Here is a 72,089-nt window from a genome sequence, read left to right as displayed (position 1 = left end):
ACAACAACTAAACTGGCTGAGCGCATGAACGGACACAGACGAACTGTCCGCCTAGGAGATGCCCAATACCCAGTAGCGGAGCATGCCCTGCAGCATAATTCTAGGGACCTAGGAACCTGCTACACCGTATGTGCCATTTGGCTTCTCCCACCCAACACCAGTCCCTCTGAACTGCGGAGATGGGAACTTGCACTCCAACACATCCTTTCATCCCGCCATCCCCCTGGACTGAACCTACGTTAAACAACCTCACTCCCATTTACTCTTCAGTCTTCTCCTCTTTCCCTTTCCTCTTAGCCATTCACGCATCTTTTCATCCTGCATAGTTGTGTTTATCTTTATACTATATACCTCTTTACTTCTGTATGCATCCTCTTTGGTTTGAAGCTGGCACAGTACTTACAGTAGAATATCTTTGGCTTCCCTCTGACAACCATGCCTCCATCCTTGCTACCCTCCCTATTTTCCTTTCCCTGTTGCTTCATAACCTGGGTTGTGAGTAACTGAATCTCCTTTCCCTTCTTCCCTTTCTTTCCCCTCTCTCCTCCCTGATGAAGGAACATTTGTTCCGAAAGCTAGGAACATAAATTTTCGGTTTTGTTTTGTGTGTATCTATCGGCTGTACTGAGCTGAGGTAAGTACTGGCCAGCCCCTCTATCTCTTTGTTAGTATTTGTTTCACATCTCTATATGAGATTTTCCATTAATCATTTAGATCACCTATATGGTCCACATCCTTCATTGTTTTGTCCCTTTTGTTAGCTATCACTTACGTCTGTCATCTTAACATTTTCTCTTCTTCAGTGTTTTATATATCCATAAACAAATATTTTCGTCACCAAGTGTTCTAGTTTCATCTTCCTCCTATTATCTTGTTCCGTTTATAGTCCTCTTCTCTTTTTTATTTATTGATTTATTTATTCAACATTCCATAGTTTTACCGTTCGTTATTCACTGTTTTCCAGCCAACAATCACTGCCAACAATCTCTTCCACACCTACCAGTATCATCCATTTCCGTCGATTTCTTGTTGCTGGCGATATTTTTGTGCCATTGGCTATCTTTCTCTGCCACAAGAAAATTTTTTTGGGACATTTTTGCGGCACGCGCGATCTTTTTTGCGGCACGCGCGATCTTTTTGCGGCACGCGCGATCTTTTTTGCGGCACGCGCGATCTTTTTTGCGGCACGCGCGATCTTTTTTGCGGTACGCGCGATATCTTTTGCAGCACGCGCGATCCTTTTTTCGCCACTCGCTATCTCTGTTTTTGAGCAACGTGTGTTCTTTTCCCCTGATCTGGACATACTTGCTTGGTCTGGTCAACTTTTTCCGTATTTTTCTTATTTAGTGGTCTTCCTTTGGTATTGAACATTACCAACACAATTTCTTTCTTTCTCGTCCTTCCCTCCGCATTTTATTCCTTCTTATGATTACTATTTCAATTTTAGTTATTTAATTTCCCTACCCACCAGTTACCCACTATGTACCCTAATCCTATACCACATTATTCACATTCATTCCGGAAACATGCATTCACCGTAGCCAAATTGCAATCCCACATACTTTTCCTCCGGTCCTGCTTAACCTTTGGAATTACCCCTAAAGGGCTTACCTTAAAAGTTCCCATCTCCGGGTGCAATTCCTCCTTCCACCAGTCTCTCCTGGACTTCCAGAACCTTCAATCCTTAGCCCTTACCCAACTTGTCCTGAATCTCTACACTACTTCATGTAACCACCACTCCCAACAGCTCCTATCTCTCTTCAAAGTCCTCCACCTCTCAAACCCTTGCTTGGAGAACACACTCAAGAACATCATCTTAGAAGCCAGCTGCAAACTTGAGTTCCATGCCACACAACACCTGAAAAAACTATCCACAGTGCTAGTGCAACACCTAAGAAGTGGGGTCCCTCTCCCTATCCCTCACAAACACCAACCACAACAGAACCTTCAACAAACCCCCCTCATAGCCAACAAACCTAGCCTAGCCACCCTACTCAATCTCCCCATCCCAGCACATACCCCACACAGACCAAATCTCAACTATAACCACAGTCAAATGCCACATATCGCCAGTCCCAATTCAGTCCTAAACCTCTCATCCAGATCCCTCTCTCCTCCAGAGACATCTGTTCTGTCAAAAGGCTTAACCTTTAGCCCCACGCCTAAATTCAACCACACTGCCCTGGTTAAAGATCTCCTCTCATTCACCCGGAACCTCAACTGGAAATACCACTTCACTACCCAAACACAGCCCCCAAATACTAGACCCAGTGTTGAACCCTGTCTAGAACAGTTCCGACTGCCTTCTCAAAGGGATCCTCCTCCCCTCCCCCAAAACCATCCCTTGCAGACATTTCAGGAATTCCTCACATCCAGTGTTGCCTCCCAGTCCTTCTTGAAGAACATCCCAACAACCCCCAACATCACCCCAGCTGAATCCCGTGCCATTAAGGAGCTGAAAATAGACCGCTCTATTGTCATCCTCCCGGCGGATAAAGGCTCCACAACTGTCGTACTTGACCGTGTGGAGTATGTGGCAGAAGGACTGCGTCAACTCTCCGACACCTCAACCTACAAAGCTGTTACCCAGGATCCCATTCCCTCCATCCAGACTGAGCTGCAAAACATCCTAAGAATCCAAGGTCCCTCACAAGGCCTCACAACGGCTTCCATAGAATTACTCACTCCACCTGAGCCACGTACCCCTACCTTCTACCTATTACCCAAAATCCACAAAGAGAACCATCCTGGCCGTCCCATTGTAGCAGGCTTCAAAGCCCCAACCGAACGTATCTCAGCTCTGGTAGACCAGCACCTCCAACCTATCACCCGCAGACTCCCATCCTACATCAAAGACACAAACCATTTCCTAGAACGCCTCAAATCCATTCCCACTCCTCTCCCACCTGAAACCTTTCTTGTCACCATAGATGCTACATCCCTTTACACAAACATCCCACATACCCATGGTCTCTCTGCCCTTGAGCACTACCTCTCCCAACGCCCACCCGAAGATCTTCCAAAAACCTCGTTCCTCATCACACTTACCAACTTCATCCTCACCCATAATTACTTCACTTTTGAAGGCCAGACCTACAAACAAATCAGGGGAACGGCCATGGGAACCAGGATGGCTCCGTCCTATGCCAACCTCTTCATGGGCCGCATGGAGGAGGCTTTCCTGAAGACCCAACAGCTGCTTCCCCTGGCCTGGTATAGGTTTATAGATGACATCTTTGTGGTCTGGACTCATGGTGAAGAAACACTCCTTAATTTCCTCCATAACCTCAACTCCTTTTCGAATCTGAATTTCACCTGGTCCTTCTCCAAAACCCAAGCCACCTTCCTGGATGTTGACCTTCATCTTTTTGAAGCTCACATCCACACCTCTGTCCATATCAAACCCACAAACAAACAACAGTACCTTCACTTTGATAACTGCCATCCATTCCACATCAAACGCTCCCTTCCCTACAGCCTAGGTATTCGTGGCAAACGTATCTGCTCCAGTGACGAATCCCTCAACAATTACACCAATAACCTGACCAGTGCTTTCCTCTCCCGCAACTATCCTGCAGACCTTGTCCACAAACAGATCTCTCGAGCAATACATTCCTCCCCGTCCAACAACAATGTTCCTACCCCCAGACCACACAGAAGCGTCCCCCTTGTCACCCAATATTATCCTGGCCTCGAAAACATCAACAAATTACTCCGCCAGGGATATGATTTTCTCAAGTCAACCCCTGAAATGAGATCATCCCTTGACAAAATTCTCCCCACACCACCCAGAGTTTCCTTTCGCCGGCCCCCTAACCTCCGTAACATCCTTGTTAAACCCTACAATATTCCCAGACTACCTTCTCTACCCAGCGGTTCCTACCCCTGTAACCGACCCCGCTGCAAAACCTGCCCCATGCATCCCCCCACAACCACTTACTCCAGCCCCGCTACTGGTAAAACGTACACAATTCAAGGCAGGGCCACATGTGAAACTACACATGTCATTTATCAACTGACATGCCTGCACTGCACAGCCTTTTACATCGGCATGACAACAACTAAACTGGCTGAGCGCATGAACGGACACAGACGAACTGTCCGCCTAGGAGATGCCCAATACCCAGTAGCGGAGCATGCCCTGCAGCATAATTCTAGGGACCTAGGAACCTGCTACACCGTATGTGCCATTTGGCTTCTCCCACCCAACACCAGTCCCTCTGAACTGCGGAGATGGGAACTTGCACTCCAACACATCCTTTCATCCCGCCATCCCCCTGGACTGAACCTACGTTAAACAACCTCACTCCCATTTACTCTTCAGTCTTCTCCTCTTTCCCTTTCCTCTTAGCCATTCACGCATCTTTTCATCCTGCATAGTTGTGTTTATCTTTATACTATATACCTCTTTACTTCTGTATGCAACCTCTTTGGTTTGAAGCTGGCACAGTACTTACAGTAGAATATCTTTGGCTTCCCTCTGACAACCATGCCTCCATCCTTGCTACCCTCCCTATTTTCCTTTCCCTGTTGCTTCATAACCTGGGTTGTGAGTAACTGAATCTCCTTTCCCTTCTTCCCTTTCTTTCCCCTCTCTCCTCCCTGATGAAGGAACATTTGTTCCGAAAGCTAGGAACATAAATTTTCGGTTTTGTTTTGTGTGTATCTATCGGCTGTACTGAGCTGAGGTAAGTACTGGCCAGCCCCTCTATCTCTTTGATAGTATTTGTTTCACATCTCTATATGAGATTTTCCATTAATCATTTTGATAAAAAGAAATGTAGGTCATCTTTAAAGTATTCAGTGTCAGATTCAGTGACCATAAATCTTTAGTAATTACCATCACCATTGGAGGGGGACAGGGAAACAACAACATACTTAAGGTCAAAATAAGTATCTTATGTCAGGAGAGCATAAACCACTTTAATTCATTATTGCATGGTGAAGATTGGTCTGCTGTCTGTGAAACACAATGCCTGGACACAAAATTCAACTTATTTTTAGAAAACTGATACAGCGTTTTGATACAGCCTTCCCACTAAAATGGTAAATATCAGAAATTGCTAAAGGGATTTGAATGTATTGCCAGGAATAAGAGAACTAAACCATATCTGCAAGAAAAATAACATCACAGCAGACATGCTTATTCACTACAAAATATACACAAAAATTTTACAACGAAATCATAAAACAGGAAAAAAATACACAATGATAGAAACATAAAAAAACAAAAGCTATCTGGGACATCATAAAAAAGAAAACACAAAAATAAGAAAACCAATGAGAATATTGTCTTGTTGCATGGCAGTAGAAAAATTACAGAGCAAATATATTCAACAGCTAATTCACTAAAATAGATGAAAAACTAGTAAAAACCATTTTTGCTGGAATCAGCAGCCAGCATAAAACAAGATCAACAGCTGCAGATTATCTATGTGTATGAATCATGTATGCAGGGAGGAAACAGTCAAGGCTGTTAGAAATCTAAAAAACAACATACTCATACTAACAAAGAGATAGAGGGACTGGCCAGTACTTACCTCAGCTCAGTACAGCCAATAGATACACAAAAAACAGAACCGAAAATTTACGTTCCTAGCTTTCGGAACAAATGTTCCTTCATCAGGGAGGAGAGAGGGGAAAGAAAGGGAAGAAGGGAAAGTAGATTCAGTTACTCACAACCCAGGTTATGAAGCAACAGGGAAAGGAAAATAGGGAGGGTAGCAAGGATGGAGGCATGGTTGTCAGAGGGTAGCCAAAGATATCTGGCCAGCCCCTCTATCTTTTTGTTAGTATTTGTTTCACATCTTTATATGAGATTTTCCATTAATCATTTAAACAACATACTCAGCAGGACCTGATGGTATACCCAGCAAAATCTTAGAGCTCTCCTTCCAAAATATAATTGACACCCTCACTCACAAATGAAACTGCTCATTAGAGATGGGTTCTTTTCCTGATCAGCTAAAAAACATCTTAAGTTATTTCTGCATTCAAAGTTTGTGACCAAGATAAAGTGATAAACTATTGCCCCATTACAGTAACATGCTGTTTTCAAAAATACTGGCAAAAATAATCTACAATTAGTTAATAAAGTTTATACACAAATATGAAGTATTAGCCAGTTCTCAACATGCTTTCCAAAGTAAGAAAGTAACTGAGACAGCAACCTATGAAAGCATAACTACTGTTTAAAAGGCACTGATGAAAAACAGCAAACAGAAGGTATATTTTTAGAGTTAACTAAACCTTTCTATATGGCAAACCACATAACTCTTCTAAACAAGCTTGAGTATATGGTATCAGGGGATTACCTAATGAATGGTTTCATTCCTTTCTTCATGACCACAAGCAAGAAGTGTGCATTAGACTTGTAGATGAAAAAGCCCAAATAGTCTCAGAATACCTGTCAGAAAAATGCCCAAGTACCTATGGATTACCTCAACGTGCAGTAATGGGACCTGTTCATTTCCTGCTACATATCAATGATCTGGATCTGCATGCTAAATCACACAGAATAATTATATTTGCTGGTGACACAACAATATTAGTAAAAGCAGTAAAATGTGAAGATATCCAACATGAGTAAATTCTATTACAAATCAATTAAGTAAACGGTCAACAATGAATCACATTACAATAAGCAAACAGGAAAATAGTAGCATTAAATTTCCATAACCGTCAGAACAACACCTTGCATTATCCAGATACTAACAACAATCCACTGTCTATAAAGGGATAAAAAAGTTTCTTGACATTTCGATTCAGAGTGACCAGAAATGGGCAAACATATTGAACTCATTAACACCTAACTGAGTACAGGCTGCTACCTTTTAGGGACCTTAAAAACTTGCATAAATGCGCAGGCACTAATGTGTGCTATTATGCATATTTTAATGCACATTTAAAATATGGACGCATATTCTGGGGAAATTCACAAGCAGCTCTGGGCACCTTCAGAAACCAGAAAAGAGCCATTAGGATTATCACAGGAAGCAGAGCTAAACAGTCATGTATACTAACATTTAAAACAATGAAAGTGCTACCACTACCATGCATATTTATTCTTGATACAGTAATATATATTTTAAAATGTTATTGGAAATAATAATTGTATTAGAAAAAATTGTGACTTGCGTAATTGCAACACTAGATAAAAAGTGACTTGCATTTAGTTCAAGCCAAAGAAGTTTGTATTGGAAAGGTATTTGCTGTATGGGAATAAAACATCCAGTAAACTGACAAATGATGTAAAATGCGTACTAAATACCAATCCTTTTGAAAGATTTCTTTAGAGAATATCTACTGTACCATGTCTTCTATTCAGTAAGTGAATATTTGAACTACGAGAAATGTATAGAACTGTTAACTTTTGGAATTTATAACATTTAGAACTGCATATTATATTGAAAACCATTCTCTGTTATGAATAGCGTTAAGTTCAGTATTGTCTTTTACATTGTACTGTATATAATCAGATGCACATTTTTAGATCTTTTTCGTCTTCTTGTTATTCAGTGGTTAACAAGTAAGGCTCATACCTACTTAATATTTTCCAGTTTTGTTCCCAGTCCATAATATATGAATTATACAAGGGCCATATTTTTTTTTTTTTTTTCAACATCCGATCGCTTAGTATAGAAGCTACGCGAAAGGCAGAAAGTGCACATGCCATGTAGGCTACTGCGCAATTCTTGCACTACACACTCCACCATTTCTGACATCTAGGCATCAGTCTCCATTGCACTACATCCATGTAAACATGGCTGCCATCACTGTTGCTCCCACCAAGTGTGAATTACGAAGTGTAATTCAGTTTCTGCAAGCAGAAGTGAATAGTGGAGCAGAAATTCATTGGAGAATGAACCGAATGTATGGTGATAACTTCTTATTTGATGGTGTTGTGCGTGAATGGTGCCAAAAGTTTAAAGATGGCCAAAATGATGTGCATGATGAAGGAAGCCAAGGATACAAGTCTGCCATCACATCCAACCTTGTTGAACAAGTTGACAGAATGGTTAGAGAAAATCGTAGGTTCACCATAACTGCTTTGTCTATGGAAGTTCCGGAAGTTTCAAGATCAGTCATATACTCCATCATTACTGAACATTTGGGCTACAAAAAACTTTGTGCTTGGGTTCCAATAATGTTGACAGATGCCCGCAAAAGTCAGCGAATGGTGTCAGCTTTGAATTTCCTTTACCTTTATCATGATGAAGGAGAGAACTTTTTGAAATCAATTGTTCCTGGAGATGAAACTTGGATCCAATACAACACACCAAAAACAAAATGACAATGGGTAGATCCAAATTCACCAAACAAGCCAAAAAAATTCAAACAAACATTCAGCAACAGAAAGGTTATGGCTACCGTGTTGTGGATTCAAAAAGGTGTTGCTTGTAGAGTTTATGCAGCACAGAATCACTATCAATGCAGCTGCTTATTGTGAAACTTTACAATGTTTGTGGACAGTCATTCAAAACAAATGAAGAGGAATGCTGACTCCAGGAATTGTGTTGATGACAACGCTCATCCACACACTGCTGGCACAACCCAATGGCTCCTCGAACAATTTCAGTCAGGCATTTTCGATCATCCACTGTACAGTCCTGACCTGGTACCCAGCAAGTTTTACCTTTTCCCTGAACTGAAGACATGTCTAGGAGGTCAGCACTTTCAAACCAATGAATATCTTCAAAACAATGTCAGTGCTTATTGGCGGCACCATTTTTTGAAGAGGGTATTACAAAACTTGTTCACAGGTAAGATAATGTCTGAATCTTTTCAGTGATTATGTTGAAAAGTAGCCTTAAGTGTACAAAACTTTTGATAATAAAATAAATGTTTTCTATGAATTTGTCTTTTATTTATAGCCTATTGGAGGTTGAACAAAAAAATGGCCCTCGTATGTAGGAATGTGTAATGCTACTGATAGTTTGTTGAGAATACTACTGCCAATGTGCTTCCTATCATGCAAGTTATGGTACTGTATGGTTTAATGGTTTGCAAATCTCATTATATATTACTCCTTTAGCATCTACCCTGCTATTTTGTCATGAAGGAAAACCATACCACCAAACAAACACCTTGTTTCCTTACTGTCTAATGACATTCTCTATGAGAAATACATCTGGCTTGATACTTTTCTGCAGTTATTCAGTGTAAGAACTCCCTGCTGTCTCTTTATTATTACTATGCTTTAGAAGGTACATTCTCAGATTCTAGTGTTGCACTTTGGATATAGCAAATATTTCTGTTGAACAATTTGGTAGGTGTGATTTGTTGAATTTGTTGCCTTGTATTTTGAAACACATACAAAATCTGCTACATTAAATTGCTGTTTGCAGGGATACACATTTTAATATGACAGTAAACAGTATTTGAAACTAACTATTACAAACCCCAGTTGGTTTCATGTGTATTGTTTGACATACAGGTCAGTGGCACCACTCAGTGACTTGCAAAAAAATAACTATCAGTTTTAAGGGTATGTGAAGACTTAAACGAATCCATGTATGAGATTTTATTGTTCCATTTAAAATTTCCATGATACATGCTTTCATCTGGGAAATGCTAAATAGTGGTGTATGTTGTACTGCTCCAGTACTGTCTTAATACATTTGTTATACGAATCACCACAATGATCTGTTTGTAGGTTTTCAGCACAACAATTAGTGGTGTATTTTGTACTGTCTTAAAATATTTGTTATACAATTCACCACAATGATCTATTTGTAGGTTTTTGGGACAGCAATGTGTTCCCATCTACAGCAATTGCTCCATCACCTGTGCAGAGGCAGTTGCTGTCTTTGTTTTTACAGGTAAAGACCAAGCAAATTTGTAATGTGTATCAATTACCACTCAAATATATTTGAAATCTATTTTCTTCTGTAGATATTGCTTCATACCCACAAGATCAACCTGCCATAAATCATCCTAAACTCATCTTACAACACAGCTGTGTGGGAATGTTTTATAAACCAGTTTGTGGCAACCACAGCCTCCATGGTTATTATTTGATCATACATCTTTCTTGCAGCTCTGAAATGATTGATATGATATTATTTTGTTGAGGTCATCATATAATGCAGAGATCAATTAATAACATTTCTGTATTTCTTACTGCATGGGCTTCTTATTCCACATTTTGGAGAGTTGTTTTTTCTACATACATTTGTCACACATGGTATTTTGGAATACATTTTTTATTCTTTCGGTAAATATTCATCACAGTTCAAAATTTTTAAGAATATAAGATTCTGTAAAGATTAGATTCTCCATCTGTGCATGAGTTTTGTGCTTGGTTAAACCTGTAGGTTTCGCACTTAACACACCTGTTTCATCCTCGCTGACACCAAACGTTCCATCCATCTCAGCATTGCTACGACATTTAATGGGGTCACTGATATTATCTTCCTTATTTATTGTATTACTTATTTGTGATAGTTGTTGAAATGTTTCAATAATGGGCTTAAACATTTCCATCAGAGATTGGTCTCTGTCAAACTGCTTTGTTTTAAGCAATCGTAATTTCAGCCAGATGGTCTTGAAAGTTTTACTAACTTTGAATATTGGCAAGATGTTGTTACAAACTAAACAGACCTTGCAATGGTGCATAACTCGTGTATGTGTTTTCATTAGTAACAAGGTTTTTGTTTTTACCCTTGCAGACAGCATATTGTCTTTCAGAATTTCTTGAATTTTGTGCTAATCTACCAATCATACCTATCTAATTTTATGTCAACAGCCCTAGTATGGTTTCTGCACTGATACTTGCACCTTTTAGTTTCTCTTTAATGGTTACAACTTTTGTATCAACATATAGATGGATGTTCCGCATATGTACCCTCCCTGTTTAAAGATTAGACACATGTACAGATTTATCCTTAATGAAACATATAATGGCACAATTAACTCTGTTTTTTGTATCTGAAATATAAAAATGAATATTTGTTCATTTGTTCACCTTCTGTGTTCCTACATCATTTATCCTATTACAGTGAAACTTTGGTGAGATGATGTGCAATGCCCTATGAAGGTTTCTGTACATGTAAACCAAGGTTGAAGAGGGAGTGACATAGAAGCTTAACTGAGGAATGTCTGGAGCAATTACTATCAAATTTTGTATATACATGACTTATAGTTTTATAATAACTTGTATAAAATTATGAATCATTTAGGAATAAAGTAGACAACTCACCAAAAGGTAGAAGCACAGTGTCATTGATAGGTATGCAGACCGAGATACAGAGCTTTGCTAATTTTTGGAATGAACTTCCTTTTACAAGCTTGTAGGAAAAACATGCACACAACAGGATTGTGGTACATCTTGATAAACTTAATATTATTAACCATAGACAGTTTGGTTTTCAAAAAGGGGTTATCACAGAGCATGCCATATACTCACTCACAAATGATGTCTTGGAGTCTATTAATAGTAAGAAGTCACCAGTTAGTGTCTTCTGTGATCTTTCCAAGAGCTTTGATTGTGTAAACCACAAGATACTCTTGGAGAAGGCCTATCATTATGGAATCAAAGGGCCTATAGGTAACTGGCTAAAATCATATCTTGAAGGCAGGAAACAAAAGGTAGTTCTAAATGGCTGCAACAAAGGATCTTCTAATCTAGTGGATTCTGAATGGGGCAAAATACAGCATGGAGTTCACCAGGGATCTGTCCTTGGACCCTTTCTGTTTTTAATATATGTTAATGATTTACCACTGTCCATTAGTAAAAATTGTGAATTCACAATGTTTGCTGATGACACAAACATTGTAGTAGATGGTAAGTCTACTGCTGATCTGGAGACTGATGTTAATGATATACTCGGAGAAGTTACAGCTTGGTTTTCAACTAATTCTCTTAATATTAAAAAAACTAATTTTATATAGTTCCACACAAAAAGAACTCCAAAACTATAGTAATTGTTCATGACAACTGGGAACTAGAAAAGGTGCACTTCACTAAATTCCTAGGGGTTCACATTGACAGTAGGCTCAGCTGGGAACAGCATGCATCCCTTACTCTAAAAAGGCTTTCATCAGCAACTTTTGCTTTAAGAATCATTACTCATTTTGGGGACATTAACAATTTAAAATCAGCTTACTTTGGATACTTTCATTCATTAATGAGTTATGGAATAATCTTCTGGGGTAATTCACCAGCCTCAAAAAAAATCTTAACTGCTCAGAAGAGAGCAGTCAGAATCATGTGTGAGGTTCCTCCACAAATCTCATGTAGAAAACTTTTTCACACAGTTAGGTCTACTGACTACAACATGTCAGTACATATACTCTCTGATGAATGTTGTCAATAAAGACTATGCTCAGTATGTAACAAATTGTTCATACCATAACTACAATACTAGAGGTAAAGATAATCTACATTTTGAACTAAAAAATTTATCACTTGTACGTAAGGGAGTAAAGTATGCTGCTATAAAGAATTCTAATGCATTGCCTAATTATATTACATGTACAAGAGAAAATGAAATGCTGTTCAAAGGTACGTTAAAAAAATACCTGCTTGACCATCCACTGTATTCCTTAGATGAATTCTTTTCCAGAAATAATGCACTCCCCTAATAATAGATGTGTTTAGTCTCTTAGTTATTAGATGGATGATACAATATTATGTTAACGTTTTAGTGTTAATGTTAATGTTACAGAGTGAATTGCTATACTAGGTAATAACAGCTTGTAAATGAGGGAAAGTGATACTTATTAATATCTAAGAAAATGTGACAGGTGGAAATATTCAATAACAATGGATATTAGTATCAAATCAATAGCTTTTGGTGTCACTCAACTTATCGGTCACAGTCGCTATGAAGTTTCACGCCTAGAGTTGGTGGTAGGAGAGTGCAAATTTAGTGCCATAACAGCATATCTCTGTGATGCTTGAAGGAATTTCTATCAAAATTGGCAGACTGATCACTGACTATCTGAAAAAATTCACTGTGAGAGGAAGTTGCTCCTATTACACTATGGCTGAGGGTTTTAGGTGAAAAGCAGTGACACAGAAACAAAACCCAGGAATCTCTGGAGCAAATTCAACCAAATCTGATACATGTAAAATCCATAATTTGTATAAAAACATTGTGTAAGATACCCCTCCAACCACTAGGGGTGGAGTTGAGGGTAAGAAGGGGTGACATGGAGAAATGTCTGAAAATGAATTTCTGGTATTCCCTTCCTGTCATCTCTCTTTTATTTTCACTGTTCAACATGTCAGCCACATTGTGAGAAATAGTGCTTCAGCATGCCAATAATTTTGCCAGCATATTTGGGGGCCAAAGATCATGCTTCCCAACTCAATACCACAAATACTTTCTTAGGAATTTGGTTAGATGAGCATCTAAAATGGGACAAGCATATAGATGTGCTCAATAAAAAGTTAAGTAAATGTTGCTATGTATTTAGAATGCTCAAAAATTGCTGCAGTGATCAAACAGTATTGTGTACATATTATGCATTTATGCATAGTCTTTTGCAATATGGTGTCATATTTTGGGGCAATTCAAGTCAGGCAAAATGCTCCTTTATTATTCAAAAACGAGCGATAAGAATCATAAAAGGAGCTGCACCTAGAGATCCATGTAGGGAAATTTTCAAGGAATATAAAATCATGACTCTTCCATCCATTTACATCTATGAAAGTATATGCTTTCTGAAGTCTCACCCCCAGTTTTCTTCTTTAAACAGTGAGTTCCATGACTATACAACAAGACAGAGTAATGAATTTCACAGAGAAGTGCATAAGAAAGCCCAGTACAACAAGAGTGCAATATACCATCCAAAAATTCTCTATAGTGCTCTTCCCTTAAAAATAAAAAGAATTCAGCAGCTGAGCAGTTTTAAAAGTGAACTCAAAAGAATGTTAATCAGTAATAGTTTTTACAGTGTTAGTGAATATATGAATTCTTCAGAAAGATAGCGTGCCTCCACCTATCTTATAAGTTACTCATATACAAACTTGTTTCGTGGGGTAGACTCTTTTATGTACACACAAAAATTAATTAATCTGTCAATGTAGAGTGTTATAATCATTGTTTCTTGTTGCTGTCCATTATACACAGAATATATGTAACATATTTGTGTCCTATATTGTTACCAATTTATATCATGTAAGCTATAATTGTTTTGCCCATATATTTAATTCAGATTGTTCACTGATAGTTTTTACATAATATGTTGTTATTCATATTTTTTCTGTATGTAACACATGACAAATCCCATATCATTGTACATGATAAAACGGGTGCTCAATAAACAATAACAACAATAACAATAACTGCCTCTCTAGAACTGTATGGTATAAAACAGCATAGAATCTAACAGTTGTCAGCAACAGTCCTTTTTCTCAGAACAACAAGTATTCCTGGCAGAATGTCAAGTTTCCCTAGAGTACAGATAAAACTACAGGGCGAAATTTGCCAGAGATGCAAATGGAATATGTGTACAAATATGTGTGAGATGTGTTAAATTTATCTGAAATATATGTCACTTACGCACACTGGAGTGAGGCTGCAGATAAAAAGAAGCTAGTACATAATAAATTCCACTTTAAAGGTCCATCACCTAGCCTGTTAACATATTAAGCTCTTTTATGGTGTTCCATAGCCTTTCAATGGTTTGTTTTGTGTTCATCTATAAAAATATTCACTAATTCAGCTCTGATGTTTCATCTGCATGGATGTATCATATGATCAGATTTGACCATGGAGACTTATGTAGTGATATACTTACATAAGGGTACATTATCTTTTTTTATATAAAAAATATATTTAGAAAACCTTGAAAATTTCTTTTGCATCATCCATCATTCAATGTTCTTGTTTTATCACTGAGTAAGAAACCATTGTAGCTTTATGTCTGCCAAAGCAGAAACAGTTTCTTATTTGCTCCTGTTTTTTGTAACATGTGCTGTCAAAATAAAAACTGAATTCAGATTTGCCTTATTATGAATGGTCCTATCACTGTAATTACTATATGTTAGACCATCAGTACCTGACAATGTCTCTTGTAATAGTTAATATTTGCGCTGGAATAATGTTTTTGAAAAGTGAAATCCATCGGCATGTACCAGTAACAACATAGCATCATTCATTTTCCTGCTGTAGGCTGGATCTGCAATTATTTCTCATATATTGTCAAGAAGAATTGAACCATTTCAATTTGTATTCGTTTTTTCTATAGTATTGTATAACCAGTCAGTTACGATGAAGCCTTGTGAAGAGACTGTTTATTATGTGGTTACATTAGTATGCAGGGGATTGTGTAGAGAGAGGAAAAAAGAACAAACAGCATGCATCAAAATGCTTGGTTACGATATCTTCTACTGGCTGTGTATTTTGATGTAGCTGCATCTCATTCTTTCATTAACAGTATGTGGTATGGCACGGCTAGTGTAAATTAAATTCTGGAATGTGCATTCTTGCAGATATGTGGATTCAGTTTTGTTCAAGATTTTTAGTTGTGTGTGTGTGTGTGGGGGGGGGGGGGGGGGGGGGGGGAGGGAAGGAATAAGTCAACACTGCAAATTGTGTGTTGGTCCAATTCCATAGAGGGTTTGAGTATTTCTAGTGAAAATGACTGCAATTAGCATTGAATTATCATATAGATAAATCCATTCAGTCGTGGGTAGTGTCATTCTGCTGTCACAATGTAGAAGGTTTTTGAAAATCACAAATGGGTTGAATTCATACATCATTGAGGGTGGAGCCAGCCTTAGGCATGTGTAAACAGTGTAACAACACAGGCCCACATGTTTCTGGGGGACCCATGCAAAAATTAGAGATATTTTTCTATCATCTGAAATGTTGGTATTGCAGATAAAATGAAAAATAAAGTTAACCCCGAAAGAAAATCCTGGTCCTCCCAGAAGGGGGTTGAGTAGATGGCTGCTAACCAACTCTGAAGAAACACAGACTATTCCCAGTACCCAAATGAGCCTCAGAAACAGGACAGTCTCAAAGGTAAATGACAAGGCTATGAAAAAGGACAAATGAAAATGGATAAATGGACACATCAAAGTAGCAACCTGCAATGTGAGAGGAATTTCCCAAAAGGAGGAAGAACTAGCAAAGCAACATGAATATCGATGCTGTAGCACTTACAGAAACTAAAAAGAAATTAAGAGGAAATAAACGTGTAGGGGATTACATTATGTTCTATAAGGGTGTTGAACAACACAAAAGAGCAATAAAAGGTGTAGCACCACTCCTGCATAAAAAAGGGTAAAAGACATTCAAGAGTGTACATACATAAGTGAAAGAATACTTACAGTCAGGCTGAAACTGATAAGGGGTAACGCCATCTTTATAAGTGTATATGTACCTGAAGAAGGAAAAAAATATGAGTCTGAAAGCTTCTATGAAGAACTGTAGTTCTTCATAGAAGACTCTGGGTAAATACAGTGCTACTGATCAGATTATTATGATGGGAGATTTCAGTACCAGAACAGGAAATATCCCAGTAACAAACATTATAGATCCATTTGGAGAACCAATATGTAATGAAAATGGAATATTACTAAGAGATTTTGCCACTAACAAAAATTTAACAATCACAAATTCACTTTTTAAGGAAAAGGATATACACAAGTATACTTGGGACAGCAGAGGTCTTAGACCAATAATTGACTACATCTTAGTAAATGATAAGCTAGCAGGCCCCATAAGGGATACAAGAGTTTATAGAGGACAAGATATGGTATCAGATCATTTCTTACTAATCTCCAGAATAGATCTGTTTCCAAAATGGAAGAAAATAACTAAACAAGTAACAAACCAACAAGGTAAAAGCATTTATAAGGTATACTTGCTTGAAGAGGACGGTATCAGACACCTGTACCAAAGGAGATTAAATGAAGAACTAGCAAACTTATGAATTAAAGACAATATAGAAGAAGAATGGCAAACTTTAAAAAAAATAAAATAAAATAAAATAAAAAGAGGGGGAGAGAGAAGGAAAAGAAAAGGCCTAAAAATTTGGAATGAGGGTATAATGAAAGCTGTCAAAGAAAAACAGGGTACATGCATAAAATACTTAAGTAACCCCACTATTGAGAACAAACAATACTATAATGATAAAAGAAGTTATGCTAAATGCATCAGGAACACTGGGATAGGTTTATTTCTAATATCAAATATGATATCCACGGAAGACAACAAATGGCATATAAGGTTTTAAAAACTTTAAACACATCAGAAGGAGAGAAGATCAAGTAAATAGTATTGAAGAACAGTGGATAAATCTTTGCAGTGAATTGTGGTATGATCATACAGCACAAAAAACTGAAATTGAACAACTAAATCAGAAAGGATTAGATGAAATACAGTCTGACAAATTAACATCTGCACTAACATCACTTAAGAATAGAAAAGCAGCAGGAAAAGATGGCATTAATGCTGAATTATTAAAATATGGAAGAATGATGCTACACCAATGACTGCTACATATCTTCAACGAATGTTGGAAGAAGAAGATTATTCCCAAAGTCTGGAAAACAGCTAGAGTGATATCAATTTTTAAAAAAAGAAAATAAAAGCCTATACAGTATATACTGAGGAATAAGTTTACTGGACTCAGCATACAAGGTGTATGCTAAGATTATAAATACAAGACTTAAAAATGTAGCAGAAGCAGTATTGCATGAGGAACAAATGGGTTTTAGGAAAGGACACTCCACAATAGATGCAGTTTTTATTCTACAGCAAGTAACAGAAAAATGGAGAGAGTATACTAAAGAAACACACATTGCTTTCATTGACTTTAAAACAGCTTTTGACAATGTCAATAAACAGAAGCTTTGGGAAATAAGGACGAATCATGGATATCCAAAGCATTTAGTAAATGCAATAAAAAATTTATATCAAAACACAAATATCACTCTAGTCCCAATGGTAAAACAACTAATGAGATATCAACTAACGAAGGGGTATGACAAGGCTGCTGCATCTCTCCAACTTTGTTCAACATCTACAGTAATGAAATAATACATATATGTAAATCAGAATTTCAGAAAGGCATCTACCTAGACAGGAACATTCTTTTAAATAATTTACTATATGCTGATGATGCAGTGATTCTAGCAGACAAGGAAGATGGCCTTCAGAAAGGAATCTACTTGCTAAAACAAATAAGTGCAAAATTTAACATGAAAATTTCAAAAGACAAAACTAAGACAGTGGCCTTCATTGGGAAAGAACCAAGTGGAACCAAAAAAATGATAGCTCAGAAGATTTTAGAGCAAGTAAACCTTGGATGTGAAATGACATATGGCTACAGCAGAGATATTGAAATTAAGCTTAGTAAATTCAGCCAGGTATGCAGAACAATTAACAGAAACCTAAAAAACAAAACCAGGAAAGACACTGAAATTAAATTTTATGGAACTGTTGAAGTTCTCACGTTGCTCTATGGAAGTGAGACATGGCTGATTACCAAGAAGCAAGAAAGCCTGATTCAGGCACAAGAAATGAAATTCCATATCGATGTTAAAGGTTACACAAGAGAAGACAGATTAATAAATCAAGATATTAGAGAAGAACCGCAGATCTTTAGCCTCAATGATGAAATTTGAGATTACAGAAGAACATGGAATGAACATCTACAAAGAATGGAGAGTGAGAGACTCCCCTTAAAGGCAACAAATTATAAGTGCCATGGGAGAAGACCCCGACACAGATGGGTACCATAACAGGCAATTCCTGCCTAATACCTGAAGAGAAGATGAAGATGAATTAATGTATTTCTGACACAACTTCTAATTTTAATACAAATGTACGAGGGGCGTTTGAAAAGTCCGTGCAAAGTCCTAGAGATGGCACCATTAGCACGTATTGAGGTAGTGTTTAGTTAGTAGCATCTTTGGAAAGAATGTACACCAAGTTTTAGCCATATTGGTCTATTTCTTTGTGTTTGGGATTCGTATGAATCAAAGAAGTTGAGTGATTGTCAAAAAATGGATGAAAAAAAAATTCATGTGGTGATTAAACATTACTTTATGAAAAGCAAAATGCCTCAGGAGACTAAAGAGAAGCTTGATAAACATTAGAGTGACTTTGCACCTTCCATCAGAACAGTTTATAAGTGGTTTTAAAATTTTCGGAGTGGTCATATGGGCACAAGTGATGCTGAACATTCTGGACACCCTGTGGAGGTTACGACTCGAGCAATCATTGACAAAATCCATGATATGGTGATGGGTGACAAGAGTAAAGGTGCACGAGATTGCTAGTGCTGTGGGCATCTTAAATGAATGGGTACATAATATTTTGCATAACCATTTGGACATGAGAAAGCTATCCGCAAAATGGGTTCCACGATTGCTCATGCTTGACCAAAAATGGACTCATGTGAAGTGTTGCAAGGATGGTTCACAGCTGTTCAGGAAGAATCTGCAGGTCTTTAAGCATCGTTTCGTCACTGTGGATGAAACATGGATACATTACTATACTCCTGAAATGAAACAAAAATCTAAACAATGGGTTACCAAGGGAGAATCTCTTAGTTACAGGGACTTCCTTTATGCAGGTATACTTATCAGCTGACTTCAGTCTAAAAAAGGTGCAGCTCTAACACCAACTACTACAGGAATTTTTCCATAAGTGATGCCACCACCACCCACTACACTGTCGCCTATAAGATGTGCCAGCTACCCTTCCCTTAATAAGGGAAGCAATTAAATGCAATTACAAAGTGACAGCCACTGAACTGGGATGGTATAAATCTCCAACAGCAGAAACAGCAGCACAAACAGCAGCAGCATGCAAATGGACCATCCAAAAAACAGTAGCAACAGAGGAACCTACTACTGAACCAACATTAGCAGCAGCAGAACTAACAACAGAAGCAATAGTTACAGCATCAAAAACCAACCAACCAGAATCATTAGGAGTCACAGCAACATCAGAAGCAGTAGTTCCAACATCAATAACCAAGCAACCAGAATCACTGGCATTCACTGCAACAGCACACAGTAGCAGCAGTGGTAATAGGAGCAGTCATCACACAAGAAGAAGGCAGCCACCCTTGAGAAGCCAGGATTTTTGCTGGGGCAAAACAGCGTTCAACAGCACATAACAGGGAAAAAGGGTAAATGTTTGCAAGCAGAGGAATCTACAACAAGGTATGAAATCTTGTAACAGTGTAAGAGAAAATGCATCAACAGAGTGTAAAGTCACAGGTCAGTCGGATTGTTCAAATCAGCTAAGAATTATGAATCTGAACATTCAGTGTCTTAAAAACAAGTACCTTGAACTTGAGGTAGCAGCAAATAGTGACCATATTGATTGTTTATGTATTATGGAACATTGGTGCAGGGACAGTAAACTAAACAGCATAAACTTAAGCCAATATAAACTTGCCAGTCAGTACTGTCGGCAAAATGCCAAATGTGGTGGTGTATGCATTTATCTAAATCCCAAGCTTAAATTTAAATTAAGATGCGAGGCTAAACCATTAATCATAGAAAAGGATTTTGAGGCAGTAGCCATTCAGTTATATAGTTTAAAGAAGAAAATAATTGTTGCAGCAATTTACAGGTCACCATCTAGAGATACTGAAGTCTTTCTTAAGAATTTGGAAGAAATGCTCAACATGTTCTCAAATGAGAACTCTACCATAATTCTTTGTGGTGACTTTAATATTAATCTATTGGTCCAGAGTCCAGTGAAAAACAAGTTTTTAGACATACTAAAAAGCTTCAACATGTTCCCCCACATATCAGTTCCCACTAGAACAACAGATTCCAGTGAAAGCCTAATAAATAACATCTTCTCAAATGTGGTCACACATGAAGTTGCAGTTACAAATGTGAATATAGGATTATCAGTTCATAATGCACTAACCTTTAATCTCACTGCAACTCCCAAGGAGGAGGAAAATAAAAAGGAGTACAGACAATTTTTCTCTACTGAAAATTGTAATCAGTTCAAAAATAATTTTAAAAATGCAGTTTGGTCAGAGGTCTTGGTACAAACAAACACAAATAATGCTTACAGTATATTTGATTCCACTTTTATGACATACTTTGAAATGTGTTTCCCAAAAAAGCTTTTGAGTTATAGGTCATCTGGATCCAAAGAGACCTGGATTACACCCAGAATTAAAAAGTCAAGTTAAACCATGAAATTACTAAGTTTAAAGTTAAAAACATGTCATGATCAGCAGTTTGTTGAGTATGTGAGGACATACAAAAAGATTTACCGCGAAGTAATAGCAAAATCAAAATTATTAAGTAATGATAGATTAATAAGGCAGGCTAGAAACAAGTCCAGAATGATGTGGTAAATGGTAAAAAAAGAAACTGGGGATCAAATTAAAGTACAGGAAATCAATCTTAAAAATAATGAAAATATTCCTATAGAAAAAGATGCCATGGCAAACTATGTAAACAATTATTTTGTAAATATTCCCCTTACTTTAAGTAGTAAATTTAAGCAACAACCAACAGTGACGACTCCAATGGTAAATACCAGCATGATGGCAATCCCAACAGATGAGCATGAAGTTCTAAAAGTCATTAAATGCCTGAAATCCAAAATGTCCTCTGGGTTGGATGATGTACCTGTATCAATAATTAAGAAAATTGCTCCATGTGTTGTCAAACCTATAGTGCACATAGCAAACTTGTCCCTTAGTGAAGGGATATTTCCGGATAAACTTAAAATTTCTAAAGTGATACCTCTATACAAAAATGGTGACAGACATAAAATAGAAAATTACTCTCCTCCCAGCCCTCTCCAAAATACTTGAGGAATTAATGAAAATCAGGGTTACAAAATACCTAGAAAAACATAAACTAATAAATAACAGTCAACATGGCTTTCGAGCAGGGCACAGTACAGAAACAGCCATATTGGACTACACAACAGAAACAGTATGAAATTTGGAGTCAAATAAACAGGTTGTTGGAATTAATCTAGATTTATCCAAAGCCTTCGATACTGCGAACCATGTAATATTACTAGAGAAACTTGAAGTAATAGGCATCAGGGGTACTGTTAAAAATGGTTTGAATCTTATCTGCAAAACAGGTCACAAGTTGTTGAGCTGAGGTCATCCAACAATCTTCACAATTTTAAACTCATATCTGAACCAAACCAAATTGAAATAGGTGTTCCACAGGGCAGTATTCTGGGCCCATTGTTATTTCTAATTTATATCAATGATATACAGGCTCCAGACAGCTCAGCCAAAATTCTACTATTTGCAGGTGATACGAGTATCATAATTAGTGATATAAAAGACTCATTGTGTACTACAGCAGAAAAAATGCTCTCATACATACAGTCATGGTTTTATTCAAATAAGCTGACATTAAATACAAAGAAAACAAACTTTACACAGTATGGAAGCAAGTGTCAAGGGGAAAATATGTGCCTTATGCTGGATAGCAAACAAATAGAAAAAGTGTGCACCACAAAGTTTCTGGGAATGAGAATTGACCAAGATTTAAACTGGAATGAACACAGTGTATATCTTATTCAGAAACTTAGCTCAGTATGTTTTGCCTTAAGAATAATATCCAAGGTATGTAGCAAAGAATGTATTAGAGCAGTGTACTTTAGTTATTTCCAATCAGTTGCAAGCTATGGCATAAGTTTTTGGCGAAAAACCAGGTCAAGACTAAATGACATTTTTATTATGCAAAAAAGAGCTATTCGTATCATGACACACAGCCCACCACAAACTCACTGTAGGCCCTTATTCAGACAACTAAAGATACTTACAATACCGTCAATACATATTTTTAAATGCCTGGAAATGATCAGTAAAAATAACTGCGATCTCCAAACCAACTCAAGCTACCATAATCATAATACAAGGCATTGTAAAGACTTCCACATTCCCTATGTAGCAAAAACTAGAAGTCAGAAACATATTAGCCACTTAGGAATAAAGCTTTTAAATGCACTTCCATCTCAAATTAAAGAATTGAAAGGCAAAAATAATTTCAAGTGTGAAGTAAAAAAATACTTGATGGAAAAATGCTACTACAGTGTAAATGAATACCTGTGTCAGACTGTGGATTGAAACCTGTACTTATTTTTTAAAAATTCAAACTAATTTAATTATGTTTTCAACTTCGTAATTATGGTACTTAGGAAAAATCTGTTAAATATCCGTAATACGTTTTGGGTATAAGGCGTAGTTCATGATCTATAATTGTTTATCATGAGTGCGTACTTTTGTTTTTGTGTAATAAGTTCTTGTACACTACTTATGTACTATGTGTATGTAATTTGTTTGCTGTTTGTATATGTTTCTCAATTTATTATGTGTATGTGTTGTTATGTGTTACATGTAATCAAATGACAAATATTACATCACATGTGTGATCTATTGGGTGCTAAATAAATAAATAAATAAAATAAATAAATACCTATTGAGGTGCAGGCCATGCCTAGTGAAACCCGATCTACTGATAGACTCAACTGACCACTGAAATGTGACCCATGCCCTCTGCCATCTGTGCCCTCTCCAGCACCATGTTAACATGCCCAACAGCCACTTTAATATGAGGCTGATCATGACACTGAAACAATTGCATGAAATGCACATTAGTGCCACCAGTTTGAACAGCTATCTTTATCAGGTCACCACCTACATCATATTCCCCATCCCTATCAAGACTGTTCCCTGCTCTGCCCACTATCACTACCTGATCCTCCTTCATAAAATTCGTACATAACTACCCTATGCCGTCAGTCACCTAAACTAACCCTGCACTAGGCTTCACAATGCTGGTGACCTGGTACTCCCTCTCCAACACTTCCTGCAACTGCTGGCCCACTCCTTTACTGTACAAACTACCTAGCAGCAGAACCTTCTTCTTTCTCTTAGATTTGGCAACTGACCAAGGCCTCCTAACTGCTGAGGACTGCTGCATGTTCCCTACACCTACAGCTACCAAAGGTACTGCCAGTACAAGCTTGTAAAACCACACTCTATATCTTACATTGTAATGGATAGTGTTCAGTTAAAAAAATAACTACAAGAGAAAAAACACTGTACAACTGATCAGTATGAAAAACTGTATATGTCCTCCTTCGTAATTGAAAATGGAAACCACGTGTGTACGTGTACCTCACCCCTCATGGTAATGTACATGTGCGTCAGTGAAAAAGACCAATAAAAAGGTGTTAGCATATGGATGTAATGTGCTGTTCCAGTCTCTTCTGTACCTAAGGTCAATCACCGTTCCCTTTGGATCCCTACGTAATTCGGTGCTCTCCAAAACACACGATCGAACAGCGGAGGAGTGGTACTCAAGTGTCAACTTTAGGTTACAATATCTCTGGATGTAATTAACATTTTACAATGCAACAAATGGCACTGATTACGTATTTGTTTATATGTTCAGATGTGCTAACAAAACTAATGGGGTTCCATTTTAAAAAAACATAGGTTTGTGTTAAAAAACATACTTCCGTGCATTTTTTTATGGTTTGTATTAACCAATTACACTAGCCCCTCTCCTCATGTTCGGTCTGTGGAATCGATTCGTCAGTATTTGATGTGGTTTACGAAACATATCCAGCAGTAATGTTAGGTGACTCACCCTGTATAGTTACTGTAAAGGAACTTGTAAAGAAAAAAAAATTGATGCATTATAAAATTGAAACAAAGTATAAGGACTCAGGAAGAGAGGTGCTGAATGAAACATGTTTAACTGTCAAGAGCAATGTGTTACAGAGGGTCCAAGTGGAGACACCTCAGCATGAAGCCAGAAAATCTATTGGAACCTGTGAAGCATCTTTGATGCTAGTAAAACATTGTTAGAGTCAGCCATGTATTCACTATGTTTACAATTCATTGCTCCTCTGCACCAGCCTTGGCTGTTGCTGATTCAGCTGCATGTTGAATTCTAGCTTATGTCTGTCCCACCAACTCAATGTCTGCACACCCAGGTTAGCGACGCTGGCACCATGACATGTTGCCCGCAAGCAGGGGCAACTGTTGCCCAGTGCTGGCTGCTGGAGTGTTCTTGGTCTCACTCCAGGTTCTACAATGACTCTTGATAATCCATAAGTGAAGTACCTGGTGTCAGTAGTCCTGTCATCACTTGATCTCCTCCCAACCAGCCTAATACGTTTCAGTACTTGAAGATGCCTGGCTATTGAACAGGGAAGTGGACCCCAAAGGGTCTATTGATGGCTTCTGCATTGAAGATCAGTGCTGGCAGCACTCTGCAATGTGGTGTAGTTGGAAGAAAGTCAGTTCCTCCATCAGTAGATGGTAGGTGGTGAGCAGAATGAAGTTCATCATTTGAAAATCATGATCTCGAGTACATCTCCGTTTAGTTCATAGACTGTGCTGGAGCAATTAGGACATAGGTTCACTGCAGTACGATAATCATAAAATCAAGTGTTATTACTGTGAATGTCATTGATCCCAATAATCAACTGACAAGAGCTGGAAAAACAGAAGTTTGTAAACAAAGCTACTGTAAGGTTATGACGTGAGACTTGGTTCATAATAACCACATGTGTCCTCCTTGTTCTGCCATATTCACCTAACTGGTTGTTAATTGCTATATCAGGTCCTTACCACAGGTTCTTGTGGAAGAGATAGTTTCTTGCACCATGTCTTTGAATCTAGCAAATATGCTTGTTCCACCTCCCTTGGTTTTCTGACACAGCCTTCTTTCTACAGAACATGTATTCTCACTTGGCAGATGATGTCACAATGTGTGCGGCATGCTTCAGCTTCATCCTCTGTTTCTGGCTTAACTGGATATATCCTGTGGCAATTCAAATGAGTTTTAATAAAAAAATTTAATTTCCTGCCCTTTACTATTCTGTGCTGTAACAGTGTGAAGCCATCAATGACTATCACAGCAGAATATTGTCAAGAGATCTTTCATAAAATCCAAAGAAATTCTGTTTACATGTAAAGACTGTTGGTGGCATCAAAGTTAGTGTTGAAACAGTCACGGATGAGACAGGAACTGAAATTTAGGGTAGTAAAGCAAAAGCAGAGATGCTTAACTCCATATTCAAATGTTCCTTTAACAAAGTAAGCCCAAGAGTACTGCCCCAGTTTAACTTTCATAGCACTGAAAAGATAAGTGAAATAGATATTAGTGTCAGTAGCATTGACTAACAGCTGAAACAGCTAAAACTGGACAAAACTCCAGGGCCCAACAGAATTACTGTCAGTAAATTTGTGGTTGAGATGGACCCAAATTTAACTATAATCTACCATAGATACCTTAAACAAAAAACCATGCCCAGTAGTTGGCAGAAAGAACAGGTCACAAACATCTACAGGAAGGGTAGCAGAAGAGATCCACAAAACTGCTGTCGAATACCCTTTACGGTCATTTGTTGTAGAATTTTGGAATATATTTTGAGCTCTATCATAATGAGATATCTCAAACAGAATGCCAACCAACATGGATTCCAGACACACAGATCATGTGAAACCCATCTTGCACTTTTCACACACAGCATACTGTCAGTCTTGTAACAAGACGGGTGAGTAGGTATCTTGATCTTTGAAAGTCATTTGATTCAGTCACACATCCACACTTATTATCAGTCTTATGATCATATGGGCTATTGAGTGAAATTTGTAAATTGCTTGAGGATTTTTTTGTAAGGAGGATGCAGCATCTTGGATAGGGGTTTGTCAACAGATGTAGAAGTACCTTTCAGTGTGTTACAAGGAAGTGTGATGGGACTCTTGATGTTTGGGTTGTAAATTAATGACCTTGCAGACAGTATTAATAGTAACCTGAGACATTTCAGTTATCTTTAATGAAATACTGCATGAAAGAAGCAGCACCAGATCTTGATATGATTTCAAAGTGGTGAAAGACAGGCAACTTGCTTTAAATGTTCAGAATTTTAAAACTAAGCACTTCACAAAATGAATCATCATAGTATCTTATGAGTATAATAGCAGTGAGTCACAGTTGTAATTGGTCAAGTCATACTGATAGCCAGGTGTAACAATTCATAGGGAAATGAAATGGAATGAACATGTAGGCTCAGTCGTAGGCAGAGCAAGTACCAGACTGCAGTTCATTGGTAGAATACTAGGGAAATGCAGTCAGTCTACAAAGGAGACTGCATACAGAGTGCTCATCAACCAATAGTAGAATATTGCTCAAAACACATACCAAATAGGACGGACAGCAGATATTGAACAGATATAAATAAGGGCAGCATGAATGATCACAGGTTTGTCTGACTAATGGGAGAGTGTCAAGAAGATGCTGAAAGAACTGAACTGGCAGATACCTGAAGATGAATGCTAACTATCCCATGAAAACATAGTTAGAAATTTTCTAAACCAATTTTAAAAGATGACTCAATGAATATGTTATGACCTCCATATGTATCACCCTCATAACCATAATGAAGACAAGATTAGTCTAATTACAGTATGCACAGAGACATTTAAGCAACCAACATTTCCAAGCTCCATACATGACTGAAATGCAAAAATGTCCTAAATGTGTAACAAAATGTACCCTCTGCCATGCACTTCACAGTGGTTTGTAGAGTGTATGTGTAGAAGAAGAAACTTTTTCTAGCATGAGATCTGTAACATGAAGGAATTGTTTAGTTGGGAAGTGGTGGGATGTGAACTATGTACTTCCATCAACAACGCACAGCACTTCAGACATCATTACATGTGTGATGAGGTCAGTGATTGACTGAGGGATGGCAAGTGAAGAGCAGTTTCAGTAAGCTATCTACTTGGGTAAACTGTCTGCAGATACAAGACATACTATGTCCAAAGGTCAGTGTTGCCTACTGCTGTGGTAAAATCCCAAGCAGATTCCAGTTCCCCTTTAAAATGCACTAGTATCATATTGAACACAAAGCAGCCTTTGTAATTACTTAAATCTCATCTGTCAATACATTATGTAAACAAACTCCTAATACTATAGTTGACTGAGTCAAAGCAATCCCCAGAAATCCATTGTTATACAAGTGTGTGTGCTTTTCAATAGATACACAACATGTTATTGCCATATTGTGGCCTCTAGCACTCAGAAAATTCAGTTCAAGGCACTTTTAGGCTATGAAAATAAATTTTTAATGTATGTCTTGCAATGTTACAGAATTTTTTTTAAATCTCCCAGCCTTTAATTTTTTTTCTTTTCTTTCTTTTCATTCACTCATTATATCCATATGTCCATGTGTGTGTGTGTGTGTGTGTGTGTGTGTGTGTGTGTGTGTGTGTGTGTGTGTGTGTGTGTGTTTCTAAGAAGATTTTGCTAAACGAGAACAAACTACAGAAAATAATCCTTGAGAGTATAAGGAATAACAAAATGTCATATGGACATACAACCAGAAATGCATTCCTAGCTAGATCCCACAAATAACAATGAAGTGATGACACGGGCAGTAACAAATGGTCTGTCTGATCACAATGGTCAAATGACAACCCTAAAACTTGCCAGAAAAAAAACAGCACATGGCCATTGTAACCAAGTTCAACATCTTAGAACAATAAATGCTGAATCTACTTGCTTGTTCAGAAATAGATTATGCCATGAACAGTGGGAGGAAGTATACCAGGCTGACACAGTGAACGAGAAGTTCAACTCTTTCCTGAACTTATTCCTTAAACATTTTGAAGCTTCTTTCCCCCAAAGGCAGATTAAAATCAAACCAACCTGTAGTAAAAGGAAAGAGTGGCTAACTACTGTTGTACAACAGAGGACTAGTACAGACCCAGCAGTAAAGTTACATTACAATAAATACTGTAAAATTCTAAAAAGTGTTCTCAAGAAGGCCAAACAGTTGCACTATGCACAAAAAAATAGCAACTCGAACAATAAAATAAAAACCATATGGCACATCACAAACAGTGAGACAAATAGGAACATAAAACCTGACAATAATAAACACAAAGTTGCAGCCTCAGATTTCAACAATTTTTTTCTCACTATAGCTGAAGAAACAGTGAACCATAATAAACAGTCTGACACAGAAGCTATTGAACTACTTAACCACATGCAAATAACATCTAAAGTAGCACTTCATTTCAGAAGTACAACCCCTAAAGAAATCGAAAAAAACCATCAAATTACTCAAAAATTCAGATTCCTGTGGATACGATGGCATATCAAGTAGGATTTTAAAATCATGTGCAGACTTAATCAGTTATATATTGTGCTATTTGTGCAACCAATCTATGGAAACTGGTGTATTCCCAGATAGATTAAAACACGCAGTAGTGATGCCAAGCAACAAAAATGGGGCAAGGGATGAAATATCCAACTATCGGCCCATCTCTCTGCTGCCAGTGTTCTCAAAGGTATTTAAGAGAATAGTGTATGATAGGATTTATAGTCACACTACACAAAATGGCTTACTGGCTCCTACACAGTTCGGCTTTCATAAGGGCTCCTCCACAGACATGTTATTTAACCTAACATGAAATTTTAGGTGAACTAAATTACAAAAGGTATCCAATGGGGATATTTTGTGACATTGCCAAGGCATTTTATTGTGTAGATCATAACACACACTTAAAAAAGCTTCCACATTATGGCATTAAAGACAAATCTTCGACTTGGATAGAATCATACTTATAGAACAGGAAACAAAGGGTTGTCTTAAGGTGGACAGGTACAGCATTAAAATCAGACTGGGGAAATATAAAGTATGGAGTCCTGCAGGGCTCAATTCTTGAGCCACTAATTTTTCTGATTTACATTAATGATCTACCAATCACAATTAATAACAGAGCAAAAATAGTAATGTTTACCGACAATACAAGTATCCTCGTAAAAGGACCCAACTCCACAGTGCAGGATACAGCCATGACAGTCTCTACGCAAGTACACAAATGGTTCGCTGCGAATAGCCTAACCTTAAATCTTTCAAAAACTAATATGATACAGTTTCTGACAAAAAATAAAAAAATAAAGTTCCTGAAATACATGTTAACAATCACAAAATTAATGAAACCACACATACGAAATTCCTAGGTATTCAGATAGACAGTCACCTAAGATGGAAAGAACAAATGGATCAGCTGGATAAGAAACTTTGCTCATCGTGCTTTGCACTAAGAGCTCTCCATCAGTTAGTGGATAGAGAAATAATGTTGTTGTCATATTTTGTATATTTCCATTCTGTTCTCTCCTATGGCATAATCTTCTGGGGAAATGCTGCAGGTGTTGGAAAAGTCTTCAGAATACAAAAACAAGCAGTGAGGCTAATATGTGGGGTCTCTAATGGGCATCTTGCAGAGGTCTCTTTAAACATCTCAGGATACTTACCATCACAGGTCAATATACATACTCACTGATGTTATTTGTAGCCAACAACAGGGAATTGTTTCAGAAAAATTGTGACATCCACAACCACAACACAAGACAGGTGAAAAATTTTCACCAAGGCTCTGCAACTCTCACTAAAGTACATAGGGGAATTACTGAGTCACGTATATAGGTCTTCAATAAGCTCCCTGTCAATATAAAAAAGGAAATAAATAATATACAGGTTTTCAAAAGGAAACTAAAATTATTCCTCATCGAACAAATTTTCTAAAAAAAAGAATGAATACTTAGAGTTATAAGGTATAAGAGTGGGAGAAACTGCCTAAGAAAAGCACTCCCTTAAAGATAAAGTTTTATGCTGTTACTTGTAGTTTAACTAAAATTGTGGTGATAAAATGTAAATTTATCTATGTCGTTATGAGAAAATGTGAACTCCTATGTATCCCACACACTTGAGCATTCACTTAAACCTATTCTTAAGGAATGCAGTTAAAATTTGTATTCAATCCAAACCATGGCCAAGAAGCAAATTTACCTGCTTATATATGTCAGTAGCATAAAAATATGCACTATCACTTATTCTACTATTTTAAACAGTCACTTAAACTGTTTTTGGCATAATGCAGTCTTTAATACTGTATGCAAGTAATTGTTCTTGTTAAATGAACAAATGTCTGTGAAATGTGATGTATAAATGTTCATGTACTACTGTAATTGTATCAATTGGCTTGTCCTATATTACTTGTACACTGGTTGTATAATATGTAATCAACAGGACCAAATAAATAAATAAAAATAAAAAAGGTGCATGCACATGCAGGTGGATTGAAAAGATCTTTCACAGTGATTCTGGAGTCAGCATTAGGCAGGTGGGCTAAGCCATAGACCGCATGGAACATCCTCCATAACATCTGTCACTGTCCACATCACTTCTCTTGCAATGCATGCAGCCCATATCTCCTACAGACTTGCCTCCAGGGCAATGGTTTTGCTGCAGGTTCATCGCACATTCCATCATACAGCTGGGATTTCTAATATCCATCCTGTTTAGAGGGGATGCTAATTTTAAGAGGTTTGGTATTGTTAGTCTTCACAATACACATCTATGAGCTTAGAAGAATCACCATTGTTTGGTTGCAGTAAACCATTGACACTGATTCAGCTACAGTGCATGGATGGGAATTATTGGTGACTGCCTCATGGGAGCAGTCATCTTTCCACATCTCACAACTGAGGCATATCTGTATTTTCTACAGGTGACTCTGCCTCCTCTGTAGGAAGGCAGGCCTTTGGTTGAAAGAAGGATTATGTGGCTACTACATGGTGGTGTCCCAGCTCACAGCCTTTTTGAGTGTGGGTCTAAAGCACTAGTACAGACAGAATATTCCCAGGGGCCAGGGTGTTCTCATTTGCGCTTTCAATAATTGAAACCTAATTTCTCAAAGATTTTCCATCTCCATGCTCTAATGAGTGTAACTTTCTTGGGATTTATTTCCAGCTATAACCCCAAATGAGCTTTTCTACACCTTATTCACAGAGGTCAATCTCTGCCGTTTGTCCCAGTTTATATATATATTTGTGTGGGGGAGGGGGGAAGGGGGGGGGGGGGGGAAGGTGCGCGTGTTGTGTTGTTGTGATTCAATTGTTACATTTGATTGATGATATTCCAGGAGGTCTGATGTAATCTAATTACTATTTTTATTTATGCTCATTATTTTGTTTTAGAAGGTAATACCACTGAAAATAATAACATTGTGGTGACACACAAATTTATTTTTGTGCACCTAATCATCTGCTGTAGCATACAGGCTAGATTCACAGCACACAAAACATCACATGACAATGCAGGCCATGTAACAACAAACAGTAGTCATGTCTCTTGCAAACCTCTTTGCCAAGAATGTGTTTTCCCATAAAAACCACACAGCAGACAACATTCTATTTGACTGTATTTCTTGTGGAGACACTGAGTAATGTGCATGATGTGTCCATATGTGTTTTACTGGTGACTATGAATTAAAGTTTGTTAGAGAATGCCGTCAGATATTTAACTGCTTGCTGAGTGTTTAGTTAGGTTCAACCACGAAGATGACGTACTGGGTGAGTCGGTTTTGAAGTACATAACAACATTGCAGCCCACTGCACTGTTTTTGGAGAGCTGATGGTAGACAAAGAAAAAGTAAGGAGTAATTACAAACACTTATTCAAGCCATTAGCAACTAGACGATTTGCATAAATGGAGTATCCAGTTAATAGAGTCCACCAAACTGCTGCAACAGTATTACATATGTGCTATGCCTTTTATCAGTTGGCAAAGAGGGAGAATGGCACCACACTCATGAATCTTCTGGACTAAGTCTTACCCATCATTAAACTCAATTTGCTAGTGTCAATGTCATGAATTTGTATATATGTAGACATAATATAATAAACGAGCCATTATCATGAACACTGTCCACTGGACAGAGCTGTTGCCACTGAACATTTGTAGAGTAGTTGAGCAACAACAACAGGAGGTTTCCTCTCAAGACTATCTTAAATTTAAGGTTAAATTAACTACATGAGTAGCGTCACCAAAAGTCATCTGTTTTTACCAGATATTGTTAGGACCTGTTGCCCCATACAATTGGTCCACATTATTAGTAACAAATGATGTGTTTCTTAGTATTATACATATTGTTAGTTTCACTGCATTACTTGTGGACTCATAACTTGCAAAATTTTAAATTCTGTATCAGTGTACCTGTGTTCTCTCCATGTACAGCACCATCTTTTTGTTTCTTACTGTTTAGTCCAAAGTGCAGATGCTCACACCTATTTGATAATTGTAGTTGGCTTATCATTTTCTCTTCTTTCATTGAATAAAAATATTATTTGTGACATATACTCAGTAGATTTCCATTGTGTATGTCCTGGACCATTCCATCCAGTCCATTCCCATGTCACATTTAGATAGATTAGAGCAGTTCTTTGGATCCACAGTATGGTTCCCACACTACTGACCTGTGGACTGACTACTAACAACCGAGCGAGGTGGCGCAGTGGTTAGCACACTGGACTCGCATTCGGGAGGACGACGGTTCAATCCCGTCTCCAGCCATCCTGATTTAGGTTTTCCGTGATTTCCCTAAATCGTTTCAGGCAAATGCCGGGATGGTTCCTTTGAAAGGGCACGCCCGATTTCCTTTCCCATCCTTCCCTAACCCGAGCTTGCGCTCCGTCTCTAATGACCTTGTTGCCGACGGGACGTTAAAAACACACTAACCTAACCTAACCTAACTGACTACTAACATCACCTGTTACCCCATCCAACCACTGCCACCACTCTCCACCCTGCATATAGCGTAAGTCTATGCTCCATCTAGCCAGCACCCTATGAGCATTGTGTCATGGACCATACTGAGAATGATTCTGACCCCAGCTGACCCCTTCCTTCAAGCTCAGCCCAAGCCAGCTCTGGGCACCCTGGTTTCCTGTCACCCCAGCCCCCTCCAAATGGTCATGCGATGGGCCGCAAAGGCCAAATTCGAGGCAGCCATCGCTACCATGGTGTCACACCTGTGAAAGAGCCCACGGGCCTCTGCCTTGCACTTCATTCCAAAGAAAGATGGGACTTGGCACCCACAGGGCATCTTTTGCGCCCTCAATGCCAGGACAGTTCCTGACCATTATGCAGTTTTACTTCTGTTTTAATCACGCCATTTTGTCTATACAGAATATACCTTTTGGGCTCCACAACACCATGCAGACCTGGCAGCGTTCCCATGATAATGTCCTATGTGGTCTTTGTGGTTGCTTTGCATACCTGGGTGATGTCCTCATCTACTCATGCAACCTAGTGGAGCATTGCCATTACCTCCAGGAGGTTTTCCCTCACCTCCAAAGGAAAAGTGCATTTTCATTGTTGTGGAGATCAACTTCCCAGAGTATAGAATATCTCCAGCAGGCTCCCGCCCTCTCCATGAAAAGAACTGCATGACTGTCAATTTCCCTCTACCCAGAACATTTAAAGAACTCCAAAGATTCCTCAGAATGGCAATTTTTTGTGAATGTCAGCTAGGGAAAGTGGCTATTGTACAAGCAGTGCTCATTACTGCTCTCCAGGTTGACTGCACTAAAGGCTATAGACCCATACCCTGGACGTGCAAATGAAACACAGCTTCAGGTTAACAAAACAAGACCTCTTCAATGCTGCCCTTCTGGTCCACCCCCACCCATCTGCCTCTTAATGATCGTTATGGACACCAACCAATCTACCATAGGGGCTGTCCTTCAGCAATTTATTCACTGGTTCTGAACAGTTTAATAGTTTTTCAAAATAATTAGCAAGTACTTTACAATTTTCCTGGTTGTTAAGAGCCAAACTGCCATTTTCATTTTTGAAACAAAGTCTTTGAGGTTGGTAACCAGTAAGTTTTATTTTGAATATTTTATAAAAGTTTCTTGTATTGTTCTTTTGGAAGTCTTTTTCGATTTTTAAAAGTTGAGCATTTTCGTAGTTTCTTTCAGTCTCTCGGACTAATTTAGATGTTTCTTTTCTTACAGTGCATATTTTCAGTTTTGTTACTATTCCAGTTTTTGAATGCCTATGCCTAGACTTAGCTGCTCTTTTACAATTCGCGTTCCAGCAAAGGTGTTTCTGTTTCTTTTAAAGCGGAATTAAATTTTGTGCTGTTTTGATGAACTTTTCTTTTAGGCTTTGGATTGCTTTTTGTCAAGTTCGTTTATTAGAGTTGGGGTTGTTTTAGCAGTGTCAAATTTTGGGATAACTTTTTTTTTTTTTAAAGAGTTTTTTAGGTTGAAGTTTTACGTTTATTCGCTTTAAATAATGGTCAAAATTAGTATTAGCCCATTTCCTAACTTGGGCAGTTAAAATTTATTTGTAGTTAGGGTATGAAATTGCAACACGATCGATCTTAAAATCTCCAATAAATTTATTGGGTGCCCGCCAAGTTATTTGTTTAGAAGGGTTCTTTCTAAAATGGGTTGGCATGATTTTAAGGTTAAAATTTTTGCAAATTTCAACAAGTCCTTCGCCGTTTTTGTTTGTCCATTTATGAGGAGGAAATCCATCCACCGTTTTCTTATATTTTTTCTCTTTAAAATCAGTCATTAAAATTTTAACATGGTTCGAGAGAATTTTCTGGATGATGCTTTCTAAAGTTTTCCAAGCTTCTTTAACTTCTTCGTGTTTCTTACGATTTTCCTCATTGATTGCATATGGTCATTTATTAAAGTGTATGCTTTATGTGCACATTTAAGAGAAATTGTCATTAGTCTGTTATTAATGGGTTTTACCTCCGTTATTGAATTTAAAATATTTTTGGAGTCTGAAAAAGCAGCTCCCAGATGTTGTGTATTATTAACTAGTCTTTTAAGAGTTGTACTTTTAAAAAGACGATAACTGCCGAAATCCATCATGTTATTGTCCATCATTAGTGTTTCTTGAAATTCCAAAATTTGAACCTTCTGGTCTTTTAATGTATGTTTCCATTTATTGAGTACACTTGGTTGCAAAAGTGTTTCTATGTTAAGCTTTGCAAAAAAAGTGTTTCTTTTGGTTTTAATTTGGCCAGTGGACTCCGACTTCGTCTACTGAATCACAATCACACAATGCATTTTAATATGGCCACCCCAGAATTCAAAAAACCAGTTGTACCAGTAATACTGGCGGTAGATTGAACACCTGGAATAATACTGTGATTATCAAAATGCTCCACGATGGTTTTACCTGTAATCGGGTGGGACTGAATAGAGTCATTGAGTGAACTCTGGGTTTTAAGACAAGAAGGATTAGTTCCAGAATATACACTTCAGATGCACCAATGGTGAACAGACGCTGACTACTTTGCCACTTGCTGCAAGACAGACTCAGAGTGGATCTGGTTTTGTTTTGCCTTGGTCTGGGACTGTTTATCCTATTCGCAGCTGTCCACTATATCTGACGGAATGTTCACAATTTGCCACCTGTGACCTACCGTTTAAGCAGTAATGGTAATTTTCAATGCATGTGGGAGGCGCACAAGAAGCTATTTTTAACTGAACATCTTTGAGGATACTGAACTGGTATGTCTTCCTTGTAATAAGGTAGGGAATGGAGTGTGGTTGGCGCCACAATGGTTGCTGATAAAATGTGATGTTCGTTATGAGTAAACAATAATTCGTGTTTAGGCGAACTGTAAGTACTGTTTTTAGCAGCTTGTGTATGAAATTTGTTAAATCTTCACGTTCGTTGAAATACGTGGTTCGAAATTGCGTAGTGGAATTACGAACAAAAAACGACAGATCGGGGAGGACCCCTACTTTCAGCGGAAACAATTTGTTTTTATCGGGTGTGAATACGTCGATTCGTGAAGCGATGTGAAATTACAATTTTTATGTCCTATAGTATTGTTGTTTAATTAAGCTACTGACGCGAGAGCATACATTGCAAGATGCAAGCCATAGTCCGGGGGATACTGTTGTGCATTTTAATCAGTGTTATCTTGTTTCTCCTCTTTGATAGGTATCAGAATTGATATTACATGATTGTAATTATTTAATAGTAAAAAGTAGAGCATAAATTTGTCGTTTCTGCGTGGATTAGTTCGTTTGTTTATTTTTAAGTATATACAATTACTGAGGTTCTCATGGCTTCCGGCGTGGCAAAGAATGGGGGAAGTATATAATGTGTTAATAGGGTGACCTAGTATTAAAGGTTGTTTACATTACAAATGGTTTATTTATTTAAAAGTGACAAAAAAATAAATATTACCCGAGGTGTTGCCGATATTTTTGTTTAGTTTTATGGATAAAAATGAAGGCAATTTTGAATGGTTCTTTTTGGATGAGGTTTGCGTTAGAAAATTAAATGACAATGGTCTTTCTGCTGTGGAAATTGTTAGAATCGGTGCAGGAGTTCCACTTTTTCGTTTTGGCGACGTAAAGTGACGGTGAGACTATGAAGATCAGGTTTGTGACCGACACGGTGTAATTGATCGGAGATTATAGATCACCAATCATGTATTACGGGAATGATTCGAGAATATGAGACTAACTTTTTTTTAGGTTGGTGACTGAGGAAAGAACAAAAAATAAGTCATTTCTGCTCAAAATAAAATTCACATTTTTGACAACTTCACGTTAAGAAAAGTTAAATTTCCTTTAATGTTTATTTTTTGAACCGTAGGTTGCAACTGATTTTGTAGCTTAAATGAAGTGACGCGCATTTGGCACTACAATTAGCATATAATATATATATATATTATATGTTTTTATTGAAAGTGATATTTTGTTTTGTGTATATGTATTTCATCTCCCGAGTATGAGCTCAGTTTGTTAAAAACTGCATTGCCTCTTTCAGCTAGTCCCTGTTGTACAATATTGTTTTTATTATACACAGTTTGCACTAGATAACCTATATAATAGTTTTGCACTGCATCACAGCATATGCTGACATTTGCTGGTGACTCCTATAGGCTACCATGAACATGCTGTTACATCCCTTGCACTCCCTCCAGGTTTGTGAATATGTGTCCGTGTCCCATGAAAGAAATTGGGAGCAAGGGGTGACTGAGTGTGCTTGCCTTCTGACTTGTTGAGATCATGAGGTTCTGTTCTTTCTGTGTGCACACATATTTATTACGTTACTGCTAGTAGGACCACCCCATGGAAATGCTGAAGAATATGATGTTTCATTCTGCTTCAACTTTTTTTGTTGTGTGTTTCTGTTTTTATAAGAGCAGTAACTACAACCTTCTTGACATCCAGCATAACATTTTATTACCGCTTATCTGTGAAAGAAAGCCTTCAAAATTATGGGACTCTGGATCCAGACAGTTCTATTTGGAATTAAGTAGCCTTTCTGTTCTTTGGCAGACTATTTCTACCAAGTAGATTACTGTAACATCTTATTAATAGGTAATATTTCTCTCTTCATAGTGAGTAGGTGCACTTAAATAAAATGATCATATGTTTATCATGGACAAGTTCCCCAAGCTCAACTTCGGTTTGAGGTAGTCAAATTAGTACAACTATTTAGCGTGACATATGGTATTTCATCTCATGTGATGATAAAAAATCTACATATGTTAGGGCTACTGCCCTGACATACTGCAGGAAATGTTAGGTATGTCTCGCAATTTGCAAAGGGAGGAAATTAGTGTCCTGAATACGTGTTGGTTTAGTCTCTGTATGAGTCAACACCAAAGTGCTTAGTTCTCTTCAGAATATGGGCTTTAAATGGTAAAGCACCTCCAACAGGAGTAAAGCACTGTGAGGGTCAAACTAAATGCTGTGGTGCTGCCAACTTTTTGCTTAAGTTTGTTTGATCACATAGTGTTGACTCATTGGTGAAGTTTTGTGTACAGCTTGCCCTTCTTTGCAACCACATGAAAGCCTTACACTGAATACATAAAGCATATTTGTTTTCAATATCGTGGTAGGAGCCTAATGAAAATGTTGAGTCCATACATATTTTTACACAGTTTTTGGCTCAGAATTGGCTATTGAAAATGACTCATCAGTTTAGCCACTGAAGATTTTGTGTATCTGACTGAGGTTAACGTAGTGTTAAAAGAAATACTGTTGAGCTAAAAATCTCCGACACTGTTATCTCCTTCCTCACTCCCCCCTTCCATCTAGTATTCTTAGGGACAATAAAAACACCTACTGCTACTGGCCCATGGGAATTCCTTTTCCTTTCTCCTTCAATTCCTTATGCTTTAAAGTGTCTGGGAAACCATGGTAACTCCTGTATACGAAATATCTACAACATAACTTTATCAGAGCTGCATCTCCAGCAAGAAGAAAAATCTTGATTCATTTAAGTTTGTTTTACAATAAATAGAATAATAGGGATAATTTGTTTTAGAGATTGTAGGTGAACATGAACCATGGACCTTGCTGTTGGTTGAGTGGTTTGCTCTCCCCAGTAACACAGATAACCCTACTGTAAGTGCAACCACAGTGGAAAGGTATCTGTTGAGAAAAATATGGTTGCTTAAGGGGGGCCAGCAGTCTTGTCAGTAGTTGCAGGGGCAACAGTCTGGATGATCGGCTGATCCGGACGTGTAAAATCAACCATAATAACATTGTTGTGCTGGTGCTGCGAACGGATGGAAGCAAGGGGAAGCTGCAGCCGTAATTTTTTCTTAAGGCATGCAGCTCTACTCTGTTTAAAATGTTTGCATCCACTTGGCTAAAATAGTCCCCCATTCTCATCTCTTGTGCAGGTGTACTCGGTAGGACGTCGTCATTAGGAGTAACAAAACCAAAGTTATATGGGCTGAAGTGTGAAATATTAGATCCCTTAATGGAGCAGGTAGGTTCGAAAATTTACAAAGGGAAATGGCTAGGTTGAATTTTGATATACTGGGAATTTGAGGTTTTGTGGTAGGAAGAACAGTACTTATAGTCAAGCGAATACAAGGTTATAAGTTCAAAATCAAATAGGGGTTATGTGGGAGTAGGTTTAATAATGAATAAGAAAATAGGAATGTGGGTAAGCTACTTTGAACAGCACATTATTGTAGGCTAGATAAGACACTAAGATCATGGCAGTACTGCAAGTTCGTATGCCAATAACTCCACATATAATGAAGAGATGGAAGAAATATATAAGGTAAAGAAATGATTCAGGTAGTTAAGGGAGACAAAAAATGTACTGGTGGTGTGGAACTGGAATTCTATAATAGGAAAAGGAAGAGAGAGAAAATTTGTTGGTGAATATGGAGTAGGGAAATGAAAGGGGAAACCACCTTGTTGAATTACACATAGAGCATAATTTAATATTTGCTAACACTTGATTTAAGAATCATGTAAGAAGAAACTGCAAGACATCTCTAGTGTCCAATGCAGACTGTTTTCGGTAATGGGCTATGGATTAAAACTGAATAAATTGCAAAATGGTAGAAAATTAAGGAGATGGTACCTAAATAAGTTGAAAGAGCGAGAGGTTGTTCTAGAGTTTCAGAGGTAGCATTAGGCAACAATTGACTAGAACAGGAGAAATACAGTGGAAGACAAATGGCTAGTTTTGAGAGATGAAATAGTGAAGGCAGCAGAGGACCAAAAATATCACAGTAGATACTGAATTTAATTAAGGAAAGGAGAGAATATAAAAATAAAGCAGGTGAAAGGGAGTACAAATGTCGAAAAAATGAGAGTGACAAAGTGCGTAATGGCTAGAGGGCAGGTGTAAACACTTAGAAGCATATTTCACTAGGGGAAAGAGAGATACCACCTACAGGAAAATTAAAGAGCTTGGTAAAGAAGGGAAACCTGAAAGGTGGAAGGAGTGTGTAAAAAGAAGGGAGATGAATTTGAAAGTAATGTTATAGAAATGGAAGAGGGCGTAGATGATGATGAGATGGTAACTATGAAATATGAGAAGAATACTACAGAGCTCTGAAAGATCTGAGTTGAAATGCGGCTCTGGGAGTAGATGACACTCTTGGCAGAACTACTGACAGTATGGGGAGAGGCAGCCATCTGGTGTGAAAGATGTATGAGACAGGTAAAATACCCCTTGACATCAAGAAGGCTGTAATAATTCCAATTCCAAAGAAAGCAGGTGCTGACAGTTGTATTAGTGAACTGTCAGGTTACCGTAGTATATCATGGTTGCAAAATACTATCAAGAATTCTTTACGGAGGACTGGAAAAACTGGTTCAAGCTGACCTCAGGGAAGATGTTGGGATTCCAGAGAAATCTAGGAACATGTGAGCCAATACTGACTTATGACTTCTCATAAAATACTTCTTTAGGAAAGGCAAAACTAATTTTACAGCATTTGTAAATTAAAAAAAGCTTTTTAACACTGTTGACTGTAATACACTGTTTGAAATTCTGACGGTATTTGGTATAAAATACAGGGAGCCAAAGGCTATATACAGAGACCAGACATCAGTTACGAGTTGAGGTGGAAAAAATGCCAGCAGTAGTTGAGAAGGGAGTGAGGTAGGGTTGTAACCTATACCCTGTGTCATTCAGTCTATACACTGAGCGGGCAGTAAAGAAAGCCAAAGAAAATTAGGAGTAGGAATTAAAGTTCAGGGAGAAGAAATAAAAACTTTGGGGTCATTCCATATCAAATCACCCAACAAAAAATAAATTTTACACCCACCTCCTTAGATTTTCATGAAATTTGGCTCAAATGGTTCTAATACCATCCTGACAACACCTGCAAATTATTTTTGCTGTGTCTCTTATAGGTTTGTTTGTTTTTTTTTTTTTATATATATATAAATTTTTAAAGTTTTTATGTTTTGCGTTTTCCGAACCTTCGGAGACCATTTAGGTCTCAAGAAACAAAATTTTGAAAATCCTACTTCTACCTTGGGATTCTCCCATTTGAAAGAATAATAGAGTTCTCTCAAGTTACACAAAATGAGTCTTTTTTGCATGTACACATTTTTTTGAACACTTACTTTGTCTTTTGTTCCAGGTAGCACTCTGGAACTTTTATCCTTTTTGTAAAAATCTGTTACAAGTCTTACTGTATTTTCAGAAAGTGTTTTACCTTTTTTTTTTTTGGACCAGGAGTTTCCAAAATACCCTTTTCAGATTTTAGCTTTCTAGCTTGTCGCACCATGTACTCACTTAAATTAAATTCTTTCATCACTTTACTTCGACTCCAAGAATCTGGAGCCAAGGACAGAATCTGGATTTTTCTAGACCTCCCAACAGATGAAATCTTCTCTTTCATAAGAGAAATCATTACATCAAAATCCTTTGCTTTCTCAACCACACTTTTATCTTCTTCATCATCAGAACTTGGTGTGTCATATTTTAATGCTTTTGAAACCGCCTTTTTTTTTTTTTTTTTTTTTTTTTTTTTTTTTTTTTTTTTTTTTTTTTTTTTTTTGCAGTCTTTTCAATGCTGCTAACCTTCCTTTTAAAATAAGACCATTTACTTTGTTCTGACAAGCCATGAAGCTTTATCGGTGTTAAACCTAAATTATCAAGAGCAATGTTTGTTTGTATGAGGGATTCATTTCTGGATTCCAATGATTCTAATTCAACCAGGACTTCATCATCTGTTTCACTTTCATTGACTTCAGCTCTTAATTTTTCCTCACAAAGGTTACGGCATGTTGAGCAAAGCTTTTGTCCAGGTTTTATGCTAATATTTTTTGTCAGTAATTGTTTAGAAAGATCCAAGCCTACACTTCTCAACGATTTTTTGGTGGGCTTTTTATGTTTAGTGGGTCTACACGTGTTGTTTGATACTTTTCAAAAGCATTTAAAAAGTAGTAGCTGTGGTGTGAACATATATTCTTAAATTCACACAGATTAATTCCAGATCATAAGTGGATCAAATCTTTTTCTTCCTCACTCAATTCAGGTACCGGTTGTAGCTTTTTTGAAGGTGTGTAGGTTGTTTGGAAACAGTCAGATTTTTTAAATATCCCTACGCTACAGGTTTGAATATCTGACATACTGATTTCACTTTTGGTCTGATTACTGTTCTGGTTACTTTTATAGGATATTGGAAAAGAATCTCTGTAAACTAAGTAACAGTACTTACTGAAAGTTCGAATAAACGTAATGAAATACTATCCAAGCACTATTTAACACTGTAATAATTTTTTACTTTAAAACACAGGAGTAACAAAACAAAATCCAAGCGTACATTGTTACTCCAAGAAGACAAAAACTTATTTTCGGTGTCAGTCACTTGGTACTTTTTATTTTTAAAATATAATTAACATTGTGCTAAAAATTAGATAACTATTAAACAGGTTAAAAAGCCAACATAATTTTTCTTTTATCTAATAGCCTATACAATTCAGAGTATTTTAAAACAAATTTGAGCTTTCTATTGGGTCTGAGACTAGATATTGCAGTTTTTGTAAAACTAAACATCCATTAGATTAAGTAATTGTACCAAGTTTCATCAAAATCTGGCATGGTTGGTGTCAAGGCCTGGGTGACTTGACATGGAATGACCCTTTGAGGTTTGCCAATGACATTGTAATGTCAGAGACAGCAAAGGACTTGGAAGAGAAATTGAACAGAAAGCACAGTATCTTGAAAGGAGGATATAAAATGAACATCAACAAAAGCCAAACAAGAATAATGCAATGTAATAGAATTAAATCAGGTGATGCCGAGGAAATTAGATTAGGAAATGAGACACTTAAAGTAGTAGATGAGTTATGTTATTGTGGTATCAAAATAACATATGATGGCCGAAGTGGAAAGGATATAAAGTTTTGACTGGCAGTGGCCAGAAAATGTTTCTGAAGAAGGGAAATCTGTTAATATCAAATTTAGATTTAAATGTTAGCTTGTCTTATCTGGAGTGTGGCCATGTATGGAATGAAACATGGACGATAACAGAAGAGAATAGAGCCATTTGAAATAGTACCACACTCGACCCATCAGCCCACCCCATGTGTCGGTGGCTGGGGGCAGCTTTGAAATATTCAATGGGAACCTCCGTTTTTTATTGCAGGTCATGATTCTACAGCAAAATCTACATACACTGATTGATCATAAGCATCCGGACACCCCCTAAAACATACGTTTTTCATATTAGGTGCATTGTGCGGCCAGTACTCCATATCAGCAACCTCAGTAGTCGTTAGACATTGTGAGGGAGCTGAATGGGGCACTCAGCGGTACTCACGGACTTCGAATGTGGTTAGGTGATTAGGTCTCACTTGTGTCATACATATGTATGCGAGATTTCCACACTCCTAAACATCCATAAGCAATGTGATAGTGAAGTAAAAACATGAAGACACGTACAGCACAAAAGCGCACATGCCGGCGTCGTCTGTTGATTCACAGAGACCGCTGACGGTTGAAGAGGGTCGTAATGTGTAATAGGCAGACATCTATCCAGACCATCACACAGGAATTCCAGACTGCATCAGAGTCCACTACAAGTACTATGACAGTTAGGCGGGAGGTGAGAAAACTGGGATTTCGTGGTCAAGCAGCTGCTCATAAGCCACAAATCACACCAGTAAATGCCAAACAACGCTTTGCTGGGTGTAAGGAGTGTAAACATTGGATGATTGAATAATGGAAAAATGTTGTGTGGAGTGACGAATCACAGTACACAATGTGGTGATCCAATGGCAGGGTGTGGGTATGGGCGAATGCCAGGTGAAAGTCATCTGCCAGTGTGTGTAGTGGCAGCAGTAAAATTTGAAGGCGGTGGGGTTATGGTGTGGTCGTGTTTTTCATAGAGTGGGCGTGCACCCTTTGTTTTGGGTGGCACTATCATAGCACAGGTCTACATTGATGTTTTAAGCACCTTGCTTCCCACTGTTGAAGAACTATTCGTGGATGGTGATGGAATATAACACGATCGAGCACCTGTTCATAATGCATGGCCTGGGGCAGAGTGGTTGCACGTCAGTAACATCCCTGTAATGGACTGGCCTGCACAGAGCCCTGACCTGAATCCTATAGAACACCTTGGGATGTTTTGGAACGCCGACTTTGTGCCAGGCCTCACTAACTGACATCGATACCTCTCCTCAGTGCAGCACTCTGTAAAGAATGAGCTGCCATTCCCCAAGAAACCTGTCAGCACCTGACTGAATATATGCCTGTGCGAGTCATCAAGGCAAACTGTGGGCCAAAATCATATTGAATTCCAGCATTACCAATGGAGGGCACCATGAACTTGGAAGTCGTTTTCAGCCATGTGTCTGGATGCGTTTGATCACAGAGTGTAAGTTTTGTCTGGAGCATTTTCTTCATAAAAATATTCAAACCTAGTGCCTCCAACTTCAATACACTTAGTGATCCTCTTTTCAAATGATCTTACTGAAGACCATGCAAGGCCAATTAATAGGGCCACCTGTACTGAGCCACCAACCAGCGTAAACCGGGGGTAATACCTCCCGTCTTCAGTTGCATAATGTGCTGGGCAACCTTCATGCTGAAAGAACATACGTTGTCGGACGTCCAGGCCAACGTCCTGCAGTAGCACTGGTAGTTCCTGTTTCAAAAACATTTGATATTTGTGCCCATTCAGCGTGCTTTCAATAAAATGCAGACCATTGAGATTGTTTCCCATCACGCCATACCACATGTTAACTGACAAAAGTCGATGATCAGCTTGCCATAACCAATGGGGATGTTATGCCAAACCTGCAGTGGTTTGTGAGTGTAGACTTATTGGAAAATGGTACCTCAGCAAAGAACATGGGGGTTGTTTGCATTTGTTGCAAAGGGGGAGTACCGTGTCGTAAATTACAATTGTGTACCCATTTCCATTCCTCTGATTGCAGTACAATCTTTGGCAACATGTATGTAGATTTTACTATAGAAAATAATCTGCAATAAAATACGGGGTTTCATACTGAAGATTTCAACGTTTCCACCCACACACGGAGTGGGGTGGTGCGTCAAGTGTGGTATCATTAGATGTCCTCTTCCGAGACAGACAAATTGGAATTGTAACTTTTTTTATCCAATGTGTAGGTTTAGAGACGTTTTTGTGTCTTCAGTGCAAATTGAACACCCTTTATATGTCTTCCCTGTTTTACTTGGCCCTTCTTTGCTTAGTAACCACATGACCTCTTGATTTTGATGCAATTGCATCCTTTCTTCTCCAAACGTTTGTTTAATTTTCTTACTAACAGCACCTATTAACACAAAAGTAAGGCATGCGTCTGCAGATCTGTGTTTCTCCTCTGTCCTTTCCACATAGCCATTTTGCACTTCCAGTCAATCTCATTTTTTAAGAATGTCTATTCCCTTTTGTCTGCTTTGTGTATTGCATTCTTATATTCCTCCTTTTGTCTGTTGAATACAAAATTTCATATGGTATCCAGGGATTTCTACTTAGCCTTATCTTTTTGCCATTTGATCATCTGCTTTCTTCACTATTTCATCTCTCAAATCTACCCATTCATCATCTGCTGTATTCCTAAAGTCTAATTTCTCTATTTTCCTATATTTCTTGAGTTTTAATCTGTAATTCATAACCAATAAATTATGACCCTAGTCAACAGTTGCCTCTGGAAATGTTCTTCAATCCAAAACCTGTTTTCGAAACCACTACCGTACCAGTATCCATCTGAAACCTTCTTACGTTTTCCGGTGTATTCCAAGTGTACAACCTTCTTTAATGATTCTTAAACCAAGATTTAACAATGATTAAATTTTACATTGTGTAAAATTACACCATGTGGCATCCCTCTTCTTTCCTCTCGCCTCATCCATGTTCTCCTACTCATGCAGAAATATTGTCAGAGATTCTTGAGGGTAACAGGGATGTAGAGCCATGCTGACTCCAATGCCATGTATAGGTGTGCTAGGTTTCTCAGTTGAGGATCCTTGGTGCGAACAGCTGGATTCAGGTGGTCTCATAGGTCGGTGGCCAGGCGAGTACCCTGCGAGCCGTGTGACACGTTGCATTGTCCTGCTGTTAGGCAAACTGCGCATAGGAGTGGACATGGTCCCTAAGGATAAATGGATACTCGTGTTGATCCCTTGTGCCTTCCAGAGTGATTAGAGATTACCCAGGGAATGCCACGAAAACATTCCCCAGACAATAACGCTCTCTTCTCCGGCCTGGACACTTCTGATGATTGTTGTAGAATGTTTGCTTTCAGATGTTTTACCCCGTTCCCGCTAATGGCTATCTGTCCGAAGGAGCATAAAATGTGACTTATCTGAAAAGGCAACATGTCTCCACGTAATAGATTCCCAGTGGTTGTATTCGTGTGCAAATTCCTGCCTTCATCGCCAGTGACCAGCTGTCAGCATGCCTGTCATCAGTCGTCCACACCTCTCATCAGTGACCGGTGGTGCAGAACAGTTGCCTCAGCATCAGTTTTACCTTGCACTCTACACTTTAACCATGGTGGCACACGAACAGTTTACAGACTTAACTTTTGTGGAAATGCTTTTAGCCTTGGCCTGAAAGCTGATAATTGTGTCCTTTCAGACAGCAGATTAACTGCTTCCTTTCCCCATTAAGGCAACAGCTCCAATGTTTTCCACATTCCCTGACATGTTTTATATACCTTCCACTGCTAGTGCTGCCACCTGCCGTCTGAGAGTGGTTATTGCACACTGACGTCGAATGGTCGCATAACTGTGGCTGGACTGTGTGTGTCTTTTATTTGGTTAATAGCAACCAAGTCCCATTAACAGCTGTAGTTCATCGGCCTTGGAAGGAGGTTGTTTTCCTCTGCATTCGTAAAGGCAGACATGCTGTAGCAGGTGAAGAAAACAGCCTGCTTCAGACATTGACACAGTGTATCTGCTGATTGAATTTATTTCTTGCACACTTAATGCCTATAAACATTCTGCCTTGTCTAATTAACTCCTTATGACTGGCTTTGTCTCCACATACGTTTCACTCAGACATTACTCTGTTTTTCAACCCCACCCCCAGAGGCCCCCCTGGGGGTTCAGAGGTAAGAATAGGCCCGCAGTATTCCTGCCTGTCGTAAGAGGTGACTAAAAAGAGTCTCAAAAGTTTCGGCTTTATGTGATGGCTCCCTCTCGGGTGTGACCTCCATTTTTCCAAATTCTTCTGAAGAGCAAGCCAATTGGGGAAGGGCACCTTACATGGTGCATTGTATCCGTCGTTGCAATGCTGTCCCGCTCGTTTTCCATCTCTTGGGCGAGGATACATTCCTGGGTGCAATTACCACTATGTACTGTGCAGTGTTGCTTTTCGCAGAGACGACGACCTTGGACATTCTTGCACCTAATATCCAGCACGGTAGCCAGTCCGTTGTGGTGGGGCCGCCATTTACCCTGTTGCTTGTAGCCCCCTGACAACACAGGGATCACTCTGCTGATGCCTGCACCGTTAACTCCCCACGTGTGCTAAGAATTAGATACCTATCTTCCTGGGGTATCGGGACTCCCGGCAATGGCCATCCTGCCAGGTGGCCCTTGCTGAGGCTGGGTGGTGCCCGTCGGTTGGAATAGGTGGCCTCAGGGCGGATGACCCACAATGAAGCGTGGTACATCATCTCTTGCTGGTGGCCAGCCGCCAGCAGTCTCTGTGCGTTCTCGGGCTCAATTCAATGGTCAAAAATACGATCCCAAAATGTTCCCCTCCCTGGCTACACCGTAAGTCTCAGGATGCCAGTGACCTTTATTCGCCCCAGTTCCTAGTTTATAAGAGAGCTGATGGGGTGTTATTCATGTCGCCTAGTTTGTAAGAGAGCTGTGGGGTGTTATTCATGTCGACAAAGCCTCAATTCTTCGTAGAGCATTTAGAGGACAAGTTTGGGGAGGTGGAGGGCTTGTCCAAAATGTGCTCCAGGTCAGTTTTGATAAAAACTGTTACTTGCTTGTGACAAGTTGGGGGGAGTTAACATTACCATCACACCACATAAGAGTTTAAATATGGTCCAGGGTATTACTTTCCATAGGGACCTACTTTTGCAGTCTGATGACGAGCTGCACGCCAACTTAGAGCGTCGAGGTGTTCATTCATCTGACACGTTCATCAGGGTCCGAAGGATAATCAGGTTGCTACTGGTGCCTTCATCTTTGCCTTTGAGGGTGATACATTACTGGAGAAGGTCAAGGTGATGGTCAACCAGTGTGTGTGCTGGAAGTTTGGCCGTATGTCTTCCCGCTGTACTTCCAGTCTCGCATGTCGAGATTGCGGACGCCCACCACATCCCAATACTCCATGTGCCCCGCCTCCCATCTGTGTCAACTGCAGAGAGCATCATTCACCTCGCTCGCCAGACTGCAGGATCTTACAGAAAGAGCGCAAAATCATGGAATATAAGACCCTGGACCAACTGACCTATACTGAGGCTAAGAGGAAATATGAACGACTGCATCCTGTGCAAATGACTTCCTCATATGCCGCTGCAACGAAAACTGTGTTAGCCCCATCTGTTTCGCGAAATCCAGTCGGATCGCTGAACCATACAACACCTGCCCCCTTGCCCGTAGGGGGCACTATCCCGCCTGTTGCTACTGCACCACCACCTTCGGGAGCAACACCCTCCCCCCCCCCCACCCTACCCCCCCCCACCCACCCATCAGGGACATCTGTCCCCGCTTCTAAGCCAGAGAATTGTCCAACTTCTTGTGCTTCTTTCGTTCACAAGGGGTCCCTTGAGTGCCTCTCTTCCCAGGCTTCCACAGGTGGGAAGGCTGACGCCCGACAGTGGCATAAGTGCCCACAACCAGCTGGTCGTAGGGCTTCGCAATCCTCCTCTGTCCCGGAGACTGAATCGGTGAAGTGCTCCCAGCCAGTGAAACCCAAGGAGCAGTGTGAGAAAGCCAAGAAAAAGAACACTTAGACCAAGGAACTCGCGGTGGCACCCACCCCTTCGCAATCTTCAAGCTCTGCGTCTGAGGATGAGGTCGAGATTTGGCATCCGCTGAGGATGTGGATCTCGCCGGTCCCTCAGACGCAATGGATAGCAGTTGCACAGGTACTCAGTCGGTAGCAGCAGGTGATCAGGTGGCGTAATCTACCTCCCCAGCCCCTTCATGCTTTTCTCAGCCATGGATAATGTCATTCTCCAGTGGAACTGCAGCGGTTTATTCCACCATCTTGCTGAGCTCTGACAACTTCTCAGCCTTCACCCTTTCCTCTGCATCGCTCTTCAAGAAACTTGGTTTCCGGTGATGCGAACCCCTGCCCTCCGTGGCTATCGGGGTTATTATAGGAACCGGGCAGCTTACGACAGGGTCTCTGGTGGCGTCTGCATCTACGTCCTTCACTCCCTTCACAGCGAGTCTGTTCGTCTCCAAACACCTTTAGAGGCTGTCGCTGTTCGGGTCTGAATGCCTCAGGCTCTTACTTTCTGCAGTCTGTATCTTACACCAGATGGTGATGTCCCGCAGCATGTCCTGGCTGCCCTGGTAGCCCAGTTGCCGCCACCTTTTCTGTTACTGGGCGACAACGCCCATAACCCTCTTTGGGGTGGATCAGTGGCAACAGGCCGAGGCAGGTCCGGTGAGTATGTATTGGCACAGCTGGGCCTCTCCCTCTTAAATGATGGTGCCTTCACACATTTCAGTGTGGTGCATGGCACGTACTCAGCCATCGACCTTTCAATCTGCAGCCGTAGCCTCTTACCGTCTGTCAAGTGGAGTGTGCACGACGACTTGTGCGGTAATGACCACTTTCCGATCTTCCTGTCACTGCCACAGTGTCCCTCTTCTAGGGGCACCTACAGATGGGCTATTAATAAGGCTGACTGGGACTTGTTCTCCTCCACTGCCAGTATTGAGCCTCTTTCCAATGACGCCATTGATGCGGTGGTTCACTCAATCACCACCAGCATCGTTAATGCAGCAGAATCTTCCATTCCCTGTTCTTCTGGGTCCCCTTGGCGGAGAACTGTGTCTTGGTGGTTGCCCAAGATCGCTGTGGTGATTAAAGATTGCAGGCGGGCGCTCCAGCGTCACAAGCGGCATCCCTCATTACAACACCTCATTGCCTTTAAATGGCTCCGTGTGCGGGCCCGCCACATCATTCGCCAACACAAGCAAGAGTGCTGGGAACGGTATGTCTCCATCATTGGCCTCCGTACCTCCCCATCACAGGTGTGGGCTAAGATTAGGCGACTCTATGGCTATCGGACGCCCGTCAGTGTCCCTGCGCTTTCACTGAATGGAGCAGTTTGTACTGACCCCGACACAATTGCCAACTGCTTAGCAGAGCATTTTCTCAGAGTTCTGCTTCTGCGAATTACCCACTGGCCTTCCACTCCCTGTAAGAGCGGTTGGAACGTCGGAGCCTTCCATTTCACACACGCCACCCTGAATCCTACCCTGTTCCGTTCAGTGAGTGGGAATTCCAAAGTGCCTTAGCCGCTTGCACTGATACGGCTCCCGGGCCAGATCGCATCCACTGTCTGATGCTCAAACACCTCTCGGCGGACTGCCAGTGACGCCTCCTAGACCTTTACAACCGTATCTGGGCCAAGGGTTAGTTCCCATCGCAATGGCGGAAAAGCATTGTCATCCCCATTCTAAAACCTGGCAAGAACCCACTGGAGTTCACAGCTACTGCCCCATTAGCCTCATCAACATTCTTTGCAAGTTGCTCGAACCTATGGTGAGCTGGCGGTTGAGTTGGGTACTCGAGTCTTGGGGCCTTCTGGCTCCATCTCAGGGTGGGTTGCATTAGGGCCCACTCTGCCGCCGATAATCTGGTGAGCCTGGAGTCTGCCATCAATACGGCCTTTGCCCGCCGTCAGCACTCCGTCGCTGTCTTTTATGACATGCATAAGGCATACGGTACGACATGGCGACATCAGTTCCTCTCTATGCTTCATGGTTGGGGTCTTCGGGGTCCGCTGCCGATTTTCATACGAAATTTTCTGTCGCATTGTACCTTCCATGTGCAAGTTGCGGCCTCCCATAGTCCTGTCCCGGACGACGCACAGCCACTTATTGCGCCGTGAGGACCCACCTCTATGTCGCTGTGGATCCGCTTTGACGGTGGTCCACATTTTGTTGGCCTGTCCCCTTTTAGCTGTGCTCAGCAGACGTTAGCGCTGCCTGATACGCTCCCTGCCCTTTTAACAGATGACACTGCCATGGCAGGCTTAGTTTTGCATTTTATTTGGGCAGGGGGCTTTTATCTCTTAATCTGAGTGTTTGTCATTTTTTTGTTTTGAGTCTGGCCTTTCACCTAAGATTTTAGACTGGGTTATTTTTTTAGTGTGTTTCTAGGTGGTTGGCTTTTCCGTTTTTGTCTCTATGGTCAGCCAACCACTGTCACACTGTGTGTGATTTTAATTCCTTTTGTCTGGTCTCTGTCTGAGTCTGTCTTGTCCTGTGTCGTCTGTTGTCATCTCCATTGTTCGTTTTTATTCTGTGTGGGTGTCTGAAGTTTTGGAAAAAGGAACTGATGACCGTAGCCCTTCAATACCACAAACCAACCACCCCCAGAGGGCTCGCATCTCTCTTGTGAGTACCTGGTTGACCACCACAAGGGCCCAGACCTTGCAGCACTACTTCACTTTCTGTGCTGCAGGTTTATTTCTCTCGTATTCTTTTTTATTTGTTTTCCATTGGCTGGTTTTCTTGGTGCTGATTGTGCTTGGATCTGAGTTGTGTTTTAGACACATTGTCTTATCTTCCAGCCTTCTACAACATTTCGTTATTAATTGTATGGTCCTCATGTTGGGTTTGACTTGCTGCAATTTTTCTAAGTTTTACAGAAGTGCGGTACATGCATCGAAGGTTGCCGAATACAGCGTGTATTCCACCTTTGTGCCGCTCAGTCTTGCAGTGGTACTAGCCCAAAACGAAGCACGGTAGCCATTCTGTTGCGATGGGAGTTGGGGATCAAGTACTTGCACGGTGGTAGCCCCCTGACCACCCAGGAATCTTATTATTGGTGCCTGAGTTGAAAATTCCCCAAGCAAGCAAAGGAGTATATGCCCGTCATGGCTGGGGCACAGGGACTACAGGCAACTGTTTACTGGCCAGGGTATTGTTGCTGTGAGTGGGTGGTGCCGTTGGTAGGGTAACCGTTTGGAGTGGTTGATCCCATGGCAGGAGATTTGCACGTGAAGTAACCAGCAGTGTCGTCTGGAGCTAAGACAATGAGGAGAGGTAAAACCCCAAAAGGTTCCCTTCCCTGACTATGCCATGATAGGGACAAAGGCTCAGAGACAAGACAAAAAAAATTGCACCCCCCCCCCCCTCCCAAAAAAAAGCTTGGTTTGTTTTAGGATGAACAGGGACTCCATTTTGACTACAAACCCATTGTTGTTTGTGGAGTGTGTCAGGGACAAGTTTGGGGAAGTGGGAGTGAGGTCAGAATGAAAATTGAGTCCGTTCTGTTTAATATGTCTCCCCCTGCTTAGTTGCGGGTGCTGCTTGCATGCAACAAGCTGGGTGACATTCCTGTCACTATAACTCCCATGTTGCAGGGTATCATTTTTCGCTGAGATCTTCTTTTACAGACCGATCTTGGTCTTCGAAGGTGACTTCCTGTGAAGGTCGAGCTGTACATTCATCTTAGCATGCGGTGCTACAAGTGCAAGTGATTTGCACATATGCATTGCAATGCCAAACCTTTCTGTAGGAATTGTGGCTGTCAGTTGTGCATGAACATTCCTTGTGCCCCTTCCCCCATGTGTATCAACTGTGGGGGGTTCACCAGACTGCACCATTTTCAAGCGAGAAAGAAAACGAGGAATACAAGACCCTAGACTGTCTCGCATATCAGGAGGACAAGAAGAATAGCAATCGCCTACATCCTGTACATGAGACAATGTTGTACGCTACAGCTACGATGACGTTGCCCGCTTTAGTGGCCATGCCAGCATCCTCCATGTCTTCGTCTGGCCATTGAGGCCACTAATACAGCCGCTCCCCTGGTGGTTGGATGTTGTCCCCAACATCCCATTTTTGGAGCGTCAAATCTCTGTCCATTGGGGATACCAGTCTACAACCCCACCTGGAGAAGTAATGTCCTCCTGCAGCAGACCTATCCAGAAAGGGATCCGTTGGGACACTCCCTGCCAAAACTCAGCTGCCCTGCTATCAGATGCCAGCCAGTGACTGAAGGAGTTGCAGGTTGTAGGACTTTGTGGTCCTCAACTGTCCTAGAATCAGGTGCAGACTAGCCCTCACAGGTGTCATAATCGTCTAAGGACAAGAAAAGTCCTCCATAAAGAGGGAGATTTTGATGGCCCCCATCCTGCCAGACCCCTCAAGTTGTTCCACCTCTGTATCCTTGAGACTGTTACTGGGGTGACGTCAGTTGCCCTGGACACCTCCCCCTCCCCTCCCTCGAACTGTGATATGCAACAAATGTGTGTTGGTGGTGTATCTTCATACCAAATGGCAGCACTGAGGCATGATCTGCCTCCTTGGTCCCTTTGCATCCACTATGTTCTCTGCAAGTTGCTCGAAACTATGGTGAAACAACAGCTGTGTTGGTAACTTGAGTCTTGGGGTCTTTCGGCTCTGTCCTAAGCTGGTTTTCACCAAGGCCATTCTGTTGCTGACAATATGGTCTGCCTGGAGTCTGCTGTTCAGTCAGCTTTTGCCCACCATCAGCGTGTTACTGATGTCGTCTTTTACTTGCTCAGGGCTTATGACACCACATCCCCGTTAGCCTCAACAAGCAGTATCTCTCTAGCCAGCTCCCAGTGCTTGTCCCGAGCTTCTTGTCTCACTGTACTTTCCAGGTTCAAGCTGGTGTTCCCGCAGTGCTCCCCATGTACTACAATAGAATGGGGTCCCCCTTTTCTAGTGGTTATCAATGGTCTAGCTGCAGCTGTGGGGTCTACAGTGTCACCCTTCCTGTTCACTGATGACTTTTGCGTGTACAGTTGATCTGCAACTATGGATGTCGCTGAACACTGGTTATTAGGATGCCGTACAGAAGGTGCAGTCCTGGGCACACACTTGTGGCTTCCAGTTTTCTGTAACCAAAGTGTGTCCTGCACTTCTGTTGTCTTCGTATTGTCCATACCCAGCCTGAACTCTTTCTCTCAATGACCAGATCAGATGCCTAATGTGGTAGATTCTCCCCCCCCCCCAACCCAAGCCACCCCCCACCCCTCCCCAACATAAGTGAATGTTCTGCTAACACGTAAATACTTTTCACTGCCTTAGTAACACCATCTGGGTGCAGACCACTGTACACTTTTGTGGCTCTACAAAGTTCTGATCCTGCTAAAACTTGATTATGAGAGTGTGGTGTATGGCTCAACATTGCCTTCAGCATTACAGATGTTGGACCCGATACACCATTATGGCGTCCATTTGTGACAGGTGCCTTTCGGATCAGCACTGTGAACAGCCTACTCAGAGGCTGACACGTCTCCCCTACAGATCATGCACCAACAATTGCTGCTCAAATATCCAATACACATTCAGTGCTCCCCTGTGAGCTACTGAATTATCATGACCTTTTTCCTGGTAGGGAGATCCACCTCCTGCAACAGAGTTAAAGACCTGTAGTCACAACCACAGTTCGAATACAGTCTGAACTTCATTTTCCCCACTGTCACCCCTTTTCAGGGAGAAATTGCTTGTACCCCCAGTGTGTGTACCTCTCCTTCGGACTGGAAGACTCAGTAGACAGTGGTTTTTTGCTGCCTTTTTGTGGATACTCTTGACACATTTCCAGGCTGATGTGGTATACACTGATGACTGTACGGTAGACAGATGAACAGGTTTCGCCTATACACATGCAATATGCGGTAAACTATGCTCCCTGCCTAACAAATGCAGTGTATTCACTACAGAATTGGTGGCAATTGATGAGACCCTCAGCCATCTTCATTATTGCACTGGCAAGTTGTTCTTAATTGGCAGTGACTCTTTGAGTAATCTTCCGGCTGTCAACCAGTGCTGCCGCCCCCTGAGGGTCCGGGTGTTAGAATAGGCCCGAGGTATTCCTGTCTGTCGTAAGAGGCGACTAAAAGGGGTCTCGCATTTTGGCCTTTATGTGATGCTCCCCTGTCAGGTTTGACCTCCATCTTTCTAAATTTTCCCAAAGAGAGAGCCACATGGTGCATCGTCTCCATCGTGCATTGAGATCTTTAGCCGGGTGCATAGTCTCCATCGTGCATTGAGATCTTTAGCCCACTTGCTCATTTTAGCATTGCAGTCCCACTCATTCTCCATCTCTTGGGTGAGGACATCTTCCTGGGTGCATTTTCCACCATGCACTACACAGTGTCGCTTTATGCACTGACGATGACCATGTACTTCTTATTACCTCATATCCACGGTAGCCAGTCCGTTGTGGTGGGGCCGCCATGTACCCTGTTGGTTGTAGCCCCCTGAAAACATAGGGATTGCTCTGCTGATACCTGCGCCGTTAACTCTTCTCGTATGCCATGGAGTAGATTGGGGCATTGGGACTCCCGGCAATGGCCATCCTGCCAGGTGGCCCTTGCTGATGCAGGGTAGCACCCATGGGGAGGTCCCCTGGTCAGAGTGGGTGGCATCTGGGCGAATGACATGCCGTGAAGTGTAGTACGTCATGTTTTGCTGGTGGTCCGCCACCAGCAGTCTCTTTAAGTGGGCAAAGTCTAACTTCAATGCTAAGAAATATGGCCCCAAATCATTCCCCTCCCTGGCCACACCATCGGAGGAATGCCAGGCTAAGGATGGCAGGGAAACTTATTCGCCCCGGTACCTCGTATGTATAAGAGTTGATGGGGAATCTTTCATGTCCATGAAGCCTCAGTTTTTTGTGGAGCATTTGGAAGACAAGTTTGGGGAGGTGGGGGGCTTGTCCAAAATGTGCTCTGGGTCAGTCTTGATAAAAACAGCATCCTCTGCCCAGTGACAGGCCTTACTCACTTGTGACAAGTTAGGGGATGTTTCTGTTACTGGCATGCCCTATAAGAGCTTAAATATGATCCAGGGTACAATATTCCACAGGGACCTTCTTTTTCAGTCTGACGACAAGCTGCACGCCAATTAGGAGCAGCGAGGTGTTCATTTCGTCTGGTGCGTCCATTGGGGTCGAGGGATACTCAGGTTGCCACCGGAGCCTTCATCTTAGCCTTCGAGGGTGACACATTGCGGTGATGGTCTACCGCTGTGACTTGAAGCCAGATATTCCTCCCCCGATGTGATGCTTTAAGTGCTGGAAGTTCGGCCAAGTCTTCCCACTGTACTTCCAACGTCACATGTCGAGATTGTGGACGTCCATCACATCCCAATACTCCATGTGTCCTGCCTCCCATCTGTGTCAACTGCTTGTCAGACTACAGGATTTTGCAGGAGGAGAGGAAAACCATGGAATATAAGGCCCTGGTTCGACTGACGTACACTGAGGCTAAGAGGAAATTTGAGTGCATACATCCTGTGGCTATGACCACCTCTTATGCTGCCGCTACGAGAACAGTTGTCTCCCCATCAGTTCCTCGCATTCCTGTTGCTTCTCAGAACTAAAAGACTGCACCTGCCCCCTTGACGGTTGGGGACACTTCCCTCCCTTTTGCTCCCGCACCACCTACTTAAGGAGCAACACCCCCTCAACCATTGGGGGATATCAGTCCCCACTTCTGAGCCAGAGAAGCGTAAGTTTTCTTCGGCTCCTCTCACTAGGAAGGGGCCCCTTGGGTCACTCCCTTCCAAGGTTTCTACCAGTGGGAAAGATGACACCCACCAGTGGCTGAAGAGCCCAAAAGCAGCTTGTTGTAAGACTTCACACTCATCCTCAGTCCCGGAGACTGAATCAGTGAAGTCCTCCCAGCCAGGGAAACCCAAGGAGCAGTGAGAGAAATCCATAAAGAAGAGAGAGAAATCCAAAAAGGAGGTCACCAAGACCAAGGGAGTTGCGGTGGCACCCACACCACAGCTACCTACCAGCTCTGCATCTGCAGATGAGGTGGAGATTCTGGCATCCACTGAGGACCTAGATCTCGCCAAACTCTGTGACAATGGATATAGACTCCTCAGGCAAAAAGTTTGTGGCAGCAGGTGACCCAGAGGCCTCATTGAATGTTCCATGCCTTCCCAGTCTCACGATGACATCCTCCAGTGGAATTGCAGCGGTTTCTTTCACCGCCTGGCTGAACTACAGCAATTGTTAAGCTTTACACCTGCTTTCTGCATTGCCCTCCAGGAAACCTGGTTCCCAGCAATGCGGACTCCTGCCCTCCAAGGCTGTAAGGGGTAGTATAGGAACAGTAGCGACTATAATAGTGTGTCTGGTGGAGTTTGCATTTATGTCCTAAACTAAGTCTATAGTGAACCTGCACCCCTTCAAACACCTCTTGAAGCTGTGGCTGTCAGAATGACGACGACGCAGGAAATAACTGTCTGCAATGTGTATCTTCCTCCAGATGGGACAGTGTCCTAGAATGTATTAACTGCATTAAGTGACCAACTCCCTAAACCTTTCCTACTTTCGGGAGATTTTAACACCCATTATCCCTTGTGGGGTGGCACCGTGCTTATTGGCTGAGCCAGAGATGTCGAAACTTCACTGTATCAGTTCGACCTCTGCCTCTTAAATACTGGGGCCACCACACATTTCAGTGTGGCTCATGGGAGTTACTAGGCCATTGATTTATCAATTTGCAGCCCAGGACTTCTCCCATCTGTCCACTGCAGAGCACTTGATGACCTGTGTGGTAGTGACCATTTCCCCATCTTCCTGTCACTACCCAGGCAGCAGGCCTACGGACACCTGCCCAGATGGGCTTTAAACACGGTGGACTGGGAAACTTACACCTCTGCTGTCACCGTTGAATCTTCCCCACATGGCAACATCAAAGTGATGGTTGAGCAGCTGACTACGACAATCGTTTCTGTGGCAGAAAACACGATCCCTTGCTCTTTAGGGTGCCCCTGGTGAAAAGCAGTCCCTCGGTTGTCAGGGTGGGAGAAATGTCTCGACCATCCGGTGCCATGTGTCACCTTCCCAAGTCTGGATAAAGATCAAACATGTTGTCAGGTACCAGTCCCCAACAGGTCTCCCCGGTTTTAATGTGAGTGATGTGTTACCTACTGACACAAACACGATTGCCGAGCACTGTACTCGAGCCTTTTGTGTCAAAGAATTACCCACCAGCCTTCCTCTCTCAAATAGCGACTGGAAGGGAAAGTCCTCTCATTCACTGCATGCTACACTACACTCCGTCTTCAGGCCACAAGTGGCCCACCGGGACCATCCAACCACCGTGTCATCCTCAGGTGAGGATGCGGATAGGAGGGGCGTGTGGTCAGCACACCGCTCTCCTGGTCGTTATGATAGTTGTCTTTGACCGGAGCCACTACTATTCGGTTGAGTAGCTCCTCAATTGGCATCACGAGGCTGAGTGCACCCCGAAAAATGGCAACAGCGCATGTCGGCTGGATGGTCGCCCATCCAAGCGCCGGCCACACCCGACAGTGCTTAACTTCGGTGATCTCACGGGAACAGGTGTATCCACTGCGGCAAGGCTGTTACCACTGCACGCTACAGTGAATCCTATAACGTCCCACTTAACAGTGTGGGAGCTCCTCAGTACCCTTGCACATTGTCCCAACACAGCTTCTTGACCAGATTGAATCCACAGTCAAATGATTAAACATCTCTCATCTGACTACAAGCGATATCTCCTCATCATCTTCAACTGGATCTGGTGTGATGGCGTCTTTCCATCTCAATGGCGGGAGAGCACCATCATTCTGGTGCTCAAACTTGGTAAAAACCCGCTTGATGTAAAGAGCTATCGGCCCCATTAGCCTTACCAACGTTCTTTGTAAGATGCTGGAATGTATGGTGTGTTGGCGGTTGGATTGGGTCTTGGAGTCATATGGCTTACTGGCTCCAACGTCAGGGCGGCTTCCGCCAGGGTCGCTCTATCATCGATAATCTTGTGTCTCTCGAGTATACCATACAAACAGCCCATTTCCCGACGCCAACACCTGGTTGCCGTCTTTTGACTTACGTAAAGTATACAACACGACCTGGCGACATCATATCCTTGCCACGTTGTACGAGTGAAACTGAAACAGTTTTTCAAAATTTTAATGCAACTAGTTTAAAGTGTTTAAATTGCCATTCAATTAATGATACCTTTTTTATTCACACCACACTACTCTTTGTGTGAAAAACAGTTAAATTTCTTTCCCAACACACTATTTTTCATGTATCACATACACTTTTATTGTAATGATGATTTATAGATTATTATTGTAATTTACTTTCAGATGATGACTCATTCATCCTCGAACATACAAGAGGATCTCTGGAATAAGAGCTGTGGACAATTGAAGACTTTTCCATTTACTGGTCTGGCGCAGCGAAGTGCAATTCAGCTTCTGCGCATGGGAATTATGCACTAAACACAGGTCTTTAGAGAATACTAGAAATTTTTCACTGTGGCATTAATTGATTTGTATGAAATTCAATTGTTAAACACTTTCGGCATTCTCGTTCACTTTTCCAGTTTCAAAGAGAGAGAGAATCTGCTTGAGCGTATTAGTGTGGGAAGGACAATGAGAAAAAGCAGAACAACCGTTAAACCTGCAAATGAGGTTGACAGTAAGGAACTTGTCATGGAGTTAGAGAAAACAGCAAATACGTTTGCACGTGAAACCGAAACAATTAAAGACAGTTTCAAAGAATCGCAAGAAAGTAGAGGTAAACTTCCAAAGTCAAGAAAACGTGGTTGGCAGAAACAGATTTATGTTGGTAAAAATACCAACCCGCTTCATATGAAGAGTATTAAAAGACAAAGTGCAGTTGGCTTTATTAACATGACTAGACATAAGCAAAATAAACAAGTCTACAAAACAAATAGGAAATCAAGCAGTGATGCAGTGGGTACAAAAGATGGCTACAGTGAAATACCTGACTCTGAAGAGGAGGAATACGTGGAAAAGATGCAGTTGAAAGGATTTGAAGCTGTAGAACAGAACCTGCAAAGTACTGAAGAATGTTTTGGTGTTAGAGAGGAAGACTGTCAAGACTGTCCAGAATACAAGTCTTCAGCAGCGTTGTTCTACTCTAATAATGTATAGTATTGTTCACATATGGCATTGCATACACTAATTGTCAGTACATTATGTTCCATGGTTCTAAGTTATTCCAAATCAATTTATTTTTACTGTTCATATGCATTTTCAAGGCAGTATGTGCGAGCAAATTTTTTGCTCCACTTTTTATTTATTTGTTTATTTTTTATGTGTAATGGATACAGTAATGCTTCATGCTGATTTTGACTACTTCACTAGAATACCTCAGTTCATTTGATTTACTTTCATATATTGTTTCAATAACCATTTAATTTCATTTTCTATTAAGCTTATAATGCCAAAAATCATTGAAAGGCAACTCGAGGGAGAAGCAAAATGTCGTGTTCCAGTGTGATGCTGACTCAACAGTATTTGTTGGCAATCGTAACAAAGTTAATCTTTTGATCACTGTAATTAGCCATTATCTAGAATTCAAGTATTGTTTGATAATTATTTGTGATGAATTAAAACTGTTTGGTTGACGGGGACACAAACCTGGCCACTGCCTTGTAGGGCAATGCACTGCCAATTAGTTACTTGAGCATGTCATATGGACCAACTCAAAACTTCAAGTTGACGCTTGTTTTCTGTCTTGGACGAGTTTTTATTTCCCAATTTACTGGCATTTACAGTGTTACGAATATTTGCGACATTTATGCCTGGGCTGTAGTTCCACTCAGGAATGCAATGTAATTTGTAACAAATGTTCATTGCAGCAGATACTCTACTAAAAAGAAAAAATACATTATCTCATTGTCATATTTCAGTGAATGAACTAAAATTATAATCAGGTATCAGCCCATTTAGAGATGTTTTTGCAACCTGTGAGAGGGAGTTTGTTTTATAAACTTTTATATGAAGTACTTCAAATTCTCATGGATTAAAACTGTGTTGAGGACTTGGACACAATTCTGCTACTCTGACTTGCAGGATTTAGAATCAAAGTACTGTATATATTTTTAGCTCTGCTAGGAAGTTCCATTACGAAACATAAAATCCTAATAAGTTTCTCTACAGTTGACAGTTGTAATTCCTCTGTGAACTATGTTATATATCTAAAGCTACTAAGAGAAAAGAGTTTTCTCAAAAAGATAATTGCACTACTCAAAAGTGAATAACTCAGAGTGGACACACTATATATAAATATGCAGAAAAGAATAAATACACAAATAACAGAATTGTAGGAGCGGAATGATACACAGTTACCTCAACACGCTCAAAGCAATTAACGTTGACAAGTGCAGTTCTGTCTCAAAAGGGGGAGATGGGTAGCACCAACAAAAAGTATTTGTATGTACTTTTTTGTGGGCAGAAAAACTTTGATCAGAGAGTAAAAAACTGCTTCAGTTGACAGTAATTTCTTATTTATTGCTCAGCCAGTTTCGACGCCTAAACTCTGACCTTGAGGTGTCACCTAATAATTAAGAAACCATTTATGTGCGATAGTCAGTTGTGCAAAACCATGCCTATACTAAACAAATGCATGGGAGTGTAGGACCAGCATCTGGAGCACCTACCTGAACAGCTGACAAGGAAGGTACTTGTTGGCTCTCTAGGCGGGCACCCAGATTCCTCGTCCTACACTTCCAAGCGTTTTGTTAACATAGAATCATTCTCAGTTTTTGGAAAGTACAAAGGGTGTTCAAAAAGTTTTGCACAGTCGTGTCTTTTTTTTTTTTTTGCGGGAGGAGAATAAAATTTTTATGAACGTACTTGGATCATTCAGCTATACATAGAGCCTGCTCAATTTAGCCTCCATCAGCTGTGACACATCTGGCCCAACGTTCTTTCCATGATATGAATGCACTATGATAAAATTCTGGGGATTGACTTTTATTTCATCGCTGGATACAGGAAATGAGGTCTTTCTTACTATCAAATTTTTGCCGGGCAGGTGGGCCTTCAGACGACCAAAGACGTAAAAATCAGATGGAGCCAAATCCAGATTGTGGGGAGGATGAGGAACAATTTTCCAACCCATTTTTCTGATTTTCTCCTGTGACATAAGGGCTGTATGGGGTTTGGCACTGTCATGGTGTAGTCTGATGAGCTGACCCTGAAGCGGTGGTCTGTGGGTCTCGACGGCACGTCACAGCTTGTCCAATCACAAACAGTAACGGTTCCGGTTAATTATGGAGCCAGTCTTGAAGAGGAACTCCATCACTGACCATTGTTGCAACCTGGCATCTACTTCACAGTCCATTATGGCTCACCCAAGTATGTTCACAAAAAAAATTAATTCTCCTCCTGCAAAAAATAAAAAATTAGAGATGACTGTGCAAAACTTATTGAACGCCCTTTGTATCATTCTCAGTTGATCAAATGTGTAGTGTGGACTGAAACTGAACCTGCTTCTCCAGTTGAATTACGGTTGCATAACATTAGCGGTAAGAGATCAGGTCTCTACTACTTCGTTTATGCTACTACCATTCTCAGCAAGCACGGGTGCATTAGCTGTTACTGAATTCTTTGAGTACTTATTGTATTGTAGAGTCGGCATAAGCTGATTCCTGACAGCTGCCAGTGGTGTTGCCAGTTTTCAGCTGCAGAGCACAAATGGCTGCAGCAAAAAACAATAGCTGTTTATAGAGCCCCAGCAGCACTGAGGCAATGCCATAGAAACATTTACAACATTGCCATGTGTGATTTGTTGAGATGGTGCGCAAAGCAGCTGTGCCCAGCCCACTGCAACTGCCAGGGATCTTGTTACACCAATTAAAGTATAGACTATTATGTGGGGTTCAAATATGACTCCCATGACACCAAAAAGGACCTGAAATCTCTATGACCATGTGTTCATTCTACTTGCCTAAAACACAGGCCACGCTGCCAGTCCTACAAGACAGAGGTGGGGCTTTTTCCCACACACCTCTCATCTCCTCACAACAGTATACGTTCTTGTTTGTTAATTCTCCCAGTTGACTGTCATGTTAAAGTGTCCATACTATATACCCATTTTGTGATATCAAAACCATATAAAGGCAAACTGTGTAAGAAAGAGCACACATGTGAAATCAAAATCTGCTGCTGGGTAACATTCAGTAACATCTCTCTCCTTCCCTTGCCTGTTTGGATTCTCCCCAACATTGCTGGTCAGTCCTGTCCCACTCTTTAAGTGTCTAATCATCCATAAATATCAGGAGTAGGGATAACAAATGAGAGCTCAAGTTTTGAGTCGCTTGAGGATTTTTTGATGCTTATCCCATAAAGCAAGCCATATGAAACTCTTAGAAATGTAAACACACTTTATCGTCATAATTCAATGGCACTGTGAAATTGTGAGAACAAACAGGCTGGGACTCTTTTTAGGAAAGACCTGTACTCAACGCAGTGCTTGTAAAGCATATTTATGGCAATGAAGAGGAAATTGTGGTCCTGAGAATAATGTCCCTTAGTATAAAGTGCAATGGCATATTTTTATACGGTATATTAGTTTCGGAAGCCAAAATACAATGTGTGTGATATCCAATTTTGAGAACCATTAAAGATTTCAAGGCAGCTGGGCATCAACTGTAACGTTCCGAATAAGTGTGCTATGTTTTTGTATTGTTGTTAGTAAAAGTGTATTTGGAAAAAATTACAGGATATTGTTTATGCACTAGTTGACTATTTTTCCACATAATCGCCATCCTGTTCATTGCATGTGTTGATTCTTGGCACAAGCTGCTTTATGACTCCTTGAACTCTCGTCTGCTCCTCCCCCACATGATAATCTGGAGCGGCCAAGTTAGAAGGATATGTGGGGTGGTTCAAAACATCTGAGCCAAATGAGGCCAAGAGCACCTTGGTGGCTAAGACTGTATGGGGACAGACGTTGTAGTGCAGCAAGCACACTCCTCCATCAGCATTCCTGTGCTTTTGTTTTGAATCCTTCTTTATTTTAGGGTCTTAAGATATCATTGTGCATTGATGGTCTCGCCCGGATGCAGAAATTCGACCAGAGTGATGCATTATCAGTCCCAAAACACTGATGCCATGATTTCTTTTTGCATGAAATTGTGGCTTGGGAATTTTGTAGCAGATGGGGAATCGGTTTGGTACCACTTCGCATTTGGTTTTACGTCTCGCGTGTAATGATCCACTCATGTTTAATCTGCAGTCACAATAGTGCTCAGAAAATCCTCGCCTTCCAGGTCAAGTTGCTCAAGAAACTTGTGGGCACTATTGATCTGATTTTTTCTGTCCTGCTCAATCAGCTGTTTTGGGACCCATCTTGTGCAGTTTCTGGTATCCCAGTGTGTTTCTGTGTGTGTCTCGTATGAGAGAGTTGTGGAAACATAAGATAAACTTCATGCACTGTCAATTGGCAGTCTTCACAAACAGTTTGCTCAATTTTTTTGCACCAAGTCATCAGTCAAAATTGAAGATCTTCTCTCTGTTAGTCAGGTCTTCCCTCCTCTGTTCGTCATGAACATTTATTCTGTCTCCACTAAACTCCCTAGTACACAACTCACACACACCTGTTCTGTTCATAGCAGTTTCGCTGTAAGCATTTTAGATTCACGATGAAATTTGAGCTGCAGCTCTGTGTATTTTAGGTGCGAGTTTACAAATTATGCGAATCAGTGGTGTCCTCCCCCCCTCCCCCAATAGGAAGAATAATTGTGTTTCATCATAGCTGAATATACAATGTTCTTAGAACAGTTATGACTTCATCCCATGGGAAAAAATAAGATGTCTTTTTCTGAGAACCATCAAAACTGGGTTTGGTTGTTGTTTTAAATAAACAGTTATTGCCATATAGACTTAAAGCAGACATTCCATCAAATCAACCAACATTTCTGTCACTCAAGAAGTCATGTTTCGATATGTGCAACTGCTACACATGAATAGTCACAGTTGAGACTGTCACAGTTGGCTGATACGCAGCTCAAGTCAGTAGATCCCAAGCATGTTCAGTCAGCTTAATGTAGGCAAATAACTTGAATCATTCCACTCAGCTGATTCTTCTCTTCCAGAGGACGCTGTTCACTAGGTGTGTACATTGTTCTTGTGCATTGTCATCATGAAAGACAAACCTTTTGCTGAAGTGTGAACTACAGAACTGGACAATCATTGTGAAGTGCATGGCAGGGGGTACTTCCAGTTGTACCATGTGTAAGGGTTTTTCCTGTTCCATTCGTGTATAGAGTGTGTAAAAAAATGACTATGCTTTTTAATTAGTCTAATCTTGTCTTCACAGGCCCTAAGGGACTGATCTATCGGAGGCTGTAGCATATTTCTAAATTTCTCACTTAATGGTGATTCTTGAAATTTTGTAAGTAGGCTTCCACAAGATAGTTGCTATCTATCTTAAAGTGCCGCCACTTCAGATTTTCAACATATCCTTGAAACTCTTCTGGCTATGAAACAAACTTATGAAAATTTATGCTGCTCTAATTCGTATAGATTCAGTTCTTCAAGTTAGTTCTATTTGGTATGGATCCCACATACTTGGTCAATATTTAGGATTGATTGTGAAAGATTTTCGTTAGTTATCTCCTTTGCAGATCGATTGCACTTTTGCAGATCGATTGCACTTGTCTTGTATCCTACAAACAAACTGAAGTCTACCACCTCATTTATCTATAAATGAGCCTATGTGATCATTCCATTCCGTATCCTGATAAATTGTTAACAACTAGACATTTGTATAAGTTTACTATTTCCAAATGTGACTTAAGTTGACAATCTTTTTTGCACTGCTTCAAAATTTTATACATATCTTGCATTGTTTGTGAAGCTTTTTTCACATAGTACTTAACTGTATGATCTGGAAAATGTTTGAGATTGCTGTTAATATTATCTGGTAGGTCATTAGTATACAACATTAACAACAAGGCTTCCAGTACACTTCCCTGGGGCACAACTGAAATCACTCCTACAGCTGTCAGTGACTCTCCATTGAAAATATCACGCTGTGTCCTTGTATTAGACAAACATAAATCATTCAAAGATTTCATTTGATACACGGTACGATTGTACTTCTGTTGATAATTGAAGATGTGGACTCAGTCCAAATGCATTTCAGAGGTCAAGAATTACTGCATCTATATAGCTGCCTTGGTCCATGGCTTTCAGGCTGTCGTGTGAGAAAAGTGTGAGTTGGATTTTGCATGATGATGATATGGAATCAGTCTAGTATGAGATATATCATTATGTTTCATCTCAGAATATATGCTAAGATTGTACAACAGGTGGATGTCAAGGGTATAGGATGGTCTATTTCCTGTACGTTCTTTCAACTGTTGACAACATTTTTGTTCAAGCGATCTATAGTCATCATCATCAGTTTCCTACTATGTTAGTAGATCGTTGGTATCTCCATTCCCTGGGATCTGTTGCTCCATTATTAATTTGACTATATGTGCTGCCTGCCGTCCATTACATCATCCAGGGTCTGAAATCTCTTCCTCCCTCAACTCATTTTTCTTTGCTTATGCGCCTCTAAAACTGTTTCTTTATACATACCTCCTTTCTTGTTATATGTCCATTTCAGTTTACTTTTTATTACATTCAGTAATTGCCTTTGCTCTCCCACTCTTTTTACCACCACCCTCATTTTTCACACTATCCATCCAGAGTATTATATCCATACTTCACCATGGCTACATCTTTAGGAAGGTTCAGCCTTGCTCTATCTTTCTTCCTCAATGTCTGCAGTTCAGCATTGTACAGGAGCACACTCCATCCAAAACATTCTCTTACATCTTCTTAAATCTTTGTCAATATTGCTGCTGAAAATTCTCCTTTCTATACAGAATATCTTTTTGCCATTGCTCACCTGGTTTTAATTTGGGTGCTGTCCTGACAGTTGCTTTCTATTCTGCTTCTTAGGCGTTTAAAGTTTGCACATTTTCTACTGTTACTCCATTCAGCATTATCTTTACTCTTTTATTTCCTCCTAATGCCATCCATTACTTTTACTTCATTTGTATATTACAGTTAAACGAGGAGCTAACTTGGTCACAAATTCTATGTAGAACATGAGGACCTGTTCAGTTTTAGCGGTTTCATTTTTTCCTCAACACTGATGAGTCTAATATCTTATTACTCATCTTCGCATTGATAGAAAAATTAAACTCGGCCAATAGCCTTCTGTCTTCCTTTGTAAAGGAATATTTGAAAATGGCATACAGCACTTCTGCTTTTTTTATGTTAATTTGTGTTCCTCTGTCATTCTCAAGTGTCCAGGTACTGCAACTCTCAAGTTATCCACAGTAATGATGAAAGGTGTCTTGACACTGTATATTCCGAAGGTAAAGCAATCGTCAACTCAGAGGTTTGTTTAAACACCACTGTGCTGTACTAAGCATGGTATATGCCCTTCCCTTCCACCAAACTTTGAAACTGATGTACCCAACCAGTTGTCCTACAGCTTAATGTGGCCTCTGAAACACAATGTAACTCGGCATTTTTCACTTTAACAAATGTTACCAGAGATGAAAGAAGCACTAAGACAGACTGGGAACTGAAATCCAGACTTTCTAATCAATTATGTGGCACTGAGCCACCAAAGCGCACAAAAAAATGACTGTATCACTTCTTTCCTAAACCTGTTCACGTGACTTTGTTATGGCTTATACCAATTCAGTGACAATTTCCAGTGCAATAATCACTTTGTCGCCTTGAAATTAGATGGTCTACTCTTGAAAGATCCATTGGCGTGTGTTGACAAATTGAACAGTGTAGACAAGATTAGACATGCACCACACTCTGCTGATCTGCTCTGATAAAGCATTAGTAAACAGATGCTTGCGTGTATCGATTTTCTATTGTCAAAAGAATATTTATGAAGAGATTTCAATTGCATGTACTTAGGTTTTCAAAAATTCGTAGGAAAACATAATTTACAAATGGTTATTGCGTCACTGTGTACTGAAATTTCCACTGATGAATTGTGTACGAGTAAAAACATTCCACAAAGAGCCCTTTTTAGTACTGTTGACAGTGTTAAAGGACTTTCAATTTATGTGCTATGAGTGGTTTAGTTTCAGGTTATTAGTGCAGCTACAGAAAACATACACAATATATATCAACTGGGGGGATTTTCGTGAAAGCAAAGCAGTGAATTTATAAAAATTGCATAAAAACTTACAAATTTCAGGGTTTTTTGACCTCATTTTATCATTAATAGAACAGATCACCACTTGAAGCTAAATGTCTGGTGTGGTTATAGAGAAGGTTGAGATGTCTGCTTACTTACTGACTTTCATTCTTCAGGCCTGCTACAGATGACAGAAACTTGATTACTGTTTCAGCAATTATAAAGATAAAATTAACAGTGTCAGCTAGGCAAAACATTTTAGCTGTCAATCCTTCTACACTCTATATGTGAATGGAACGGGAGGCAACTGTAATATGTTGTACAGTGTACAGCATCATCTGTCATGCCACCCAGTGGTTGCTGAAGTGCGGACGATTTCTCTTTCTCCCTCCCTTGACTCTGAATTGGCAGCTTTAACGTTTGTACTGAGACTCATGTTCATTCAAAAGAAGAAAACTGTCTTTACAGGAGAAACACTCAAATTGCACAAGAAATATCAGAAATTGTTGGGAATACACTCATTTGTAAATAATATACTCAGCTTCAGCTTAATGATGTTTACTCTTGCATGAATCAATGCCAGTTGCATTGCAGAACCCATAATTGCTTGGTCTCTAGAATAGTTGTATAATGTTACATGTTTCGAATTTCATGTAAGGCATTTGTTTGTTTTTTGGTTTTTTAGATGATGCCTCATCCAGCATCGGATATAGCAAAGGTGTTACAAAGCAAGAAGAACATAAAAACAAAGAAGAATTTCCAGTTCAAATTTAACAATTTCAGACGGCAAAACGGGAGTGTTGGAACTATTTTAAGCACAGAAGGAAAAGTGCTCACATGTTTTACCCGAAATGTTGAAGACAATTGGTGTGGGGTAATCAGACCGTGTTCAGTTAGGCTATCTCGTTTGTCTGAAAGAGAGTTAATGAGTGGTGGTCACTTAGTGATACCGTCTGATACTCATAAGGCAGGAAGTATTTCTGCAAGTGCACCCAGATATAGACATACAAAAATGAAAAAAAGCAGGTGTGATACATCTGTGAAACCAGCAGTCAGAGTTCCAAATGAAGTCGATAAAACAGAGCTTCATCTAGAGTTAGAGAAAGCTGCCTCTACTTTTGCTTCTGAAGTAAAACGAGATAGTTATATTCCATTTGAGGCAGAGTTTGAGAATACAGAAAGTTTGGTTGTCTCGGAAAAAGACGAAGCTAGTAAAGTAGCTTCCATTAATAAAAATTGTGATAAAAAAGGACACATGAATTCTTCCAAAGGTGATTCAAATGTGTTTACAAGCAATGTGGTCCAAAAAAATAGGGAAAAGACACACTCTGGCAGGATTAATAGAAATGTCAGTGACTCACAGCATGCACATATGAGCACTACCGACTCTGAGGCGGAAGAAGAAGATTGGCTGGGGTGGAACTCTAGGGTCACTCCACTAAATACAATTCCGGGAGGAGAGATAGTTTCTGTAAAAGAAAATGACCATGTGGAAGAACTAATAAACTGGAACATGAAGGTGGAAAGTGACAGTGATATGGACGTTGAAGAAGTGTTTCTTCTTAGTGATTTGGTGGAGATAAAGAAAAAATATGTCAGTACTGAAAGTCTTTCCAGTGATAGCGAAGACGAGTGGCCGGGGTGGCCAGAATACAAGCCTCCCTGCACATTATATTACATTTTTAAAGTATAATTCATGTTCACAAGCAGAGTGTGACCTTCCATTGTAAGCTAATTTTAATGATGATCTTTTTAAATATATATATATACATATACACAAAAGTACAGGTTTTGTATGCAGTTATCAGGAAGATAATCCTTAAATATAATGATTTCTCTGTTTACTGAAAGAAAATGTAATCTCAGTTTAGCATGTTCATTTATGAGTTAGTTTTTTATTTCCATACTCATGTACATAAATCCATCATCATGTTATTACAATAATAAAAAGTAGTGTGAACCTCTTGCTGTGTATTTTATTGAGACATTAAAAATAAATGAGCTGGAGGAGCATTTGTTTAACTATGCGGCCAAAAGACTGTAGATCTGTAATTTGATGTGCATAACGCCATTAAGCATGTCTGAGTATAAAAGTGCAAGAAAAATGTTTGACCTTTGTGGATATGTTTTCTGTCAAAATAAGTCAACAGGCAGATTTTAGTGACTATGACTGTAACATGATTTTGGGGGGTCCCTAGGTGTTAGAAAAGAAAAGAAAGTTTAACTGAGAGAGCAGTGAACTCTTTAAGGATTGTTGTAAAACCAATAATCGGACTTGCAGCAGAGAACATTTTGAACTCCAGATAGAGAGAATATTGTCAGAAAGACCTTTAAAGAAGCAAAGTAGAACTCTGTGTCAGAGACATGTCTTTTGCTATGTCGAAATCTCTGATCACAGTACAAATGCTACTCAGAATGAATCCAACAATGCATTCGTTTGATCAGCAGAGAAGTTTAGGTAATTTTACAGGGTAATAACTCGCACCGTGCAGTCAGCGTGGTAATGCACTTGGGTCATTCCATGTCAAATCGCCTAATTTCGGAACATTTTCTTGCTTCACACTCACAGATTTCGACAAAATTTGATGTGAATATTCGCACATGTTCCTGATGTACATTGGTAAAATTTAACATTCATCAAAGCAATACTGGCCAAGATACAGTCCCTTAGACTTATGTGTGACTTTGCGCAGAGCAAGTGTGAATTTCTGACAACTTTGAGCTGTTATATCTCAGGCAGTATTTTGGAAAGACCAAGGCTTTAACCACCTAAAATGGTGTATTTGATTATCCAACGTAACCAAACCGTGTTCGATAATTTGAATTAGATTTGGGCACGAAAATTGTGGCATGAAAAAAATGTAGCCTTGTAGAGCAAACACACAATAACTATGAAACTTAATATGATATAGCTAAATAGTTACAGAACGTGGAATACAAAATTTCATACACCCACTATTTTCCAATAATCTGCAAAGACGTTAAACAGCTGACAGTTTTTGTGAGAAGGTGAAAATATTGTATATTCAACACTTCTATAAATACAGTTTTCGGTTAGAGTTTCAAAACCAGTCTCATTTGAAACATGTTTTAAGCCCTGCAAAAACAGTGAAAGTTTCCAGCATGGGCTAACAGTGCTGCATAAATTGAGGCAAACTTGTTGGAAAAATAGCTCTGTGAATAAACTTTTAACTTTGGCTTCTTATATCTCGCTGATTAAAGGTATGATAAGCATAAAACTTTAGACACAGCAACTTAGTTACATAAGGTTTTCCAACACAAAATATCATTCACATACTGCTTTCTAAATTTTTATGGAATCAGTTCAAATGTGGTTTTCATAAAATTTGCAAAAGTAAACACATTCAATTTGCTTTTAGAAAATGTGTTTTCTGTAATTGATTTCAGACTAACCAGAG

General features: G+C 40.1%; 1 protein-coding gene across 1 annotated transcript; it reads left to right on the top strand.

The window, feature by feature from the left end:
• The first annotated feature begins 36,329 nt into the window (after window positions 1-36,329).
• LOC126175476 (uncharacterized) lies at window positions 36,330-70,656 on the top strand. Its single transcript, XM_049922288.1, has 4 exons — window positions 36,330-36,437; window positions 59,838-59,978; window positions 60,077-60,644; window positions 69,356-70,656. Exons 3-4 carry the CDS (start codon window positions 60,126-60,128, stop codon window positions 70,361-70,363), a joined length of 1,527 nt encoding a protein of 508 aa, XP_049778245.1. The 5' UTR covers window positions 36,330-36,437; window positions 59,838-59,978; window positions 60,077-60,125; the 3' UTR covers window positions 70,364-70,656.
• The last annotated feature ends 1,433 nt before the right edge of the window (window positions 70,657-72,089 follow it).

This window comes from Schistocerca cancellata, chromosome 3 (genome assembly GCF_023864275.1).
Source record: "Schistocerca cancellata isolate TAMUIC-IGC-003103 chromosome 3, iqSchCanc2.1, whole genome shotgun sequence".
NCBI lineage: Eukaryota > Metazoa > Arthropoda > Insecta > Orthoptera > Acrididae > Schistocerca > Schistocerca cancellata.
Note: the sequence above shows the minus strand (reverse complement) of the source record. Positions and strands in the feature narration are given on the sequence as shown.

What these genes read in the sequence shown, in the direction of transcription:
- LOC126175476 (XM_049922288.1), top strand. Translation starts at nt 60,126, where the DNA reads ATGAGAAAAAGCAGAACAACCGTTAAACCTGCAAATGAGGTTGACAGT. An exon ending in CGTTGTTCTACTCTAATAAT is followed by an intron (nt 60,645 to 69,355) that starts GTATAGTATTGT and finishes TTGGTTTTTTAG; the next exon opens with ATGATGCCTCATCCAGCATC.